The 72,089-nt window shown below is 37.7% G+C and overlaps 2 protein-coding genes and 1 long non-coding RNA gene across 4 annotated transcripts; 1 reads left to right on the plus strand and 2 right to left on the minus strand.

The window, feature by feature from the left end:
• Nucleotides 1-14,387: 14,387 nt before the first annotated feature.
• Nucleotides 14,388-16,042, minus strand: LOC122020581. The gene is made up of 2 exons (XR_006122263.1): nt 15,825-16,042; nt 14,388-14,957 (listed from the first exon to the last, which is right to left on the minus strand). It is a non-coding gene; the product is annotated as an uncharacterized LOC122020581 (long non-coding RNA).
• Nucleotides 16,043-19,292: 3,250 nt separating this feature from the next.
• On the plus strand, nt 19,293-25,908 carry LOC122021670 (ribonuclease H2 subunit C-like). Of its 2 annotated transcripts, XM_042579815.1 has the most exons (5): nt 19,293-19,598; nt 19,685-19,777; nt 19,859-20,040; nt 23,040-23,117; nt 25,703-25,908. In XM_042579815.1, the coding sequence occupies exons 1-4, from the start codon at nt 19,436-19,438 to the stop codon at nt 23,106-23,108; spliced, it is 507 nt and encodes a 168-aa protein (XP_042435749.1). In that variant the 5' UTR covers nt 19,293-19,435; the 3' UTR covers nt 23,109-23,117; nt 25,703-25,908. The 2 variants fall into 2 exon arrangements, with proteins under 2 accessions (XP_042435749.1, XP_042435748.1); XM_042579814.1 differs by lacking the exon at nt 25,703-25,908 and having other exon boundaries at nt 19,294-19,598; nt 23,040-23,378.
• A 956-nt stretch (nt 25,909-26,864) lies between these two features.
• On the minus strand, nt 26,865-27,870 carry LOC122021669 (putative germin-like protein 2-2). The gene is made up of 2 exons (XM_042579813.1): nt 27,644-27,870; nt 26,865-27,565 (listed from the first exon to the last, which is right to left on the minus strand). Exons 1-2 carry the CDS (start codon nt 27,753-27,755, stop codon nt 27,006-27,008), a joined length of 672 nt encoding a protein of 223 aa, XP_042435747.1. The 5' UTR covers nt 27,756-27,870; the 3' UTR covers nt 26,865-27,005.
• Between the last annotated feature and the right edge of the window lie 44,219 nt (nt 27,871-72,089).

A 72,089-nucleotide genomic window follows, 5' to 3' on the forward strand; every position in this document is an offset into this window, starting at 1 on the left:
CATAAAGTTAGGATGACAAGATAATAAAATTAATGGGTAAAACCTCCTCTTACAAATGTTGAATTTGTATATGTCCACACTAACGTGGTATGCAATATTCCCAGTGTTTAGAGGTGTTGGTAAATTTAAATAGTATTGTTTGAGGAATCAATATTATTTTAAATTTAGAGTCTTGACCAAAGTTTATTTTGTGATTCTTAGGATGACTTTCAACCCACTGGCCATTATACTGAAAGAGAACAAACTTACTGGTCCAAACTACATAGATTGAAAAAGAAACCTGGATATTGTCCTAACTGCTGAAAGTTATAAGTTTGTACTGACAGAAGTCTGCCCTAATGCACCTAATAGTGATTCTAGTGAAGAGGAGATTGAGTATCATAAGAAATGGGTAAAGGCAGATGAGATGGCGCGGTGTTACATTTTGGCTTCGATGTCAAATGTATTGCAACATCAACATCAGGACTTACCAACGACTTATGATATAATGAACAATCTCAAAGAACTCTTTGGATACCAGAGTCGGACTGCTAGGTAAGAGGCAATGAGAAAGTTAATGACAGCCACCATGTTAGAGGGGACACCCGTAAGGGATCATATCCTCAAGATGATGGCTTATTTGAACGAAATACAGATCCTTGGAGGTGAAATCGATGGGGAAACCCAGGTCGATATTATTCTCCAAACGCTACCCAGAAGTTTTGAGCAGTCCGCCTGAACTATAACATGAATAAAAGGGAGTATACGTTGGCGGAACTTCTGACATAACTACAGGCAGCAAAAGGTATATTTCGTCACAGTTCTTAGATTCACTATGCTGAAAATGGTTCTGCTTCTAAGTTGAAAGGCAAGAAGAAGAAGAAACAGGCTGTCTCAGCAAAGAAGGTGAATAAACCTCTAGGTACAAGACCAAAAGCTGGAATGAAGAAGCCGAAAGGCAAGTGCTTCATCTATAAGCAGTCAGGACATTGGAAGGCGGACTGTCCTCATAAGAAAGAGAACAATAAAAGGTATATCTCATTCTCTAGTAGTAGAAACATGTTTAGCGGTGTTATCTACCAGCACCTGGTGTGTAGATACGAGAGCCACTGATCATGTCTGCAACTCTTTGCTGGGGTTCCAGGAAACCCAACGACTATTTGAAGGAGAAATAATAGTCTACATGGGCAATGCTACTAAGGTGGCGACTGTTGCAGTGGGAGACGTCTACTTATCTTTTGATAGGAATAGAAGTTTGGTTTTAAGAAATTATCTTTATGTACCCAGTTTCAGAAAGAATTTAATTTCAGTTTCTAAACTGTATTTGGATTAATATTCTATTTCTTTTAAGAACGATGTGGTTATAAAGAGAAATAGGATTATAATCTATTCTGGTGCATTGGTTGGCAATTTATATACTTTAAATCCAATTTCTTCCACAAAACAACAAATAGAAATTAATAACACATCTTCTAATTCCCATAAGAGAAAGGAACCTTCGGAGATAAACCAAACATATCTTTGGCATCTAAGGCTTGGTCATATAAACTTAAGTAGGATTCAAAGGCTTATAGTCGATGGACTCTTGGGTTCATTAGTGTTGGAAAATTTTCCAACATGTGAATCCTGCTTGGAAGGTAAAATGACCAAGATACCTTTTAAAGCCAAGGGGTATAGAGCCAAAGATGTGTTAGAACTGATTCATTCTGATTTGTGTGGTCCTATGTCTGTCTAGGCAAGAGGTGGTTATGAATATTTTGTCTCTTGCATCCCTTGGAGTTTGGTGGTGGTGGCCGAACCTCTACATCCTTGGAGGAGTCTTGGTGGCCGAAACTTGGTGAGGAAGAAGAAGGGCTTGGGTGGTTCTTATCTCGGTAGATCGTTGCCCACACAACGTCCGAGATAAGAAGAGGAATATGGTAGAAGATCAAGAGGTCGTTGGATACAAAGAAAGGTATAACTAGTAATTATTTTTCGCATCATGCTAGTTTTTTTTCTTTGTATGAATTCCAAACACAAGAGGCATATGATTCTATAGTCTCCATTACTGGTTTGTAAGTGATGCAACAAGCTTGCATGTTAGCTCTAAGTGCCTCCCTCCACAACGGATGAGTTTGTTGCGGATCACTAGATCAAATTTTCTTTATGGATGGTTATAGGAAATTATTTAGGAGCGTGTGATCTTCACCAACTGAATGGGCGCAATCCTATTTAATGGACTAAGTATCAAGTAATGGTATACACTTAGACGCATTCAATAGTACCCTGCCTAACGGAGTCACTGCTATTGTTTTGCGTGACCAAAGAAAAACCAACTATTAATTTTATTTGTCATAAAGTTAGGATGATAAGATAATAAAATTAATAGGTAAAACCTCCTCTTACAAATGTTGAATTTGTATACGTCCACACTAACGTGACATGCAATATTTCCAGTGTTTAGAGGTGTTGGTAAATTTAAATAGTATTGTTTGAGGAATCAATATTATTTTAAATTTAGAGTCTTGACCAAAGTTTATTTTGTGATTCTTAGGATGACTTTCTGTAGCGACCCACCTTTCTACACTACTACTATTCTCTAAAGGTGGACGCTACTTGACTACTAACTCTACTTAACCGGTATGATTAAAAATCACATAGAAACTCTACCGAAAAATTTCGGCAGAGTGTCCCCTATACCGGTGACCCCAAACTGGGATACATAACATGTATACTCAGCCACAGGCGGCTGGAACATATAATTTCACAACCACGCAGTATAATAGCACAATAAAAATATGAAACTACTCTAGCAATGGCAAACAACCATATCACTCCAACAATAGGAGGTATCAAACTACAAATGCGGAAATAAACTCAATTTCAATATAACATTAAAAGAGAACTAAAAGAAAAGTCTTGACAATTTTGCCAGCTAATTCTGGATCTCTCCATAGTCCACACATCACACACCGTCACAGCACCTCCTTGTCGCCTTCTTCCTTATACTTTAGCTTTTTCCTTTATCTGCAGTAGGAGGAAAATAGTATCTATAAGCTAAAAGCTTAGTGAGCGCTATCCTACTCACAAAAACTCGATATGCATGTATATAAATAAAAACATGCTAAAACTGAATGCTAACATGTAAAGTTACTCATGCTCATAAATAGCCAAGAAATCAACTAACTGGAAAACTAACATGTATAGCTACTCATGCTCATGAATAGCAAAGAAATCATATCATGCTAACTGAAATACTAAACATGTATAGCTAATCATGCTCATAAATAGCAAAGGAACTAACTGAAATACTAAACATGTACAACTAATCATGCTCATAAATAGCGAAGAAACTAACTGAAATACTAAACATGTATAGCTAATCATGCTCATAAATAGCAAAGGAACTAACTGAAATACTAAACATGTACAACTAATCATGCTCATAAATAGCGAAGAAACTAACTGAAATACTAAACATGTACAACTAATCATGCTCATAAATAGCGAAGAAACTAACTAAAAAGCTAAACATGTAAAGCTAATCATAAAACTATCATGTGTATCAACGAGAAACTGAATTGATACCTAAGCTAAACTAATTAATGCTAAACTGAGTCTAACTTGTATTCACATAACTAATTTGTGAAGTTTTGAAAACTATTTACATAATAGATTAAAATAATAATCATGCTGCTGATGGGCCCGGCAACTGTACTTGCTGTACGCGCATCCATAACTAAACCCGGGATTGCAAGTTCCGAGTCTAGTAGGGTTTACTAGGTTATCTAAACCTAGGGACGACTGTGGGAGCCCAACCCAATGGATATCTAATCCAGTACAGTGCCATTGCTGAAAATAAAATACTGATTTCATAGCTAATTTTCTTACCTTGCTTTAACTAGGTTATCTGAACCTAGAACTAGGTTATCTGAACCTAGAGGCGACTGTGGGAGCCCACCCATTGGACCGTAGTCCCATATAAGCTGAAGCAAGACTAAATAAGTTATTTTAAATGCTTCTACTGCATTTACTGAGCTATTAAAATGCCTACTGTAGCATTATATTGAGCTAAGCATTTTATCAAGCACTTGGTGTGCACTAGAACACACCCTACGTATTGAAAATCTGTATACAAAACTTAACATAAATCTGCATGCAAAGCTTAACCAAAACTCTGCATATTAAGCCTATCAAAAATCTGCATACTTTACTTATAAAAATCTGCATGCTATAAAAATAGAGTAAAAGCAAGTAACTTTGGGCTTACTGATCATGCTATAAACTAAACAAAAGAAAGCAACTTTAAGCCTTTTAACCACACTGTAAAAACAGGGCAAAAGAATGAAACTCTAAGCTTTCTAACATACTGAAAAAAATAGCAAGGAATGCTACTTTAGGTCTTCTAAACATGCTGTAAAAACAGGGCAAAGAATGCTACTTTAGGGCTTCTAAACATGTTGTAAAAAACAGAATGCTACTTAAAGTAAAGGAATACAAATCTGAACTGCTAACTAAAAATCGAATCAGAAACTAATCCTGCTCACGGCAGGAATAAAAGGTTCTACTGCTGCCACAATCAAAGAAGGAAAAATATAATCCTTGAACTACTCGTAAACCTAAAACAAGATTTAATAGAATACCTAACCATTCCACTACTTGTCTATTCTTGTTCATTAAGTAAACAATAAAACTAACTAATGCTTGATGCAAAAGAGTTGTCCATGCTCGTACCTCTCAGGGAATCCTACACTGAATTGCTAAATTACAACCATTTCATACTCAATACAGTAAGAAAGGAACTAAGACTGCCACTTAACAGAAATCCGTTCATGGTCATTGAAGTGGCCAGAAACTAAAACTTTCAGTGCTAAATGCAAGGGCTGTTTACACTCTTTGTATAGCAAGGAGATTAAAACCGAATCCATCAAGATCATAAACCTCAAAACATCTGAAAGAAACCGGACAAGAGAAAACTCTCAATCAAAATCCGAAAACCTCTCCTACTGCAGGTGAGTAGCAACTCACATTTACTTGTCCTTGCACTTACAACCGAGTAGAAGGGAAGGAGGGCTTCTAGGGCTCGGGTAGCAGCTTTTCCGGCGTGTTCTCGGAGCTCTCGGGCTTCTCTCCGTCGGGAACAGCCACCGTGGATGAGGGACGGCTGGAATCAAGTCTCGCCGGCGCCAGAATCTCCAACCCTAGCTCGCTCTAGGTTTCCGCCGCAGCTTTGCGCCGTCGCGAGGGAGAAGAGCGAAGGAGATTCGGTTTTCGGGAGAAAAAGTTAGGTTTTCTTAAAATCCCAAAACTTATTTCCTTTTATAAGTATTCGGATATAACCCAACTATACTATAACCTTATTTAACTCTATAGGAGATTAACATAAATCTCTTATCCCAGCTGGTCAAGCCGGTTTGGCTTGGTTCAGTTCGACCCGAGGTCGCGGGTTTGAACCTCTCCTCCAACGGTTTTTGCTTAAACTTCTTTGGTTTTGTAAAAATACTAAACGATCTCCAAAAATTACGTAAAAATACTCTAAAAATTCCTAAAAATCTCTAGAATTTTTCTATAGCATTTCTAGATTTTTATAAGGACTTTTAGAACTCGAAATAGGGAAAATTGGGTCATTACACTTTCAACCCACTAGCCATTATACTGAAAGAGAACAAACTTACTGGTCCAAACTACATAGATTGGAAAAGAAACCTGGATATTGTCCTAACTGCTGAAAGTTATAAGTTTGTACTGACAGAAGTCTGCCCTAATGCACTTAATAGTGATTCTAGTGAAGAGGAGATTGAGTATCATAAGAAATGGGTAAAGGCAGATGAGATGGCGCGGTGTTACATTTTGGCTTCGATGTCAAATGTATTGCAACATCATCAGGACTTACCAACAGCTTATGATATAATGAACAATCTCAAAGAACTCTTCGGACACCAGAGTCAGACTGCTAGGCAAGAGGCAATGAGAAAGTTAATGACAGCCACCATGTTAGAGGGGACACCCGTAAGGGATCATATCCTCAAGATGATGACTTATCTGAACGAAATACAGATCCTTGGAGGTGAAATCGATGGGGAAACCCAGGTCGATATTATTCTCCAAACGCTACCTAGAAGTTTTGAGCAGTCCGCTTGAAATATAACATGAATAAAAGGGAGTATACGTTGGTGGAACTTCTGACAGAACTACAGGTAGCAGAAGGTATATTTCGTCACAGTTCTTAGATTCACTATGCTGAAAATGGTTCTACTTCTAAGTTGAAAGGCAAGAAGAAGAAGAAACAGGTTGTCTCAGCAAAGAAGGTGAATAAACCTCTAGGTACAAGACCAAAAGCTGGAATGAAGAAGCAGAAGGGCAAGTGCTTCATCTACAAGCAGTCAGGACATTGGAAGGCGGACTGTCCTCATAGGAAAGAGAACAATAAAGGTATATCTCATTCTCTAGTAGTTGAAACATGTTTAGCAGTGTTATCTACCAGCACCTGGTGTGTAGATACGAGAGCCACTGATCATGTCTGCAACTCTTTGCTGGGGTTCCAGGAAACCCAACGACTATTTGAAGGAGAAATAATAGTCTACATGGGCAATGCTACTAAGGTGGCGACTGTTGCAGTGGGAGACGTCTACTTATCTTTTGATAGGAATAGAAGTTTGGTTTTAAGAAATTATCTTTATGTACCCAGTTTCAGAAAGAATTTAATTTCAGTTTCTAAACTGTATTTGGATGAATATTTTATTTCTTTTAAGAACAATGTGATTATAAAGAGAAATAGAATTATAATCTATTCTGGTGCATTGGTTGGCAATTTATATACTTAAATCCAATTTCTTCCACAAAACAACAAATAGAAATTAATAACACATCTTCTAATTCCAATAAGAGAAAGGAACCTTCGGAGATAAACCAAACATATCTTTGGCATCTAAGGCTTGATTATATTAACTTAAGTAGGATTCAAAGGCTTATAGTCGATGGATTCTTGGGTTCATTAGTGTTGGAAAATTTTCCAACATGTGAATCCTGCTTGGAAGGTAAAATGACCAAGAGACCTTTTAAAGCCAAGGGGTATAGAGCCAAAGATGTGTTAGAACTAGTTCATTCTGATTTGTGTGGTCCTATGTCTATCTAGGAAAGAGGTGGTTATGAATATTTTGTCTCTTTCATAGACGATTATTCAAGATACGGATACATTTACTTGATGCGCCGCAAGTCTGAATGCTTTGATAAGTTCAAAGAATATAGGGCTGATGTGGAGACACGTCTTGGTAAAAGTATCAAGGCACTACGGTCTGACCGTGGTGGCGAATACCTCTTTGGAGAATTTAGGAATTACTTATCAGGAGCCGGGATCCAATCCCAATTGTCTGCACCTGGTACACCCCAACAAAATGGTGTGATAGAAAGAAGGAATAGGACTCTTATGGAAATGGTTAGATCGATAATGAGTTATTTAGAATTACCAAATTCATTTTAGGGATACGCTCTGGAAACAACAGTATACATTCTGAACTTGGTACCTTCTAAATCAATACCGACTATTCCCATAGAATTGTGGAATGGGCGAAAGCCCAGTTTGAGACATATTTGGATTTGGGGTAGTCCAGCACATGTGCTGAAAGCAAATGCTGATAAGTTGGAATCTCGTACAGAAGTTCGCGTGTTTGTGGGTTATCCTAGAGGAATGAAAGGTGGTTTATTTTATAGTCCTAAAGATCAGAGGTCATTGTTAGCACCAATGCCTAATTTTTAGAAGAAGATTATATAATGGAACACAAGCCCAGAAGTAAAATTGATCTAGAAGAAATGAGAGAGGACACGTCTACTTTAGTACCAATAGTACAAGATAAAGTACCACAAGAAACTGCAACACGTATCACAAATGATGCACAGCTACAAACAGTGCCTCGTCGTAATGGGAGGTTTGTAAGGCAGCCTCAGAGATTCATGTTTTTGGGAGAGTCTTCGGACTTGATCCCGGATAAACATGAACCTGATCCCCGGACATATGACGAAGCACTCCAAGATAAAGATGCAGTATCTTGGCAAAAGGCGATGAATTTCGAAATAGAATCTATGTATTCCAATAAGGTTTGGGAGCTTGTAGAACCACCAAATGGTGTAAAAGCCGTTGGATGCAAGTAAATCTACAAAAGAAAAAGAGGGATAGACGGGAAGGTAGAAACCTTCAAAGCAAAGCTTGTTGCAAAAGGTACACTCAGAAAGAGAGAATCGATTATGAGGAAACTTTTTCGCTGATAGCCATGTTTAAGTCTATCCGGATACTCTTATCTGTTGCCGCTCATATGGATTATGAGGTTTGGCAAATGGATGTCAAGACAGCTTTTCTTAACGGAAGTCTTGAAGAAAACATCCATATGAAGCAACCAAAGGGGTTCATTGAAAAAGGCAAAGAACATCTAGTGTGCAAGCTCAATCGGTCCATTTATGGACTGAAGCAAGCTTCAAGATCTTGGAACATCCGGTTTAATAAAGTAATCCAGTCATATGGATTTATTCAATGTCCGAATGAGTCTTGTGTATACAAGAAGTGTAACGGAAACGTGGTGGTATTTCTTGTACTATATGTAGAAGACAATTTGTTAATTGACAACAATGTCAAAGTGCTATCGGATGTAAGGGTATGGTTTCCAAACAATTTGATATGAAGGACTTAGGAGAATGTGCACACATTCTTGAGATCAAAGTCATAAGGGATCGCAAGAAAAGGATGTTGTACCTATCTCAAGCCTCATATATATATACAATCCTTGCTCGTTTTAGCATGCAAAACTCCAAGAAAGGTTTCTTACCTTTTCGCCATAGAGTAGTTTTATCTAAAGAAATGTCTCCGAAGACATCAAAGAAGATAGAGGACATGAAGGCAGTTCCTTATGCTTCGGCTGTCGGAAGCCTAATGTATGCAATGTTGTGTACGAGACCGGATATCTGTTTTGTCGTGGGCATGGTTAGTAGATATCAAAATAACCCTTGACAAGGACATTGGACTGCTGTAAAGTATATATTAAAGTACCTGAGAAGGACTAAAGATTATATGCTAATAGATAGTAATTATTTGAAAATTCGTTGTCTTAAATTAAAAAAATATAGGCAACAATTTTCACTAAAAACGGTGTAAAAAAACAGCACTTTTATAAAAAGTATTATCATTTAAGTGTTGTATATGAGTTTTTTTTCTTGTATGACATTGTTGTGTTATATGACTCCCGATTTTATGATAAAGAAAGTCATAGGAATTATCAAAGTTGATATGAATAACAACTTAGGAATTATTTACTTATGTCCCAATTTTAATATGACAATCAAAGACTTTGTCAAGCATATTAAAATTTTGGTACAAGCAAAAGAGTATATTATATTCTTGGGAAAAATAATGAATTATATCAATAATAACTTTAATGTTAAAATAAATGATATCATTGAAGCTTTTACTTCAAAGGAATCTATTTTCTAAAATCAAGATATTTTAATTCTAAAATTTTAATAGTATTAGAATGGACTATTAATCTAGGAACTCTTGAACCAACACTTAAACCTATACAGTCCATATTGTATAAAGACAAAAGATGAAACTTAACTGTTAGATTTTCAGGATTTCAACCTTCTACTTCACAAAATGAAGATGAAACAAAAGAAATGGTAAACTTGGTGAATATATATAGAAGAACAAACCCCTCTACAACAACTTAAGCACTTATATGCTAGACAACTAAACTTAGCAAGACAAACTAAGATTCAACATGCTAGTAAAGAAGCATATAACTTGAACTTAATGAATCCATCAGGAGAAAAACGTCTTTCTTTGAGGATCTAGATGAATATGTTTACTTACCAAAAGAAGCAACAACATACTTGACTCAAAAAGACTTAGTTGAACTTGAAAATTTTGATAAGAAACACACTAAACTTGACGATAATTGGATATTATAGTTTGATGAAAAACAAAATATAATAGTCAAAAAAACTTGGGGATGTACAATGTATATCATAATTATCTAGAAAAGATTTCGATGTACAAGCTGATGTACAAAGTATATCATCTTATATAAATAACAATCATTTGTTAAGAATTAATAGGAAAAAAAAAGTCACCAGAAGTTATTTTCTTTGGCAAAGACTTAGTACTTTTGAATATAATTGAACATGATCCCTAGTTATATGATACTTAGAAAAATATATTGTATTTGTTAAAAAGAGGAGATGCTATGATCCGAATAGGCAAAAACTACTTAGGAGATGTAGTTGGAAGTTTTAAATTAAAATTCCCAAACAAAGTCACCATAATTGCCTCTCAAATAATAATATATTTAATTTCTAATATGTAATCCATAGACTTTTAATAGCCACGAATGCAAACAGAGGAATAGACTTATGATAAAAATAAGTCAAGACTTGGAACAACTCTAATTATTTAGTTTGAATTGAATTAAACTTTTCTGTAATGACTTCTTAGCACTTAATATGGTATCAGACAATTACTGTAACCCAACTTTAGAAAAAGGGTTATCCAGTAAATTATTTGGAGACTTAGGAAAAGAGATTCATAAAACATGGGTTGAGATGTATGTTCCTTTACTCTATGATAACATAGGAGTCACCAAACTTAAAGAAAAATATACTTTCATACATATACAAAAATAATTAAAATCAACAATATAATTTCTGTAGTTAGATTTATACTCCTCAACAATATAATTCTCTAAACTAGAGAAGATGGAGAATACCTATGTTAATCTACAAACCAAAACATAAGTCAAAAACAACTTATTATTTGTGAGAGAGCAAGGCTAAAAAACCTTATCTAAATAAAGAGAAACATGTTAAAAAATATAAGTCCGAAAAGATTTATGCAAACACAATAACATGTTTTGCTAGCAAAGATCTAAGCCATCTATCCTCTGCCTTTCATAACAGGAAAAATTTATATACTAGAGAAGTCCAATTAGTTAGCTACACTAATTTAAACTTAGTAGAAGTACAATCTGATTTATTAAATACACCTTCTATATACTCTATTATTTTAGTAGAAGATACGAAAGAAATTCCTTCTTCTTCTTACTATATACTAGTCAATTCCTTTATTTCTAATCCTATGGGGTTAGCTAAGAAATATGGAGTTATAACTTCCGGATTCCAATATGATTTTAAGGAACTAGAAGATCAACTAGATCAGATACAATCTAATGATCTTAATTTCATGTATCCTCACTTTATTCCCTAAAATCTAACATACGATTTGACCAAATGAGCTATCTTTATGATTGGATACTCCAAGAAGGAATTGATAATATTCCATATTTTATCTGTAGATTTTACTCATCTATTGATAAAAGAGGAACTTGTAAACTTTGTAAGAAGCAAATTGGTAACCTTTGTCTAAAATATATTTTTGATATTAACATCTCACCAGTTCACTATGTTAGAGCCAGTACAAGAAATGTGCTACTTGAAACTAGAGTTTCTATTCTAGAAACACAAATTAATCTCTTGAAAATCGAGATTGCTAACTTATGAATGTCCATAACACTAGAGGTTGAAAGACAAGGACCCTCTTATTCTAGAAGATACCGAGGACACAGACTTAACTTTTATAAAAATCCCTAGTATCTATAACTCAGGAAGATATGTAGACATTCAAGTTCAATGTATTTGAGCATTCAAGATCATGAACTCACACTTCATGGTCTTCTCGATACTGGAACCACAAACTCAACTATTGATGAAGTTCTTTTACTTTATTTTCTACCAACCACTTTAATTAAACAAACCAATACTCAATTGATTAGTACATAATTTGATGGTCAAAAACTTGTAATAAGTTTGTCAAAAATGCCCAAATACAATTTTACACAAATTGTGGTACTTTTAGTTAGTCCATCATACTTAATCAACTTTGGATCATTTTATTTTGGGACATACTTCTCTTGTTCCTCCGGATCAAATTGTGCATTACTCGTTACTAAAGAATACACCATCTTTCTTTTTACTTATGTAATCTCTCTTATTCTTTCTTAAGGGTATCCATAATGAGAGATATTTTAAGAGAATATTTCTTCGAATATCCCTCATTGAAGGGGATATTTGAAAGATATTAGCAATTGTGCCCATCAAAAGTCGGACAACGATAATTTAATTATTATTTTTTGTTTTGGTGACATGTAATTTGGCGGATTTATTTAAGAATGAGATATTTAAAAAGTGAGATTTATAAATATTTAATTGATGAAATATTTAATTATGTAATTTAAAATATTTTAAAAGTAAAATATTTAACTAATAAAACTCTGGTCCCAAAATCTCTGGTCCGCCCCTGGTCCACACAAGTGCTATAAAACTCCCTCGCGTGCCAAACACGTGCCAATCTCCATCGCCCAAAACCCAGACGCCTAGCCTCGCGATTTCCTTCTCCTGGCGATTTCTTCTCCAGCGTCGCCTCCTCCGCAGCCAAAGCCCGCCTCCCTCCCTCCGACCTCCATCGCCGCCTCCTCCCAGCGTCGGGACCTCCAGCGCCTCCCTCGTCGCCTGCGGCTCCCGTCCTCCACCTCCTGCCGACCTCCAGCGCCGCCTCCTATTTTGTTTAGGTATTCTCCAGCAAGCTTGATTTTTTGTACGCTTTGAACATTAGGAAAAGAAGTTAATTTAGGTATTTTCCTTGACATATTTTCTGTTATTCTCCCGCAAGCCTGAATCTTTAGAAAATTTCCATCCATATGGGAATGGCTTCTAATCAATTTCCATCCATTATTCTACCTTACCCTCCATTCCCAGGTAAATGGTGGCAGATTTTTTTTTTAATTACCTTTTCTAAGTAAACAGGATGAAATGTAATTGACCTTAATTCCATTCATTATTATTTTTCTTTTTACTAAAGTTAATTGCTTTGCCGCTTATTTGTTCTCTCCAAGTAACAAGAAAACAGAACATTAGTATCTTCTTAGCAAAATTCTGTTCATGAACTTTTAATTTCATCCATATCAGGTTTTGCACGTGGTATTTTTATCCTTGATGATATGAAAAATTAGTTAATAGTTAAATCATTACTTTTCCTTGTTTTATTGCAATATTTATGATAGATGTGTTTTGACAGCATTCCATGCCATATGTTATACAGTTTCTTATATGTGCTCTGTGCTTGATAGGGAATGTTTGAAGTTAATCCCTCATAAGAAGTTTTCCTTTGCAAAGATATGGCTCATGGCTGCCCAATTTGAGATCAGACAAAGAAACTTAAAGGTTGCACGTCAAATCTTAGGAAACGCCATTGGAATGGCGCCGAAGGATAAGGTATGATGTTAGTTGGAAATGTATAGTAGATTTAGAAATGTTTGTTGTGATCATTTATTCTAAGTATTTTTATACATTTAACAGATATTTAAGAGGTATCCAACCGATATTTAACAGATATTTGTTGTGGCTAAAAAAGTCTTGCTCTTCTGTTCACTACCAGGGCCTAGCTGTTAATACAACGTATCTAGGTGTTTTAATAAGTAAAGCCAGGTTTTTGATTGCCTATCCTATCTATTTCATTATTGTCTAAGAACTTGATGTTTTGATTGTATGTGATCCTGATCTCAAGAAATTGATAGCTGGCATTTTTGGGGTATGTTATCAACTTTTGGTTTACTGGACATTTCTCAGAAAATAGCTACATTCTTCTTTTGGTTGGCTTATAGGATGGCATATCTGCTTGATAAAAATAGGACTAGTAAAGTCAAAAAATGGCAGAATGTAATTTGTTACTGAGGCTTCTTTTTCCTTTGTGTACAGAAGGCATCCCAGTTGAAGGTTCATGCCACTCGTTTGAATGAAGCTTTCTCCATGATTAGGCGTGCTCCCATCATAAGGCCTTCACTAACTTCCGGTGGATTGACACCGTGGTCTGTGGTCAGCCTGCAGTGAGCTCCGGTTACTACCATCAACACGTGAGCAAACACTGTCAAATGAAACTATGTTGTGTATCGCAAGCGATATTTGTGCTCAAGGTGGTCTCAAATTTCAGATCATTGATCAAGTTATCAGTGTTCTTAAACTATACTCGTGTGTATATCTAAAGTAGGATATCTATCTTCCAGATATTTTATGGCTGTAACTTTGTTGCACTGCACCGTGTATGTTCATTATTCAGAAAGGATTGCAATATACTAAATGCTTGATTGCCTTTGTAATTTTAGATATGGCAGCATGATTCAAATGATGAACTAGCTCAATCAAGTGAATACTATCTCTCTTTTTTTTTTTTGGTCAGAATCTTGATTCCTTGTTTCTTCGCTTTTGCCATGGATCAGCTTGTCATAATCTTGAAAAGGAAGAATAATTTGATGAGTCAGATATTTTTAGGTGGATGCAAAAAAAATCCTGATCCTGGTGCTGTCAAATTTGACAATTTGACACTTAGAATTTCTACACAGGAGACCAACCAAACAGGGCAGGTATATTAAGTGGATTGAAAGGAAATTTCTAGTACACTGTCAACATTTGCAATTGAGGGAGATAAAAAGGAAAGTGAAATGGAAATAACATGAAATAAAATGAAATACAAAAGGCACTATTGTGTTCCATGCTCCCCCTAGCACAGTAGCACAAACAATATCAACAAGTATTCAATTCACAATAACTTGGGACAGTGAGGCTCGAGCACATAGTATAGAGAATCCTTTGTCCAAGTTATATATACATGGCTAAATCGAAAATATTCTAGAACTCAATTGAAGTTCTTCCTATAGGATGATACACAGAAGAGTGACATTCATAGCCAGATCCTTCCTATAGGATGATACTTCTCGATTAAGTTCTCGCTCAATTTTCATCTGTGGTGATTTTCTGCTTTTTCCATTTGTAGGCTGCTTCTAGTAGCTTCATATTAGGCGGGAAGATAGATATCCTTTAAGTTTCTTTGTCTGATCTCAAATTGGGCAGCCATGGGTCATATCTTTGCAAAGGAAAACTTCTTATGAGGGATTAACTTCAAACATTCCCTAGATAAGCACAGAGCACATATAAGAAACTGTATAACATATGGCATGGAATGCTGTCAAAACACATCTATCATAAATATTGCAATATAACAAGGAAAGGATAAAAATACCACATGCAAAACCTGATATGGATGAAATTAAAAGTTCATGAACAGAATTTTGCTAAGAAGATACTAATGTTCTGTTTTCTTGTTACTTGGAGAGAACAAATAAGCGGCAAAGCAATTAACTTTAGTAAAAATAAAAATAATAATGAATGGAATTAAGGTCAATTACATTTCATCCTGTTTACTTAGAAAAGGTAATTAAAAAAAAAAACCTGCCACCATTTACCTGGGAATGGAGGGTAAGGTAGAATAATGGATGGAAATTGATTAGAAGCCATTCCCATATGGATGGAAATTTTCTAAAGATTCAGGCTTGCGGGAATACTCATTTCTACTGGAGCGGAGCCTAAGAACCTATCATTCTCTTGAGCTACTCCTGCTTCTCGGACTCCACCATAGGGACTACTGGAAAGAAGACTCAAATCAAATACGCGAATGATAATGCGTACGTAAGGATAGGCTCGAAATTCCCATAAGGGCCGAATGCAATGTACGAGTGAATGGCTTTGGGCCTACAAATACTGCTGATGGGGAAAGAAAGGGCTAATAGGAGATTCACTTTGGTTCTTTCAGGGTGAAATTCAAGTGAAGGATTGGAAGTAGCTAAGCGGGTCAGGTGAGGGCGGATTGCGTCTCTTTATCTCTGACGAGCAATGGCATCAAATAGAAGAACAAGACTTGCAGCTAAGAGAAAATACCTAAATTAACTTCTTTTCCTAATGTTCAAATCGTACAAAAAATCAAGCTTGCTGGAGAATACCTAAACAAAATAGGAGGCGGCGCTGGAGGTCGGCAGGAGGTGGAGGACGGGAGGCCGCAGGCGACGAGGGCGGCGCTGGAGGTCCCGACGCTGGGAGGAGGCGGCGGTGGAGGTCGGAGGGAGGGAGGCGGGCTTTGGCTGCCGAGGAGGCGACGCTGGAGAAGAAATCGCCAGGAGAAGGAAATCGCGAGGCTAGGGCGTCTGGGTTTTGGGCGATGGAGATTGGCACGTGTTTGGCACGCGAGGGAGTTTTATAGCACTTGTGTGGACCAGGACGGACCAGAGATTTTGGGACCAGAAGATTCGCCCCCGTTCGTGAGCGCATTGGTTTCATCACGGAGGGTGGGCGGGTCCAGGTATGTTTGGCAACACGTGGACACGACGTGGACCTAGTAAAGTGACATGCAGGTGGGAAGCCTGTGACTTTTCTTCAGATTTCTCGTGATTTCTGTATATATATATATATATTCATAAGTTTAGCAGAAAATTTAATATAGATAATAGAAATAAATTAACACAGTAAACAAAATCGAACAAAAGCCATGAAACTCATTATTTATCTTTGCCTTACGGAAGGCATTTTCATCAAAATTTGGAAGATCCCAGTGGTGCAAGATATACAACCACGGATAAAGTTGAATGAGATCTCAGTATTGAATATGAAAGATAATTATTTCATTGGGGGTCACTAATTTAGATTATTATTATTGTATAGAGATATTTTATCAAATATTATTTAAAAAATATTTTATTATTATTATTATTATATTTGTCAATAAAATTTTCTTTACATATTAATTATTATTATTATTATAAATAAATTATAATGTTAGACACAGAATTATTTAATTACATAATATATCTTCATCTAATTTTCTACATTGAGAATACTTATTTTTTAAGTTGACACATAATTATTTAGTTACATAACATATTTTCATCTAATTTTTTTAATTCAGAAACTAATTAACTTTATGATTTATTTCTTAAGAATTTCTCAACAAATGATTATCTACTTATTAAACAATAATTTCATAATTCCATTCATAATATATAATATATGACCTGATTCAAATTTTACTAGAATTGAAAAGTTTTGCTAAGTAAATTATTGAAATTCTAAAAAATAAGCTTATTCGTTGATTTATCGTTTGATTGAAATGATATTAGTTTTATCAATTACATCTGTTTTTGTTGAAAGAGCATTTTCTATGATGAAGACCATAAAGTCTAATTTACTTAATAGAATGAGAAATAGTGGATAAATGATAATCTATTTATATACATCTAGAAGGATATCTTTTTCTGAAAGATGAGTGGATAAATGATAATCTATTTATATACATCGAGAAGGATATCTTTTTTCTGAATTAAAAATGAGTAAATATTATAGTATTTCCAAAAGATGAAAAAATTAAAAAATGCAATTGCCTCCGCTTTTTTATCCATGATAAGTTAGAGCATCCACAATGGATAGACCCTGTTGAGAGCTCATTCGTTGCCACGTCTGCGCCACATTAAAAGTTAAAAATCTCATATCTTCCACTATCAAAAAAACCTCTCAACAACTCCCTCATGGGTCCCACACTTTTCATTATATATAATTTTCATTTCTTCTTCATATTTTACATTATACACCATTAATTTTTTATAAAATTTAAATTTATAAATTGCTAACATGAAACAACATTAATAATTAAAAAAATACATAAATATTACAGTGCATCAAATAAAAAGGCATAAATTATAATAATAGTCCTAAAAATAAACGTAAACTCATCTACACCAAGCCATGTCTCTGTTTAATTTTTTCCACCATTTTCTCATGTAAATAAAGTTGTCCTGGTGTCATCTCACTGGTATCCTTCATAAGAATTTCATAATCCTTATGAAAGATCTCGACTTCCTGCAAAGTCATTTTTTGAATTTGATATTCTTTAATATCTTGTCATTCTTTGTTGATGCTATGTTCCATTGTGTCGCCCTCTCTAGCTTTAGATTTGTCCTTTCTCTTCGTTGCCTTTTGCCCTATAGGACGAATGCAAACTTCAGAGTCATCTAAATTAACACTTGTATCTAGATTTGATGTTGAAGTGTTTCCCCCTGATTCGGATGTCCTTGCCTTCTTGTTAGAGTAATGAGCAACTGATTGTGGAGTATATTTCTCATATTCTTTGAGAACCCTCCACACATGCATATACTTAAAATCCTTGCCTTTGTTGTTGGCTTTCCACATATTCAATGCATTCTCCAACACATTCTTGTCACTCCAACCACTTTGTCGATGAGTATAAAAATTATTATAAGTTGCAGAAAATTCATTTACCATTGGTGCAAACCTATAATAATGTGATTTCAGCCGCTGATAACTTCTTGTCATAGATCCAGTGGGTCGATGTTTGTTGTAGTAATCAGCTATACGTTTCCAAAAAGCTTGATCCTTCTGGTCATTACCAATGATTGTATCAGTGTTTATAGTTGCCCATGACTTCGCAAGGACCACATCTTCATCGAGAGACCAAAATCTTCGTTTCAATTCGTTTTCCTCCAGCTCAACTTCACGCTCCTCTTATGATGAGTGTGGTGGCAACTGAGTTGCAGGAACAGATGATGGTGTTAGAAATTCTTTGTCGCTAATAGATGGATCAATAATTGCCCTTCTTGATTCATTCGAATCTATGACAGGTGGTTGAGTAGGAGAAAATACGTAAGGATAAGGCATCTCAAGTTGGCTACCCATTGCTGACCAATCTTGGGATGGATACATACCAAATGGAGCTGGGGCGGCATTACTTGGATTCCACGACTGCAAAAAATTTTGAAAACTTTGGGAATTTGAAAATTTTGGAGAATATTATGGAACATATGAAATATTTTGAACATTTGGAGGATATTGTGGGTGAGAGAAAATATGAGGATATTGGATATTTGGAGGAGTGCAAGTATTTTGAGAAAATGAATTTCCTTCCGTATTTGAATAATTCAAAAGATTCATAAAGGAAGTATTGAGATTTTTATCCATCTCGAATACAAATAGGGATTGAAAGGAAGAAATGAGTTGAGAGCAAAGATTTTAATGGAATGAATAAAATTGATCCCATATTTATAGATTTTTTTTATATATTAAATAATAAAATTAAAATGTTGAACAACAATTAAAAATTAGTTGTTGTTCAACGACATGCAATCGGTAATCGTTGCTCTCTCGTCTTTTTTTTTTAATTATTAAAAAATTAAAATATATATAAAAAAAATTAAAACCAATGAAGAAGCGGCTCTGTAACGACAGAGCCGCTTTTTCGTTTGAGTGAAAAACCTCCCATCCACGGCGTCGAGGACTTTATGCACGATGACAGTCTCATCGAGGAGCTCGTTGGAGAAGGCGTCGAAGGACAGGGGATCAACCTCGAGTAGGATGCCACATATGACCGCATACGGTCGAGTTGGCCGAAGAGGCGCTCTGGCTCATGCAGTTAGACCCGACGCAGCCGGATCTTCTCAAGCGCGGGAACACTGTCTAAGCGCGCTCAATAATGGCCACTTAGCATAAAACCAACTTTAGAAATTATAGGGTTCATTGCCGGCCCTTTTCGTGGAAGCTAGAATCCGATATGACGTGCGCCGGCGGCGAGGGCTTCGCAGGGGCCATAAACTTCCACCCTTCTGGTGAGTCCCCCGCCGTAGATCTCACCGGTCGCGTCCATCTCCTCCCCTGTTCCATCAAGCAGGATGGCCCTTGCCCCGTGTCCCACTACTTCAAGCCCAGAAAGACAGGTTCTTTCTGTCTCTTTCCTCCTCCCTCGCCTTCGCTCTCATGATTGTTGCGCTCTCCTGATCTTTGCGTCTGGCGCGTCATGTAGATGCTATGGTGGGTGATCTGCGCGTCGAAGAGGCGTTCTTCCGAGGGAGGAAGTTGGAGGGCGTCACCATTCCTCTTCCTCAAGGATATCGAGGTTGAATTTACAATTTGGGTAAACATTGGATATTTTAGATCAAGAATTGAAGTAAGAACAGATTTCCCCCTTCAAATCTAGGTTATGTTCTAGACAAGAAAAGATCGGGAAGTGAAAAGTGCTCAGAAACTCCCGGAGGGGGATTTGGCCGGTGGGTTTCCCGTGCTGAGTTCACGAACTTGACATACTGGAATCATGACAACCTCCCGTCGTCAGACGATCTGCTCCCACGTTGCTTCCACTGGTTTCCTGTGGCTAATGCAGTGAGTCCTTCTTCTCGATTCATGCTGCCTGTCTTTGTTACGTTTTTCTATATGGTCTTTGCCCTGTCTTTCACTGATGTTGTAAATTTCTTTTCATGTAAATTTGTTTTAATTTATCCTTCAACTATCAAATGGTGAGTACACACAATAATTAAATTTTGTAGCATCTTATGGTATTTGTCATCCTATTCGATGAGTCCATTCTTTCTTCAACACATCACTGACTTGGGATGATTATGTTATTTTAGTTAATTTTTTATTATAAAAGTTCTATAAAGCTTTATATATAGACATTTTAAAATGTCTCTTTTATGATTTAAGGAGTACAATTCCAATAGTCATGACTTAATCATTATATATTACATTGAGTATTTATTATAGTCAATTTATCACAATGGTCATTCTTTTATGCTATTATCGAGATCACATAACAAGATCAAGTAATAACTCATAACTATATCGTGTTAATAATCTGATAGTAGTGACTGGTTAATTAGGTTAAGTCCACTAACTTAGATTAAGCCTCGAGTCACCATCAACATGCAACCATGGTACGTTAATGATGAAGGTGAGGATGAACTACTCCGTTTTATTGCATCAGCTGTATTGTGCTGATTTGATTGTCTTCATTGTCCTTGCATGAATGAATTGTAGCTTCAATTAATATCCCATTATATGGTCTAACCTGAGTTCCATGATAGTATCCATTATGGTCTCTTTCTGTCAATTCTCCACAGGCACACAACTCAGTAAACTCTTCTATACCAAGATCGCTATTAACCCTGCTAATTCGTTCAGTGATGATTTGAATTGCCTAAGCATAGCGGTGATAAGTATAATTACACATTTTTCATTCACATGATGATGATTATAATCAACAACATGACAATTCAACACACTCAAATAATTCTTCAATCACACGTCTTCAACAATTTAAAAAATGCTCCAGTAAAGGACATGCCACTTCGTGTTGATCTTTTGGATGTCTCCTACAAACTCTACGCTCAACCTTTAATCCCTAGAATATGGCAACCTCTTGGTGTACTAATTGGTGACAACTCCTTGTTGAACAAATATGCAAAATGCTTCCTTGACTATTTATGTGAGGTCAGAAAAAACCTATTATTCATGTCCTAACTTCAAGTCTTAGATCACCGCAAATAAGTTTTAATATACTGGGGCTCTACAACAATTTTGTTGGTTAGTTCCCTCTCCATTTTACCTCTCACAAGCTTAAAATATCCCCTTTTAGGATTTGACTGGCAATGACTGCCAACATATATTGCTTATAGGCATATATCTTTCATCACTTCATCGACATGAATAGGACTCCCTTGGCTTCTACCAATGCAACCATTTGCAACTTGTCTTATCCTAAACAAATTGTAATCTTATTGCCTATGCTAGTGATTGATAAGAATCTCGAGAAAATACAACTGTAAAATTTCATCATTTTGGATACTTTGATGCCCATGTCCCCATTAGTCGAAATAATGTCGGTCAGGAGTGATCAATACTCCTCACTCCAGGTTTGTCTTGCCATCAAGACTCAAATGAAGTGACAAATTCTTGCTGAGGTCCTAAACAAAGGGCAAACTTAAATGGTACATCCAACAATTGTTGCCCAACCCAATCAAGTTAGGGTCCTTTTTCTACTTTCTAACGTGTAACACCAAAGGAGCCTACTTTGTAGCATATTATTGAAGGTGCAATGTTCTTTGCTTTGGTGAACCTGGGAAACCTCAATGCAAATTTGAGCATCCTGAACGTAACAGAATATCTTATTATAGTTTTTATATGTCATTTTCACCAAATAATTATGCATCTCTATGTTGAAATGCTCATGGCAATCGTCAGATCAACAGATGAAAATATGGAATGGTCATTGCCTGTGTCAATCATTAAACCAATAATTTTTTTTGCACTTCATTTGAGATATAATGTGATCAGTCTCTTATGTGCTGCAGGCACAAAGCTTGCTTGGCTTAGAGATGTCTGTTGGGGAACAAATAAGAGCCAGTTCATAATATTTTTTGTGATCATACAATACATTGCAAACACTGATTGCTCTGAAACAATTTAATGTGCTATGATTTTCCCTTTTTGGAACAAGGCTTAATGTAGTTTTCACCTCCTTAATATAGATCTGGTTAGCAAAATCATTGATAAAGTTACAAATGTCTGATCTAACTATACTCTAATTTGATTGGTACAGTAGTAAGCATGGAAGCCATCAGACCTGGTGTTTTTAAGTTTGAAGAATCCCATTTCTTTTCTGTTTAAAACTTTTTTTTTTGTGAAATTGGCATACACAGTACGGATATTTGTTCAGAGAAAATTGGAGGAAAATTTGCTCTAGTTTGGTTTTGGCTATTGTACATTATATATACAAGAAGGATTTGAAATCCATTAGATGTAGAGCAGTGGATCATCTATCCATTAACCTTCAATGTTCAGAAGTGTCTTGATCTTCTTTGCCCTATTCCTAATAATGGTTTTCTGGAAAATTCTGATTAGTTGAATCCAAGAGCATTTGGGTTTGTAAAGCAAATATACTGCTTGAGTTCTTTTCTATTCTATTATCTGGGGCAACTTCATATCAGGAATTTAGTCATGGTAGATTAAGGTTGTTGTTTAGCTAGTTTACGTTGGCTACAAGACTTGGTCAACAATCAGTATGGTTTGTTTCAGGATATGTTACGCTTGGTTTCTTTGTAGTTGAATTTAGTACTTGGCTGTTGTACATACAAGCTATGATGTTTCATATACACGTGCGCACCAGTTTCTTAGTAATTGCGATGGACATAGCTTTATCTTTTTTTCGATTGCATCCACCTTTTCTTTCATTTTGATTATTCTCAGCTCTGATCTTAATTTAGGTATTTGTTATTTGCACTCTTTCCACAATGGTTTTGTTTGATATGGGAACATATATCGCAACCCATCCTTTAGTTGCAAATGCATTTACATGTCATGACTCTAGTTTTCTGTCAATGCAGCTGCACAAGCCGGTCACCGAAGAAGAGCTGGCTTCTGCAACATCTGTTCAGACTACAACACAGAAATGATTGCATTTGGTATTCTTAAAACTTCTTGAGTAAATGCTCGATTGTATAACTAGTTTTTTTTTTTTTCAAGTTTCATTACATAAGGTGGGAACCTTGCACCTTCAACTTGAATATTTAGGTGATCACTATCTAATGGATTGTTTGGAGTAGGCAGTATTTTTAAAACTGGACCAGGCATGCCAAGGCAACCTGTTAACTGGGAATCAGAAATCAGGCTTTCCTGTTTTATTTGAAATGTATAAGAGAGCCAGGTTATCAAGAGGCAACTAATGGAAGGAGTGCATTTTATAGAACCTTTCTTAACAATAGGAGATAAAGAAGACCCATCTGCTCTGTTGACTTTCTCTTGGCTAGAACAAGAACAATAGGTGATAAAATTTTTATGAGCACTAGATGCTTGAGAATCTAAAATCCACAAGTCATCATAAATACAATTGATATTTTGGACAATATAACTAGTATTAAAGGATGGAGATGGTATACCTGAATGTACAAGATGAGAATAAGGAGTAGCTGTGGTGGAAGGAGACTCAAGTCTTGCCATAAGGAGCTTAATTGACAGTTTGCATTTCTTGGACAATCGACCGGAAGGATTGATTTCTCTTGGCAGCTTGGCATCAAGAGTTTCAGACGTGATCTTTAGGCTGTGGACAGCTAAATATTTTTCCACCTCGGCCACATGTTGAATGACCAAGAAGCTTCCAGCTTGTGTCCTTGTATGTCTTTGTTTCCTCAGTAATCACACTTTTTGTTATCTTGTTCTCCTCCCATTATAGAGTCACTTTTAGCTGCATTAGGTTTTATAGTTACAGTGAAGGTGTCAACAAACATCTCTAATCGGTAAGTAAAGATAATTGACAACATAACATTACGTCTACTCTTTTCCTGTTGCATATGGCTATATGCTTGTTGTATAGGATCACACCCAAGAACTAATATTGTTATCTGATCAAATATATTATTTAATATTTAGTCTTGCTAGGAAATCATACACGTTTTTTTTCTATTAATTTATGAAACTGTGCTGCATCAACTGCACAGGATGCTTGAAAATACTGATAGTAGTCAAGTTCTTGTCAAAATCCATTAAGTTCAGAAAAATACTGTAATTGTCATCACCTTATTTAGTATCATGAAACCTTTTCCTCACCTCATATAATTAATTGGGCATCATTACCTAATTGGGAGTAAGTTTGAGCATCATCATCCTAAATCTTCTATGATATATCTAGGAGAAGGTAACCTCATTCAAGCTGTGGTTGCATTGAGTTGATCAACCGGAGCATCATGAGAGAATTCTTTTACTATTATTTGCTAAGTCCAAGAATAGTAGTATCTGATTTTCTTTTCCCATCATTGATATCCTGAATAAATAGCAAGCATGATTACAACTAGAGCATCATGATTCCAAGATTAGGGTTTACTAGACAAGGTAGTCTGTTTCATAAGTTTAATTGATTTGGTGAGAACGATGTTCATAAGTACCTGTAATTAAAAAAAAAGTACCTGTAATTTTGTTGTCACCATGTTCGACCGTTGTAACAAAGATCCCTCTCTTTAGTCACGCCATCGAGTGCTTTAATCAAGACTTATCTACCCCAATTGCACTTCTCCAACTGTCCTGATTAAGACACGAGAGATGAAGGAGAGCTGGCTAGAGTTAGCAGTTCTTCAACGGTTGTGATCGGAGAGACACCTAGGGTCTTGGAGTGACAACTAGAGTTTGGAGAGACGATTAGGGTTTTCTCTAATACCATGTTGAATTCAGCATAGATGATTTTGTGAATGAAAATAAGAGCATTCTCTTCCTATTCCAATTAAGTCTTATCTATAATAACCTTGAAAAATGAATAATTACAGAAATATCCCTACTAGACAACTAAATAGGAAATAATAGCTACACATCTGCACGTCTGCCAACAACTTTCCTTCGTTGCCTAACAGATCTAGCAACTGGATTCTAGCATGAGATGCATCTCTCTGAATTCGAGAGGAGACCACCATTCAAAGAGGAATGTTTGTAGACTTTGCAAATGAAGAACTCTTGACACCCACTTTCAAATTGCTTGAGTGTCTCAATGGGATTCTAAGATTGTCCTACATAACCGGACGTAAGTTGACATAATTGAATAAAATCGATTGCATGAGAACTTCTGTATCAGCAAATCCTGATTCCTTGTCCTAATCAATGGGCAGTGTATCAATGAAACGTTCTCATCATTGGTGATATTGCCTTCTCTTGAGGAGTTTTTTTCGGTCGGCTAAGCTTTAGTTTGTAAGTTCCAATGAGTCTCCAATGAGTCTTTAGGAATAGGAACACTAATGAGATTTTCTCATTATTAAAGGGCATCACTAATGGAATTATAATAGGAAATCCTAGTTTTGATACTTAGATTTCCATTAGTATGATGTTCTTGCTGAAAGTTAGTGTTGGTGCAAATGACATCGATGGTGATTAGGAGTTAATTATAGTTTTTATGTGTGGAAAAAAGTTTTAGATTTTCTTTTAGTTTTGATGTGCATTTGAGCCTTATAGAACTTGGTGGAATACACTTGGAGATAGCTTGGCATGACCAAATTGGTTGGACATTCAGTGGCTTGAGGTCCATGGAGATATGTGAAGGATGATGTGGAGCAACTAAGAGATGGCAGGACAAGGAGCATCTGAGAGCAGCCAAGGGAAGCGAACTTTAAAGGTAAAGGTATGAAGGATAGCACAAAAAGGAGTGATCGAATGCATCTGAAGGACGTGGAGTTTGAAAGAAGATGATTTCAAGGTTAAAGTAAAATTCTATGGGAGTTGTGTGGAGAGAATGTGTCTAGGTGAGGGTAGAATTTCAACAGGTGAGGGTAGAATTTCAACGTACGTGGACTTGACCTTAGAATGGTTGAAGCTAGTGTATTAGTCGACTGGTACAAAATATATGTCGATTAGTAAAAAACTTTAAATGAAAAGATTTTGACGTTAAGGTTGGTTTGTAGTAATTCTACTCTATTGATATTGATTATTAGTTGACTTGTAGGCTTAGTTGACTGATACAATCTATTAGGGCTCACTAGTCGATTATTTTTATTGACATCATATGGACCAGTTGATTGTTAGAAAATTCTAATCCACTATTACTATAGTGCCAACAAAGCGAGAACCATTGATAAAGTGATTGAGGTTGGGTTTGCTAACGACAATAGTGGAATAGTCGGTTGCTGGAGATTTTCAGTCGACTGTTGGGCATTGAATAACAACTGTAATCAATTGATCAGAAGCTATTAAAAGAGATTAAAAACTAATGCTCCCAACATACTTGCAGCCAATTCAGTTACTGAGTTCATTGTAATTTTCATTTTATTCTTTCCTTCTGCTTCATTGTGAAACTTCAACAAGTTTTAAGAGGCTTTCTCTATCTCTGAAAGTCTATCACGAAGGAGAAAAATTTAGTGGCTGTCTCGGAGGTGATTCACCTAAAGGATTGATAGGCTATGTAGTTGAAGTTTGATTGCCTAACCACATTAAATTTCGGTGTTTGATTTGCTTGCTATTTCTTTCATTTTCCATTGCTTTTTTATTTAAACTAATTGAACTAACATTCATATGAGTGTTGTGAAGTTTCATAATTACGATGTTTGCTATTCACCCTTCCTTTAGTTAGTCTGTCTGATCCCTAACAGTTAGTTTATAGTTAGTATATGTAAATTCCTTAAAAGTTAACAAAAGATGCATCACACAAGATAATGTTCACGTTGAATTGCAGCTTTGTATTCATAGATAAATGTTGTTTCTTTTCCCTTTTATTCATTTCATATTATCAAATTAACCATCTTTAACTATGAATTTTAAGATATAAAGTACACACAATGGCTTGTAATACAATCAATGCATGAGAATGGTTCACTGGCTGGCTAGTTATTGTTGTCCGTCCATTGTTGAGCTTGGAGCCAGTCAACGAGGTGTTTGTCCACCTGAAAAGCCTTTGCAAGCACATCATCGGAGATGGGTGGTGTCGATCCGAACACAGCTTTGGCGATGGTAATGACCCCTGGGTTTTGACTGCTGAGACCGGCGAGTGCAATTGTGTTGCACTTGCCTGTGTTGAGTTGGAAGTGGATGAGGCCTTGGGGGAATACAAAGACGTCACCCTTCTTCAAATTCTTGGTGAAGAGGCGGTTGGTTTGGCCGATATTGGACGTCACAAAGCCCACATAGAGTTCTCCTTCTAGCACAACGAGGATCTCAGTGGCGCGAGGGTGGGTGTGAGGAGGGTTGAGCCCATTCGGTGCATAATCAATGCGAACCAAGGAGATGCCGAGGGTGTTCAGCCCAGGGATCTTATTCACGTTGATGGCGGTGACATTGGAGCCAACATCATTGACAGTGTTGCCAGGTTTGTCGAGGCCAGAAGTGTAGAAGTCGTTGGCTGTGACGTCGTTCATGTTCTTGCATATCGCGCCATTGACGAACACTGCAAGAAGGTATAATAAACATATGCATGTGTGCTGGAAATGTAAGCACTTGCTTGTTGGCGAGTAAAGATATGCACCTTTGGGGTTGTCATCGGCAACACAGAAGTCCTGGAGGGGACTAGGATCTGAAGCCAATACAGCATGAAGGGAAGCCAAGGCAAGGAGTGCGATGAGCAGCTTAACAGCCATGCCTCTGATCTGTATCACTGAGCTAGCTCGCTCGTCTGGTGGTGAATGCAATGCATTAGTAGGTTTATATAGAGGTGAGAGAAGCAGGCTTGAAACATTCTTGCTCTCATCTGACATCATTTGGTAGCGTGAGAGAAGAGATTAAGTGGAGAAGCAGGCATTGCATACTCAGTCTTCACCTGCTCCTTAATCATCAGAGTAACTACTTGCTCTTATCTTATTACTTGCCCAATCAAATGTCTTCGCCTGAGACTTTGACCATCACATGGTGCTACCAAATACAAGATAGAAAACCAATTGACTCTGTCCTCCACATGCCCTAGTTGAACTTCTGAGAGATGTTTAACCTTAGAAAAGGATAGTTCTCAACTTGGTAATTATTAGGATGATTACAGAGGCTCTAGTTGATTCGTGGGTGTTCCTAGTCAAGTAGTGAGCTAAGTCGGCTAGGGAGTTAACTTAGATTTGATGGCTTATGAATAGAATTTTTTTTTGGTGGCTCATGAATAGAATGTTTCCTTAATGGACTTTAGTCAACGGATGTTGGAATCTAATTGACTAGTGATTCAACGAGAAAGAAAGATGTTGATCTGACATGCTTAAGTTAGAATAGTTGGATGATCTAAGTTCTTTAGTGAAATAGTGGATTGATGGTGGGAGCTAGTTGACTAAAATGATCGTTGGTACATTGAAGATCATAATGATAGAAACATAGTCAATTGATAATGAATTTAATTGACTAATCAATAGCATAAAATCATAATAGATAGTGAAAGTTGAAAATTTTGAAGAGGGGCTTAGATAGATGAGCATTTAAAGTCAACGAAATATTTATTATCTAATCTCTTGAGCTTTTTCTCTTGTGTTTGTAGCTTACTCTTCTAAGCTTTCCTATCTGTAAATCTTGTATGAATATTGTTGTAAGATGTTTCTTTAATTTTGAATGATATCCGAGAAGGAGAAAGCTACTAGCCATTCTAACATAGACCATGGAGTAGAAATGAACGTTTTGAATCACGTTATATTGGATTATTAGCATTGGTATGCATCGACTTGCTTCTTTATATTTTCTACTGCATATAATGTGTGACCTTGCTAAGGAATTAACAAGAGTCGAAGTTTTATTTATAGGTCAACTACTATTTATCCCTTCTAACCATCCGATCACATTCTTTCATAGTCTTAACACCGTCCTTATAAGAAGATTGTAGGAACTAACTATTCTAATTAATTGGATCAAGTGCCACTTGACAAAATACTATAGCAAGCAGTTGATTGAGTGTTGAAACGTTTAGTAGTTCAATTAAAAAAAATCATAATCGTTTGTACAAAATTTAGAAATTTGTAAAATTTTACGTGCATGTCGAGCTAACCATCCAAAACTAAAGTGATTCCGGATTATATGCCTTTAAGATCCCCAAAAAAAACAATAAATAAATAACCAGGTGGGGTCACGTCAAATTTGGGTGATCGGTCTGGTTTCACGAAAATTTTCTACTGATCATTAGGATAAATCGAGAATCGCTCGCAGCGGGCAGTTCAGGAGTCCAACATCCTTTAGTTGCGTACCTCATTTGAAGGATATTTGAGATTCAAACAAAAAAAATGATTAACTAGGTTGGGTAACGTCGAGTTTGGGGTGATTGGTCCGATTTTACGGAAGTTTTCCATCGGCCATTAGGATAAAATCGAAAAACGCTTGCAGTGGGCAATCCAGGAGCCCAGCATCCTTTAGTTGCGTGTCTCATTTGGAGAAATTTTTTTTATAAATTCATTATAGTTGGGTTCGAACCGCGGGTGTCTGGATGATAATCTAGATGACTTATCGTTGCACCATAGTCTCTGGGGCTCTTATAGAGATTATTTTAAAGTTAGTGAGAAGTTAAAGTATGAAATGTTTAGAAAGAAAAATCAAAAGTTAAAATAAGGTAAAGTTCAAGTATTTGTTGAATAAATATTTCCAAACTTAATTTATAGTTAATTGATAATAATATTTTTAAACTATATAAATTATTTTATTTTTAATTATTTGTACTTAATTTGTAGTTAATTGATAATAATATCCTTAAACCTAAAGTAAAACTCTACTCTAGTAGAGTCTTGAGAGAATGAGAGTAGGATATTAATATAGGCGGGCACAACTTTAGAATGGTTGAAGTCTGTGTACCAATCGATTAGCATAAAATATTAGTCTGATTGGAGGCTGAGTTGCGTTTTCAGTGGTTGAATAGAACTAATTTATGTTCATGGTTATTTGATCCAATCACTTGATTGAATCAGTCAACTAGTAAAACCTCAAATGAGGAGATTTTGGTGTTAAGCTCATTTTGGAGTAATTCTAATTGACTAGTGCAATCAATGAGGGTTGATTAAATAGTAAACCAAATACTTTAATTCATGGTTGAGCAATTGATTATGAATCAGTGTACTGTTGCTACACTGCGAGCATGACGAAAACCATTGATAAAGTGGCAATGTTTGGATTTGCTAACGACAATAATGGAACAGCTGACTGCTGGAGATTTTTAACTGATTGCTGGACATTAAGAAACAATTGTAAATAGTCAAAAAAAAAAAAAAAAAAAAAAAAAAAAAAAAAAAAAAAAAATTTGGTAACACCGAATCTGAGTCGATCGGTCAAGTCGTATGAAAGTTTTTTACATGCCATCAGAATAAATCGAGAAGTGCTCACGACGAATAGCTCAGAAGTTTAGTATCGTTGTACTTTGAAATTTTTTTTTTTTATAAATACATTATAGTTGGGGATCGAATTGCGTGATAAGATAACGTTTTTCTGTTGTAATCTCGGGGACTTGTAAATAGTCAAACTAGAAAGCTATGAAATAATGAAATGGAGCTGGATCGAAGACTAACTTTCCCAACATAATTGTTAGCAATTCCTAAGAATTGTAATCATCTTTTTAGTTCTTGTGCTTCATTATAAATTTTCAAGAAGTTTTAAGAGGTTTTTGTACCATGTTTTGAGAAGGAGAAAAAGTTTAGTTGCTATTTTAGGGGTGATTCACTTGAAGGATAGCTAGGCTATGGAGTAGGAGCTGAGATTACTGAACCATGTTAAATTTTGATGTCTGGTTTGTTTGCTATTTCTTTTATACTCCAGTACACTAACCGAGCTAACATTCAAAGGAATGTCGTGGAGTTTCATAATCAGGGGCGTTCACTATTTGCTCCTAGTTCGGTCATTCAATTCTCAACATATAATATATGGAATTTCCTTAAAGTCGACAAAAGATGCATCAAACAAAATAATCTTCAAGTTTAACTTGCAGCTACTAATTCATAAGATAAATATTGATTTTTTATTCAATCGATTGATGATAAGGATGACAGGGAGCCATTGATCTAATACAATCAAGTTGTGAATGCTAGATGACTCGGATGCTACAATGCTTTAGTCAATTGATGGTAAGGTTGAATTGAGGTTACTATTAAGGCATGAATTCAAGGCAATAATTGACAAGATCCATACATGACTGAAAGTATGCTTCCTCTCATGATATTGGTCGTGTAAGAAGACTCCTCACCTCTAGAAGGTTTTTGAAAAGAAAAAGATAGTGATAGCAAGGATTGATTCAGAGATGAGTTATAAACCAAGAAGGAAAAACCAAGAGTTTCGAACTATATAAAATTCCTTCTTTAGCATTGCTCTTTGAGTAACTCCGTTTGTATTTATATTTATTTTCTATTATGCAATAATAATGTGTACATGGATGATTAATCGATTGAATGAATGATTGACTATTCACCCATTTAGTTGAAGAATATCCTCATTATTTTATATGTGACAAAAAGTGATTCGCTCGTCCTCAGCGCCCCTGTCAATCCGTCCCTAGGTCAACACAGAGGAGGTAAATCACGGGTGATTATTAGCCATTAGTGCAAATGGTCAAGACATGAGGGAGGTTATGCTCGGTCACGTCGAGTTTTGACCCCAAGACCTCATGTGGCAACACCCCATGTCTTAATCATCGCACCGCCCCGAGAGAAATCCTCCTTACCTTACATGCAATTTGAGAAAGAAGTGAGAGAATCAAGACCCTATAAATTTTCTCAAACTTTATTTTATTCATCCATGGTGGATACAGGTAAAGTTCTATTGATAGTTAATGTTCTACCTTCTTAATATATATGAACAAAATAGATTTCTATCTATTATTCAATTTATGATAGGGTTGAACATTAAGTTAAAATCGAACTATTTGAATTGTACAAATTGAAATTGAATTAATTAAATTTTTTTTAATCAATTGAACTGGTAGAATTTCTTATGAAAATCAAACAAATTGAACTCATTAAATATTGATTAATTTAGTTTTGACTAGATTAATTGAATCAATCAAAATTTTAAAATTAAATTAATCAAATTTAAATTTTATTTAATTAATTATATATTTTGTTTAATTAATTATTTTTTTAAAATAAAAATAATTAAATTAATATCTTATTCGGTTTAACAGAATTATAAATTTTAAAATCTAAATCGAATTGAATTAATTGAAAATTGAATTATTATTTTTTAAAATAATTGAAAAATTGAATCAACTGAACTTAATTTTTAAATTTAGTTGGTTCGGTTAATTTAATTTCATCAAATTTTTGCTCCTCCCTAAACCTACCAACTTACTTGAAAGGGTGTCAGACATTCTAGAGGAGTGATTGGACAATTGATGATATTAAATTGATAATAAATATAGCTAAATGAGTGGATAGATTATAGCTGAAGATGTTTTGACATTCCTATTATTTGTTTCATCAAACAGTAAAGTAACACAATTACACGACCGAGTCTTCTCTCCAAAGAAAAACAAGGTGAGGCTGTGTCAATTGTCACGACCGTGTGAGGGTGGCCGAGAGTAATCCTATTGCAGTCGTGTCTTTGACACGGCTGTGTGTGAAATCGTACTTCTAAAAGAAAAAATGAAACACAGCATGACTGTGTCATTTTGACACGATCGTGCCATACCAATCGAGTCAAACACGGTTGGGCTGTGCCTCTGCCTTTTTCCTTAATTCTCTCTTCCTTTCCATTTGCAAATTTTCTCTTTCCTCAACCTTAGCAAGAGCCAACAAATTTATTCTTCAAGATATCTTCTTTCTAAGATCTTTTCTTTTCAAGATCTAGATCTAAGAGTTTTTTTCTTTCTTTTTCTCTAAGATCTCCACTGTTTTCCAAGATCTTCTCCTCTCTCTCTCAAGATCCCTTTTCTTTTCTTCAAGATCACTCCATTCTCTCTTCAATAATCGTTCTCCTTGACTTTTTTTTTAATCATGTCTAACATTTTGAAGAGGATTCAACGTGAAAGTAGAGGATCAAGCGGAGGGAATGATTCGGGGAAGGACAAAGGTAAAGGGAAGACTTCTTCTAAGGACAAAGGCAAACGGACAACATGTGACGAAGGTAATGATAATGAATTTGGTATTATCTTTAGAAATAATGAGCAAAAAGCTAGATTTGACTCTCGTTACTCATAAATTGGTTTGCATTAGATATTTAGATTCTACTACTATGGAAGGCTTGAGGATTAAGGACAACATTGATTGGTTTCTTAGTGCTTTCGATTGGAACGACATAATGTACTCACACTAACCAACTTATCTCCCCATACCCTAGAGTTTTTGAGTTTATTAGAGACCCACTTTACCTTTGAAGAAGATTATGATAGTAAAATTTGCTTTAGGTTAATGAATTAAGATTTTCAGTGACTCTATACGACTTTAATAATTGTTTTGGCCTACCTACACGGGATCTCACAAATTTGAGTATAATTTTAATAGTAATGTTTTTTGGAATTCAATTACTAATTTAAATGAACCTTACAACCCTTCTCGATCTAAAGCTTCACACATGCAAAACTCGTATTTCTATATTTCCACCGTGTAATGAGTAAAATCATTTTCGATAGAGGAGAAAGTGACGGGGTGATCAGAAAGGTGGAACTTTTCTTATTTTGAGTGATGCTAAATAAAGTTGACTTTGATTCAGGATTCTATCTTTTATGAACCCTTGCGAAATCTAGGAAGACAACAACAGGATCAATAGTCTTTGGCAGGTTGACTATGCAAATTACTTTAAATTTAGGATGCGAACTCTATGGTTTAGAAATTATTCATGGTAATTGTAAAATTGATATTGATATATGCCTTGTAATGAAAATGATCTGTCGGGATGAGAATGACTTTACCTTTCCCAATAGGAATGAATTTTCACTCCCTCTATCTAATCTTGAACGTACCACAGTTCGTAACCTCGCTAACTGGATTATTAGGGACGTAGCTCTCGAGTTTGCCTCCACCCCTGTAGAGCACCCTGAATTCTCATCATTTAGACACCTGGAGCCGACCAACCATCCAGAACCGGCTAGACATTCATTTGCTTATGGCACGAGTTCTTCTATATTTGATTTTTCAGATTTCTATACTTCTTGGGATTCACTTCATGAGAAGCAAAGTGCTCAACAACAATTATTGGAAAATCTCTTTCAATTGCCTAACAACTAATTCCAAGAAGTAATAGATCATTTTCAGTTCACGAAGAACTTTCAGAGTCATGTGGCTGAATTTATTTGTGATTATAACACTGATCAGGAGAGAATGGAGGATTTTAGACGCTCCATAGATGTTACTAAACAACAAGTGACCACTGTTTTCATGTACTATGATCACATCAGTCACCTTCTTAGAGTGCCTAGATTCTCTGCTCGACCACGTTCTCTTCGTCCTGCAGACCAACCTCTTAGCCCATACCCTCCTCCACCCTTTCGAGCCCCTGCACATCACCCTCCACCATAGAGATTTCACCGAGATGATGAAAGTTTAAGTTTAGGGGGAGTTGTACATAGATTTACTTTTTTTGCATTTTAGTTCATTTCAGTTGCATTTTGCTTATTTTCATATTAGTTTTCATTTTGATTGCATTTTTATTTAGTTTGGTTGTTTTACTTGTTTAGAATAGTTGTATCTATGACATTTGAGAACATCAATATTTACCTTACTGCTGACTTGTCTAATAGTAAAATTATTAGCACGTTCATTTCTTGATTTATGCTGTTGTGAGAAATAGTGTTAGTATGTCTAGTGAACTTCTTTTCTCTATCTTAGTAGCATGAAGTGAACATTGTGTTATATTAAGAAAAATTTGGGTATTGGCCTGATTTTAAGGATCTCATTTCACTTTGTCTAAGTTTGAATAGTAGATAACTCTAAAATAGTCATGATTCATTAAACTTGTTTAGTACTTAGATTTTTATGGTGATTTCTTAGACTACATTTTGATTACTAAATAATGTTTGAGTCACGTAAACTTGGAAAAAATTAAAATATCCCTATATTTATTAGTGCTACATCTAAAGCACCTAAAAAAAAGAATGAAATTCAAGTATTGCACAATGCAATTACTTTGAGAAAAAAAATAGAATAAGGGATGTAAAAAAATAGTTTCACAAGTGGAAACTAGCAAGTTACCCCTTTGAGACCGAGTTATGCTATTAGGAAAATAAATGCTATGTTTCTCTTGATATCAACCACACCTTTGAGATCTTAGGTAGATTAAGAAAAATGAACAAAACGTGTGTTAGGTAATTATCTATTGCCGGGAACACAAGGAATTCAGTTAGATGATGATTTGACTATGATTAAGGATTGAAACTTAAAGAGCTTATGTCACTCATTGCACTATACACGAGAACTTATATTTAGATCACACTCAGGTTACTCTATGATCATGTTCACCAATGGAGCTAGTTGATTGAGTTGGATTGATTCACTAAAGATTATGATGCACTATATTAGCACTTGAATCTAGATTGCAGAATTTTTCTTGAGGATAAGCAAATATTCAAGTTTCGGGGTGTGATGTGCGTAGATTACATACACTTTTATGCATGTTTTAATGTATATTCACTTTTTTTTTAGTATGTTCTATGCTATTACACTTCTCTTTATCATAATTTCAGCATAATTATTTTCTTTTGTCAGAGATGTGCTTGTTACGCTACCTTAAGTGCATGGAAACATCGTTAACAATATAAAAGATTGTTGAATTCATAGGGACTGTTGATTAACCGCTAGAGATGTCGCAAAGTAAGTTATCTAGATGGTCGAAAGTTGGCTTTGGCGTTTGTAAATTAACAAAAGAGACTGAAGAGAGGGAAAAGAGAGTAGAAAGAGAGGGAGCGTAAGTGAGTGAAGGTGAAGTTGGTTTTGGAGGTGAGAGATGTTAGGATTCAGTTTCACAGTGATGCTACTTAATGCCCCTATGCATTGTTTTTCTACCTAACTCTATACTTACATTCATATAGGGATTTTAACTAAAGTTTGACACAACTCATGCAGGTCGCACCGGAGAATTTACTCGAGTTCTAATGCCATTAAGTAAAGAACCTATACTTGAAAGTCCGGTTAAAGGGATACCCTAGGACCTCCCGGTCATACAATCTCTAGAGTTAACCGATTTACTTCTTAACGGTAGATTAATGCAATTAAGTAGAAGAGATAACTTAGAAAGTCCAGTTAAAGGGATACCTTTGGTCACAGGCCTCCGGTTATACAATCGCTAGATTACACAATTCACTTCTTAACATTATTGTAGGAAAAACCCTCTAAACTCTAATTAACTTCGCTTGTAGGGAATTGTCCTCTGTTTCAAGGATGATACACTAGAGAGTAAGGGATACCCTTTGTCACAGGGTCCCTGATTAAACAAACTAGAGTATCACCTCTACAAGGTGAACAAAACTCTCTATATATATGAATTGAACCCACACACATTTTGTTAAATATATACATGACATAACCCACATAGAACATGGTATAAACATATCATAACATAAGAAAATGCCCAAATACATAGTTCATATATCAACATTACATCACAAGTACTTCCTACCTCCTAGATTTGAAGAACGTACTTCATTGTAAAATATTTATAAACAAGAGACAAGAAATTAAGCAATCTACAACTCAATAAATGAGATAAAGGGAGGAGAAAACTTATCAATTCGTCTCTAGTCTTCTTGCTTGCAATCCTTGTTCCAGAGGTGGATGGATCATGTGGAACAATGAAGATGGAAGCTTTAGGGTTCCTCCAAGGGGGAGAACCCTTCCCCAAGGAAAGGGGAAGCAACTCCAATCCCAAGATAATTGAAAAGGGCAGAAAATCCCCTTTTATGGTAGGGGCACATGACCCCCTTGTTTTCTCCGCCATAGTCGTGCCTTTTTTGCATGGTCTGGGTATGAATAGCCTCGGTCGGAGAGGCATGATCGTGCCAATTAGCACGACCAAAACTATGAACCCTCTATGGAAGTATGGCACGATTGTGCCATTTGGCACGGTCGGACCATGATTCGACTCTGGAAGGGAGACACGACCGTGTGGTTTCACATGGTCGTCCCTTAGTTGGCTGCTAGTGGGAGGAACGGTAGTGCCTTCAGGCACGACCTGCCCGTGCTTTGCCATGGGAGAGAACACACGGCTGTGCTAGGGGCACAACCAGGTTGTTGGATTTTTCACAAGTTGCTTCAATGTGTGCCTTTGTTCTATTTTTACTCCAAATGACATCCTATTAATCAAAACATGCAAAGAACAAATTTCGAACAAAATAGGATGAAAATATGACATAATAATGAAATAGGGTGCAATAAACATAGATTATATTTATGAAATACAAGTAGATATGCGTTAAAGAATGCCTAGAAACATATATAACTTATGCACATCACTCTTTCTTAGTTTTCTTGATAGGATGTATTTTCGGAGTGAAAATAAAGTTAAGCCGTGCTTCAGAGTGATTCTAGAAAAAGGACAGAGTCCGGCCGTGCCCCATGACACGACCATGCCCCCACTCGAGAGTAAGTAGGCAATGTCCGTGCCCCTTCACCAGAGGCTATCCCAGGGCAGGTCATGTGATTTCATACGGTTGTGTCTCCTGTTCAGAGCCCAGTCAAGGTCAGGCCGTGTGAAAACATATGACAGTGTTCTTCCTCCAGAGCTACTTCACACTTTGGCAGTGCCAAAAGGCATGGACGTGACACGACCCCTGTGCCTGGGTCAGTGCCCTGCTCTATAAAAGGGATGTTCTTCCCTCTTTTCAAAGGGTGGAGACTTTCCCTTTGGGGAGACCAATTTTGGTCCAGATTTCCTCACCATCCATGTTTCGATTGACGATTTGAAGCCCTTTCCGACCTCTCTTGCATCTTCGGAAGCATAGGATTGGATCTGAAGACCTCTCATTGCATAGGCTAAGATTTTCTCTATCTTCTTAGATTTGATTTTAAAACTTGCAATTTTTATGTATTTGGATTCATATCCTCTTATTATGGAATAGATTCATTTGCTCTAGGATTAATGGAGTAGTTGTGATGTGTAATTGATGTAACCTCTTTGAATTTGTCAATTTTCTATTCATATGACATGTTTATACCTTGTATTTATTTGATTAAATATATGTGTGAAGAATTTGTGCTTAAATTTCATGTTTGATTGAATGATTGCATTGATTTGTTTGCCCTATAGAGGGGATACTCTATATTGTATGAACGGGGGAGGGGGCCTAGTGACAAGGGTATCTCTTTAATCGGACATCTAGAGTATTACCTTAAAAGGAAGGACAATTCTCCGCAAGGAAGTTTTGAATTAGGCTTAATGATTTATTTTTAATCTTATGTTAAAGTGTCCTCCATTATCTAGTGAACGTATGACTGGTGAGCCTTAGTGACAAGGGTATCCTCTTAACCAGACTTCCTAGACTACCTCTTCTAGATAGTAGCATCGGATACTAATAGAGAACACTCCGACACGACTCTCGTGGGGTAGTGTCGATATTGAGTTAGACTTCTTACATGCACATAATGATAGAGGATGGATGATGGGTAATTCTTAATACATAATTAGCGTCACAACGAAACATAACTCCTAGAACGCTTCCCTTGACCAAAATTCCTTAACCAATTCTCTTTCCTATCTCTCTTCTCTCCACTTCTCTATTTTTTTAGTGCATAAATTTTACAACAGTTGATCATTTAGCTAATTCACCGTGATAAGTCTCTAGTGCTTAATCCAATCCCTATGGGTTCGATATCTTTTATTATTGATGACGTAACTGTGCACTTGTGGTATCGCAATAAGAGTGTTGTTCTTTCTCTGAAGTGTGACAAAATTACAGGATAAACACTATAATATAACTTGATTATTGGACAATCATCTTCTATCTTATTTTGATTTGTCTTCTTTCAAGATTCTTAGTTCTCAACCCATAGGTGATTGGTTACTTCTAAATGGTTTACTCACTACAATTTTATGTTTAAATTTTCCTTGTTTTAGCTGCCCTCCTCGTGAAGCCCTCAATATCAAAAATTTTGAAAAAGAGGAAACGGGAGAAATCTATAGCGATGTTCCAGACATCAAATCAAGCAAACACCCCGCTTCCATAGTTACATCATTCATGACCTTTGTTGATTCTCGCGATGAATGTTGTGCATCACCTCAATCGATTCTTGATTCCATTCCCATCGTTATTTCTAATGTAAGCCCCAACCCATCTTTTGGAGGGTCCCTTTAGACCACAACAAACTTAATCTCGACTCCCACTCCCATGGATTCCCAATTACCTTTGGATGAGACCACTCTCTTGGGTGTTCTTTATCCTAAGATTATTGCTTCCAAACAGACGGTTACATTTGATATTCCCCTGGATTTCTCAATTAGCCCGGAGGTTCTTGTGGTGTTTTCCTCGAAGCCGATAATATCTCGTCTCCTCTCCCATATCCATCCTGCTACCTCTAAACACCGAATCTGCTGCCCCACTTGAAATTTTGACACCCATAATAGATATGACAATACTAACTCCTCATTCTCGTGTACCTGAAGATAATCTCTTCAAAGTAGTGGTTCCATATTCTTCCTCTCATGTGGTTCCTAAGTGAACCTTCAAGCCTACCATCCTCCTCCTTTGTGACACTTGATTTATCCGAGCAATATCCTTTGCCTAACGAAGAGGATTTACCCTTATCTCTTCAACAATTGAATCAAGCAGTGATGTGGTAAGCTAACTTACTTTTATTTCACCACTTTTGTCATTATCCACTGACAAAACCCGTACCTATCAGATTGTGTCAAGTAGAGGGGAGCTTATGAGGTATTTTCGAAGGGTCTAATCACAAGCTCAACAATACTGTGTTATCTTAGAAGAATAATTGAAACAAGAGCGCATTGTGATGTCTATAAAAGAAAAAATGGGAGAACCAAGAGGCCATATTTCTATTGTTGGGACACTCCAAAGCTAAAGGGGGGAGGGTGGGTGAATAGATGTCTTATTCTGTTGAAGATGATTTGCAGCAGAAAACTTGAAGCGAACTCCTCCAATGCTAATACAAAGAATTTACTTGGTATCCATCTCAAGATGAGGTGATTAATCCAAGGATCCATACACGAGCACTCTCTCCACTATGAAAATACTCCTTCTCAAAACAATCTAGACATGGAGAAACCTCATACAACTCAAGAACAAGAATACAACTCTAAATAAGAAGTAATATAAAAATACAAATGAAAACCTTCTTGCTTAATCTCTTGTTACTTGAAAATGCCTCTTTTAAGCTTGGAAATACATCAACACTTCAATCCTAAGCTTACAAGGACTGACAATGAAGAACTGTAAGCTCGATGAGTTGTTGTGGAGAAGCAATATCGCATTTTTATCTCACCAACAACTTTATCTATGTGCTTTTGGGGTTACCAATCAATTGCGTCTGCTCCCAATCGATTGCCACGTTAGATCTACGCAATCCCAACCGTACAAAGTTCGCAACTTACGCAACGGTCATCTCTCAATCTATTGGCTGATCTATTGGGGCATCTGGATCGATCAGTTGATAGATCTAGAATCCTTCTGTGCTATCGCAGAAGACCCCGGAATCGATGGACCAATCAATTCCGACTTCCTCACGACATCGCGAGAAATTTGAGCCCAATCGATCGTGTAACGTCCCTAGTTTTTTTTAATAATACATAAAATATTGACGCCACATACTCATACTTTCATAGCGGTTCTTGATTCAAATAAAATTACATATATGACTTGAAGAAAAATAAACATAGCTAAATGTGGAATTAATCTAGAAGGCCTTTGGGTTGTACTACAGTTGTTTCGAGTTGGCTCACTAGTTAACACTGCTTGCCTCATTGGTTTCGTTGTCTGAAAAAAAAGAATCAAAGTCTATGAGTCGAGAGATTCAGCATATTTAAAACTATGTTAAGCAGTAGATAGCATCTATATTCTAGTGTATTAAGAGAGACCACATTCAAGGTAACTTGGAACCTCCTTACTGACATACTATGAACATACGTACAAGCAGTGACATAAGCATGACAACATAGAGGTAAGCATGGTAGATGAACTAAGCATAATGATAAACTTGAACGTGAGCATGTCCATAGAATAGGCATAAGAAAACATGAACATAGTCATAAACATCAACATAAATGTAAAGCTAAACATAAACATAAATGTAAACATAAACATTGGCATAAACATAAACATATCTTGAACATATCAGCATGCGTATTTATAAACGTATCGTGGTGGTGGCTTGGTTGCACATAGCAGTACCCTAACATAAGTTGTTGAGTAGACAACTACCCTAGTTAGGTTGGTGGGGACTGCTCCTTGGAACGAATCCCTTACCCATGCATGATTTTGGCATGCTCCCCGGGCTTAGGTCACCGGTTCATCCCACCGTCCCAATTCATGAGGGTTCTTTGGCAAGCTCCCCGGGCTTAGGTCTCCGGTTCATAACTATACAATGGTGATTCCTATCAAAAGATATCTTTCATCAAGGTTTTCCAAAAGTATTTTGAAATAATTTTCAAAATCAATTTTTAACCATGTTCATTGGACTAAATGCATATGACTTATATCTAGCTTTTCCAATGATTGAATGACACATAATTATGTGTTTTGATGAAACTAGAACTCAAAAAGATGCAATAAATCAATATCTTGAGTTTTGTTCATCCTCTTACTATTTCACTTGTATCTAATGTATATTAAAATACATACAAGTCAACTTATGATCTTTGTGAGATGTAGATATTAGATTTCCCTAATCTAAGAGTTTATACATATTTATCTAGATATTTAGATTGTGATTATCCACCTAGAATATCATTTGATAGCTAATGCCATTGTCGTTAACTACAAGAAATTAAAATAATATATGATAATTTATGACATATTTCAAAATGAATAATTTTCAAAAGAAAATATATTATAGCTATATGATGTATGTATAACATGACATGTGATATTTTTCATAAAGATATGAATGCAAAGTATGATATCATGACATATGATGGGAAAATAATCATGACAATTTAGCATAAATAATATACCTAGATTATCTATCTAAGTATCCCTAATTTATTGCTAAATTTAAAGAATAGACCTAGGTTTTTCTCTATCTCCCAAGAGAATGTCAATATCTCAACTTGGTATTTCTTTAAATGATTCTATTTGTTTCAATTTTAATTAAGTCCAAATCTTCAAATTTTGGTATATTTTACTTTTGTAAAGAGTAAACAATTAATTCTTCTCATTTTAAAGTTGTAACAATACTTTGAAAATGCCCTAAAGTACCTACTTTATCAAAGTTGGGTTAACTATCATTCCAATTAGAATTGACATTCTCTAAATTTATCTAGGGTGTAGAGAATATAGTCTCAGGAGCCCAAAATCTATTGGTGCTTCTTGAATGTTCAAGTACTCACTAGAGATAACTTCTCTTGATACCTTCCTAATGACCTTCTTAGGCTTCTTAAAAGCCTTGATCATGCTAGAGTCCTCTAGGGATAACTTCCCTTATGACTTTCTTAGGCTTCTTAAAAGCATTAGTCACATTGGTCTCTTCAAGGTTAACTATAGGAATGACCTCCCTTGTTATCTTGACTTGACCCCTAGACCTAGGATTAGTTCTATAACTATATGGAATTCTATGGTCTGATGACACACATTCTTCTTGGCTTTAGATTTGTATCCCAAACTCCTATGACCATTGAATGACTATTCCTTATCCATTCTAAAATTTTTGTCCTTAGACTCTTGGACACCATTTGTCATTTTCTTAAGGACCCTTTTTAATTTATCAAGTCTTGACTTCAAGATTTGATTCTCCTCCCTTAAGTTCTCAAATTTTGATTTTTCAATAAAATCTTAGAGTTTTTTTTCTTAGGCATATATATAATTTTTTCAGATTTCTTGCCTAAATTGTTATCTATCTTCCTAATTTTAGGTAAGGTATTCTTAGCATTGTATGCTACATAATTTTTTTTAATTCTATTATGCTTTCTATTTTCATGATAAATAACATTAAAATGATAAAGATTAGACCTAACATATTTTTTATCATGGCTTAAAGGAATTTCTTTAATAAATAATACCTTAGGTTTGCTTTTGAAAGCTCCCCTTGATTTGTACTTCCTCTTTTGACCTTGATCGGATTCCTTCCCTTTGGATATTGACTTTGATAATATCCCTTTTGATTACAAGAAAAATACACAATGTGCTCATTGCCTTTTTGCACGAGGGGTCCAACTTCATTGGGCTTCTATGTGCCATTTTGTGCTAATTGACCCTTCTTCTTAGTCAACTTAGGACACTTACTCTTGTAATGTCCACTTTCCCTACACTCAAACCAAATAATGTGACTTTTATTATTTACAATTAAAATTGTTATACCTTCTTTGCTTGTAGGGTGACACATGATTCTTCTTTTGATCTGAATATAGAGGCTTCTTCTTGATTCAGTGCTAAGGATTGACGCTCCCCCTCAATCCTTGAGATAAATGTCTCTTCATCTTCATCCTCGGATGTTGAGCATCTCTCAACCTCCAAATCCTCATCCATGCGAAACAAAGAGTATCTCCCTTTGCTTTTGTCTTTGTGCTCTCTTGAGGATGGATCTTCTTCAATTTCTTCTCTTTTGGAAGATAAGCATCTCTCAACCTCCAAATCCTCCTTTTCGTGATCCAATGAGTCACCTCTCTGAATTCTTCTTGATTTGGCATAGTGGAGGGATTTTCATGAATTTTTGTCAATTTGCTCTAAAGCTCCTTGACATTTTCATATTCTCTTATCTTGCTCAAGATGTTACTAGGTAATAAATTAACTAATAGTTTGGTCATTTTGTCATTGGCCTCACATCTTTAAATTTGCTTGTTACTTTATTTTCTTCTATTGATGATTTTGCCTTTGCTATCCTTTAGAGCCTTAAATCCTTTCATTAGAGCAAACTATTGTTCTATTTCCATCAAGAAATTTTCAATCATTGATTTCCAAAGATTAAAGCTTATCAATGTGAATAGTGCAGGTATCCATTTTCTAGTCCATCTTGAAGTTGAACTCTTTTGATAAAGTCTTTGAATTTGTTGAAATTAGGGTTTCAACTTCTTCCACTAGCTTGTTGTCTTTTCCGATGACGAGTCTGGTGAAGAGCGGTCTCGCTTTGATATCACTTCTTGAGATACTCTGGAACTAGAGGGGGGGGGGGGTGGGGGTGAATAGCTCACTTGCTTCATTGAAGATGATTTGCAGCAGAAAACTCAAAGCAAACTCCTCCAACGCTAACACAAGGAATTTACTTGGTATATCACCTTAAGATAAGGTGACTAATCTAAGGATCCACATACGAACACACTCCATTATGAAAACACTTCTTCTCAGAATAATCCAGACGTGGAGAAACCTCGTACAACACAAGAACAAGAATATGACTCTAAACAAGAAGTAAATGTAAAAATACAAATAAAAACCTTCTTGCTTGATCTCTTGTTGCTTGAAGATGCCTCTTGTAAGATTGGAAATGTAGCAGCACTTCAACCCTAAGTTTACAAGAACTGGCGATGAAGAATCGTAAGCTTGGTGAGTTGTTGCAGAGAAGCAATATCGCTTTTTTAACTCGCCAACGACTTTATCTCTGCGCTTTGAGGGTTCCCAATCGATTGAGCCTCCTCCCAATCGATTGCCACGTCAGATCTATGTAATCCCAGCTGCCCAAAGCTCGCAACCTGCGCAACGGTCATCTCTCAATCGATTGGCTGATCGATTGGGGCATTTGGATCAATCAACTGATCAATCCAGAATTTCTATCGTAGAAGACCCAGGAATCGATTGACTAATCGATTCTGTCTTCCTCATGTTATCGTAAGAAATCTGAGCTCAATCGATCGCCTGATCGATTGACATGTCCCAATCGATCAGTTGATCGATTATGAAACCCTCTTTGTGTTTGCGATAAACTCCCAATCGATCAGATCGATTGGAATAACCCAATCGATCGGCTGATTGATTGGGTCGCCTTTGTTACGATACTGCTCCCAATCAATGAATTGATCGATTGGGCTTCGGGCCAATCGATCAACTGATCGATTGCCTAGCTCTATCTCTCCAAACAAATGTCTAGGGTTCCCTTGCTTAACATCCGGTCAACTTTGACTTGTTGGGATTTCCTTGTGCCTAGTATCCGGTCAGCCTTAACCTGCTGGGACTTCATCACCTAGTGTTCGATCAATCCTTTGACCCACTTGAACTTTTCTCCTTGTGTCAACTGTTTGATCAACCTTGACCTAGTTGGATTTATTATCTCGTGCCAAGTGTCCTATCCTCTATGACCCACTCGGACTTTCAAATACTAGGTGTCCGGTCAACCCTAACCCACTTGGATTTCCACATGCTTGGCTTCACTCACTAGAGCTTCCCTCTATCCAACTTCACTCGCTAGAGCTTTTCATCTGACTTTACTTACCATGACTTCCACTACCTAGCTTCACTCACTAGAGCTTTTAACCTAGCTTCACTCACCAGAACTTTTTACACTGCATAACTTCACTCGCTAAGGCTTTTCACCTGACTTCACTCATCAATATTTTTCTTATTGCCTAGCTTCACTCACTAGGGTTTTCTAACTATTTGAGTTCACTCACCAGGATTTTCCAACTGCTTGACTTTACTCACCAAGACTTTTTAATCTGTCTAGCTTCCTCACCAAGACTTTCCACACCATGTATCTAGTTAACACTGCCCCACTTAGATTTTCTTCTTCTATTTCCAATCTTCGCGTTGTTCTTATCCTTGTTTAACCTCTAGTTAGGACTTTCAGTCAAGTATCTGGTTAATCTTGTCCTACTGGACTCTTCTGGTCAACCATTGATTGTCAATATCTCATATGGACAATTATATATGCAATCTCCATATATTGTCAAACATCAAGACTTAAGTTTGAGTTAACTCAAGCTTAGTCAACCTAGTCAACTTTGACTCAAGAGAAATTGCACCAACACCTATGTCATCACGAAGAGCTAGACGATGAAATTAAGAAACTAACCAAACTTCGCAGCAAAGGTCAATCAAAAGCGCACCTCTTGCAATGGCAGTGTTATGAAGCGGAAAGTTCATTAGCTCAATTCCTTATGGATAAACATAGTTTCGAAATAGAAGTGCACATTCTAAAGAGCCAATGGTGAATTGAATGAGACCATAATCTCACATTGGCACAAAAATTAAGAGAAAGAAAATCCCAACATGTAGTTTGATGGACGAGCAGTAGGATGCTAGATTTATACATGGGTAGTCTTCTCCATGAAACTTTGGTGCAATAGGGGCGGAATGAGCTTGTTGACCAAGCCAAGGTAGGTTTCATCAAATTGGGGAATGCGCTAGACAAAGCCAAGGAAGATGTGACTATATTGATTAACTATGTATTCATAACCTACGAGAAGGCACACAACATGAAACTTTTAGATCCTTGGTTGTAGAGAAATGGGATGAAAGGGAATAACAATTAACGACTCGTTTAGAATCTAAAAATGTCACTTGTTTTCAGAATTTCAGCTAGGATTTAAAGGAGCTGTGGCCCAATCAAAGAGTAGGATTATCCTCCGGCAGGTAAATCCTCAGCATCGGGTTATAGAAAAACTTCCCTTTGAAGCCTTTGATGTGGACATGAATTAACTTCTTAATGATTGTAAAACTAGGGAGGACCTGTCTCATTATTTTGAGGATTTTCTATCTCTATTGCATAGTGTATACATAATTGAAATAAAATGCATATGAACATACTCTGTGAATGGATAGTGTCCTGATACCATACTCGTATCAAGGCAATAAGGAGATAAAAACAGTATAAGAGACAAAGGCGTAGTAGGTGTTTACTGGCTCTGAATTTTATTTTCAAAGATATTGGTTGTCTTAGAATAAAATATAGATATTCAATGTTGCCATCGATGTTTTGATGAAGATATTGTCCGTATGAAAATAGAGGGTCTTGCGAAAAAGACATAATTTTGATTTGATAGAGTAATACTTACACATTAGAATATATCCTAGGTAAGCATATTTTTCCCAAGCATTAGAATAATACTTGTATATTAGAACATGTCCTAAGCAATCATATTTCTCCCAAGTATTAAAATAATACTTGCATATTAGAATATGCCCCACGCAATCATACTTCTCCAAAGTATTAGAATAATACTTACAAATTAGAATGTCCTGAGCAATTATACTTCTCCCAAGCATTAGAATATTACTTGCATGTCAGTGCGTAATTAAGTTTTAAAAAATACATGTAACTTTTTCTCAAACAATACATATTAGCCACTATAATATGAGTATAGATTATACACGTTCCATAATCTCAATAAGAGTTTATCCTCATCATCTACCAGGATGTAAAACTCTACTCCCACTTTGCGTACCGTCTGATAGGGACCTTTCCATTTAGGTCCCAAATTTTTTCTTGATCATTCGGGTAATACTTTCCATAATACAATGTCACCTATTTGAAAAGAGCGAGTGATGACCTTTTTATTATAATCCTGAGCAACCTGAAACTAATATCGTGCGACCCTCGTAAAGGCTTGCATTCTGTTCTCCTTCACCATATCTAGCTCTGCATGCTATGGAACTTTATTGTCTTTCGGTGTATATGCATCCACTCTAGCAAAATTTAATACCACTTCAACAGGTAGTACAACCTCTGCACCGTGTACCATGCAGAAAGGTGTCTCACTAGTAGCTCATCTGTGGGTAGTTCAGAAGGCCCATAAGATGAAGGGTAGCTTCCCACCCAAGTTCCGGCCATAAGTTCCAATTTGGTCTTGAGGCTATGTACAATCTCTCGATTGATTACCTTTGTTTTGACCATCTCTCTGGGGATAAGCTACGAATGTAAAAACTTATTCAATCTGTAGCCCTTTGCACCATTCTAGTATCCTTCTTCCCTAAAATTGATGACCATTTTCAAAAAATAACCATTGAGGAACACCATACCTTCATTGATATCCTGCAGTAGAGTCTGTTAAAATATATACTAAAAGCCTAGCTTTTGTATAAATATTTATTTTGAAATGAGAATCACATTGGTCAAATGTCTGCATTTAGTTAAATGCAGTTGTCTATTTAATTTATATTATAGATAACATAGTGTGTCGTGTCACACAGAAGATCATGTTATCAGTTCCTTATAAATTATAAATAGAAATTCACAACCAAGATGGATTGGGACAAACCATTGGAATGATTGTAGTGTAATTTGGTACTAATTTATCTTGACTATAAAATTACACTAGTACACTATGTGTGTATAGAACAGGACTATTTGAGGTTGTTCCTTTTATACTGATTGTATAAAAGAACAGAACCTCTGTTATTATGGATGTGCGTACTTTTAATCGCGATATAATAACAAACATATGTACTTAGTATTTATTTCTTTAATTTATTCATTAAATTAATAGGCCCGATAAGTTGGGAAATAATATTATTTATATGGTGTGTTGTTGATTATAGAAGGAAACTGCGTCCTATTTATTAGGATGATGATGCCCCCTTGAGGAGCTCATAAGGATTGTCATGTAAACCCTGCAGGTGGACTTAGTTCCGACATGACAATGAAGTTGAGTGATACTATTTTTGGAGCTAGATGTTAATTAAGTGAGTTGTCAGTAACTCATTTAATTAATGGACATTCGATATCTTAAACACAGGGAGATTAACGCACTCATGATAAGAAGGAGCTCATAATGTAATATGTGATTGGTGCGGTAGGTCAATAATAACTCGTTAGTGGTATGAGTTATTATTGATGAAGTTGAGTTGGGTGTTCGGGTCGAACACATAAAGCTCAAGCTCATCAAGAGGTCAAAATCAATTTCTCCTCTAGGTCCCTGTGGTAGCCTCTATGTATAAAGCCTCGCATCCATCCAAGTCATCCTTATGGCCGACCACATCCTTGCTTGGTGCCCAAACAAGGGGCCGACCACCCCTTGCTTGGTGCCGAAGCAAGGAGCCGACTAAGATGAGTTTAAAAGTGGGTTTTAAATTTTTCAAATCTTTCCTTTTGTAGTCATCTACAATGTTTTAAAAGAGATTTTAAATTTTAAAAACTTTTCTTTTTTGAAGCCATCCACATGGTTTTAAAAGAGAGTTTTAAATTTTAAAAAAATCTTTCCTTTTGTAGCCATCTACAATGGTTTAAAAGAGAGATTTTATTTTTGTTAAAACTTTCCTTTTTTGTAACCATGATTTAAAAGAGATGATTTAATTTTAAAAATCTTTCCTTTTTTAGCCATCTACAATGTTTAAAATAAAGATTTTTAATTTTAGAACTTTCCTTTTGTAGCCATCCACAATAGAAAATTTAAAAGAGAGATTTTAATTTTTGTTAAAATCTTTCCTTTTTAGCCATTACCAAGGATTATAAAAGAGAATAGATGGTGCATTAGAGGAAATAATCATCTACACAATTTCTATTCCTCTTCTATTCTCCTTGTGGTCGACCCTCTCATATTCTTATTCTCCTCTTGCTTTCTCACCTAAGGCCGGCGGCATCAAGAGGCTTCAACCATCTTGTGGTCGGCGGGTTGCAAGGAAGAAAGAAGAACAAGAGGTGGTGTTCCTAGCTTTGATCCCTTGGTGGTCGAAAGTCTTGGAAGAAAGAAGGACTTGGGTGATTTTTGCGTCTTGGTAGATCGTCGCCCACACGACGTCCAAGAGGAAGAGAGGAATACAGCAGAAGATCAAGAGGTCTTTAAGTTACAAAGAAAGGTATAACTAGTTAATTGTTTCCGCTGTGTACTAGTTTATTTTTTCCTTTGTATGGATCCTGAAGTACCAACACAATAGGCTAGCGATCTTGTGCTTTGATTGAGGTCTCTGTAGTTTAACCTAGGGTTTACTGTAAGGAGTTTAAATATTCAATTTCTTTGAAAGGCTTTGACTAGGAAGTGGTGGATGATCCCATACCCAAGAAGACTTAGTGCCTCACCAATGACCTGGAAGTCAATCCTTGAAATAGATATTTAATCAACTTCTATAATATGGTTTAACTTCTGATGAACATATGGGTTGAACTTGGATTAGTAATATTAAGTTTCGTTTGAAATCTAAGTTTAACTTCTGAGAAGCACATGGGTTGCTAGGAAAAGTTCTGTGCTTGTACAAATTTTTGTACAGGGGAAACAGAACGGAATTCCGAGTAGCGCCAAAAGAGTCAACCAGCTGATCGATGCGTGGCAGAGAGTAACAATCTTTAGGACAAGCTTTGTTTAAACCACGAAAGTCCACACAAACACGCCACTTTTGGGAGAGTTTGGGTACCAAGACCATATTAGATAATCATGTAGGGTAATGTATTTCTTGGATATGCTTGGCGTCCAATAGCTTTTTTACCTCCTCCCTGGTTTTTTCCCGGTTGAATTCTTGCGGCAATATGCAATCGATGTTCCATCATAGCTGGGTACACTCCTATCAAATCCTTCACATCCTAGGCAAAAACATCTGCATTTTGTGTAAGACAAGTGATCATTGATTTCTTTAACATTTTTTTTATTAAAAGGGCATGCCATATATGAAAAAAAAGAACCATATTAGAAGGAGAGGGGGGGGGGACTCAAAGGATTTCTTTAGCGCTTCAGGTAGGTCTTTAGAGATCTTGGTGACTTTTTCTATATGAGAGGGAACTACAAAGACCACCTCAATTTTTGAGTTAGGGAACGATGATTGTTTTTCTTGACATTGTAAACCCCTTCCATATTGGCTTCTACCCATTAGACCAACTGCTTTGGTTAAACCTCTGTTGCTCACATAATATTTTTTGGAAGCCCATTGATCTCCTCAAATTTCCTTGACCTTAATTTTGTCTGGAAATAATTTTTTGATGATATAGGGATGCAACAACTTGCAAGGTGCTAAGAGTCAGTTGTCCCAATAGAACATGATAGGAAGAAAGAGCGTCTACCACTGTGAATGTAGTAAGGATGGTGTGCCTCAATGATAAACTTTCAAGAGCTAGAGGCAATTTGATTTGTCCAAGTGGTTACACTTCTTGTCTAGAAGATCCAAATAGAGAAGTGGAGATAAGTTGAAGATCTTCAACCTTGATCCCCATATATTGCATCACAACAAAATATAGGATATTAACTGAGCTACCTGTATCTACAAACACTCTCCCCATATTATAATGAGCAATTAAAGTACATATTACTAAAGCATCATTATGAGGGAGGAAAACTCTCTTTAAATTATTAGGGCTGAATCCCAAAATGAGTCATGTTTCTGTTTTAGAAGCTTGAATTGCCAAACATTCCACCCTGCTATGTCTTTTATGTGATCGGTTGGTATCTTCATTGGTAGTTCCTCCAAAGATCATATTAGTTTGCCCATAAACAGGATATGGTTCTTGATTAGTAGTCGCTGCTCTAGGAGGCGAGGCTTGTATAGATTTGGAAAGATAGGGACAGGAGGTTGAGCAATGGGAGAGTTCTGCGTTGGGAGTGGATGAGGAGATGGCTTGTGTTGTTGGGGAGCAGGAATGGTTATGATATTCCTCATACAAGGGTAGGCTTCAATGATACATTCTAGCTCTTGTTCTAGTCCTCGATAATTGTGAGTGGTATGCCTACATTCTTGATGGAAGTCACAGAAGGCGTTAGAGGGATGTCTTTAGGGCCCTCGTTGCGCCCTTGCTAGTCATCTCAAAACTTGGTGTTCGTTACAAATCTGTATAGCTCTTTATTTAGAATGACATAAAGGAAAAGCAGAAGGATGATCCTCGAAGGATCTTGTAATGTCGGCCTAAGATGAGTTTGGTGATCCGATGGTCTCTCATTAACATTTTCAAGGTAAGCCACCTTCTATTCTTGCTTAGCTCGTTGAACTTCTTCGACATTTATATAATTTTCTGCTCATACCAAGAGTGCATCATAATCTTCCAGAGGCTTTTTGAGAGAGAATGAAAGAAATCTCCCTCTCATAGTCCTTATGTGAAAGCTCCCGTTGATATTTTAGGAACCGCTGAAGGAATCTCCCAGGTCATACGAGTTTGTCGTTGAATATATTATCTCAAAGTCTCTTGAGGCCTTTGCTTGAGATTAAATAAACTGAGCAGAGTTGGAACATATCTCTTGAAACTAGAGACATGCCGTAAAAACAAAGTAGCTAACTCATCAAATGAAGAGACAGATCCTAATTTTAATGTACTAAACCATTGTTATGCTGGTTCTACTAAGGTAGTCAGAAAGATGTGACATTTGACCGCTGATAAAACATTGCCATATTTTTAAAATGGCATAGGTGATCTTCTTTATCTAAAGAATCGTTATATTCTACATGAGAGGCATGAAAATGATGTGGTAAATCTTCTTATAAGGTCTTCTAAAAAAAGGGGATTTCTCGAGCAATCATTCTTTGAGAGGAGAAAACATGAACATGATCTTCCTCTAACAAATTATTAGTAGGATGAGGCACTATTAGTGATGGAACAGCAGGAGCATCGACGATCGGCTGCTTATCAAGTCAATATTTATAAGTAATCTTTCTAGAACTATGAGTGGCGGGTGTGATTACCGGCGGTCTTTCAGTGGGTAGCGCTTCTCTTACTTCAGATGGGCTGAGATCTCCATCTGGTTGTCGAACCTCTTCTAAAATTATTGCCACCAATCGAGAGATCTTCTTACGTAGTCTAGAATCCCGACTGCTTTCATTGGGGTTAGGCAAGGAAGTATAAGAAGATCTAATCGAGTATTCTGATTGATCTCCCATTGTTGCTTTACTTGATCGAGTCATAGTGGTTTTTTGTAAGAGTTTCCCACAGACCGCGCTAATTTGATGGTTCTTTTTTCTACTCGCTCTGGCTCATCCTCTATACATCTTGTAGGATCGAAAGAGTGTGATAGAGGGGGGGGGGGGGGGGGGGATGAATATCGCGCTTTTAAAATTTTTTCTTTTACTCGTTTAAATCAATGTCATGTAGCGGAAAATAAAGAACAAGTTCGGTTACTTAGTTTGGAACTTAGGTCGATTCCTACTCCAAGGTCTGTGATCCTTGATCGCACCATTGTCAATCCACTAAAACTCTTCTTTCCGAAAATCTTGAAAAGAAGCAGTGCATACAATATGCAAGAATATAAGATAGTAACAACCTACTATCTTATGTGAGTTTAAGTACAATACAAACTTTGTAAAATAAAAGTATACCGACACTAATATGGAAGATGGTGCTCGGTCGGCGCTTGAACGAGGTAGTTGCTTGCGTGAGTTGTAGAGCAGTAGCATGAGCAGCAGCTAGCATAGAGATAACCTTCAAACCAGAACCAATTTTGTTACCCAGCCTCGAATCTTGAGCTCAATTTTATAAGAGTCGTCCACGTTCGGTCGCCCGATCCCCAGGTTCGGTCGACCAAACCAACTCCCTTCCATCTTCGTTGAAATCTGACGCTGATTTGATCTTCGACATTCATTGACATTAAAGTGTTCGGTCGATCGATCACCTTTTTCGATTGACCGAACAGAGAATTTCCCTGTTCGTCGAGATTCACACTTAATGTTGCATTAATGAGGTATCGTTCGGTCGACCGATCTGCTGGTTCGGTCGACCGATCAACTTTGTTTCCTTCTCTGCCTCTGACTGAACTGATCTGTGCTACATCGTCAGAGTTCGGTCGACCGATCCTTTGGTTCAGTCGACCAATCCAGTTTTGATCGGATTTCACTCTGCTTTGATCTGAACTGGTGTCTGTTCTGAGTTAGCATGGTTCGGTCGACCGATCCTCCTGTTCGGTCGACTGATCATGTCGAACCTACAAAACAGAGTTAAACAGTATATTCCTGCAAAACAGAGATTAGCACAGTAATATATAAAATGCACGAGTAAAAATAGACAGTTCAATTATCTTGATCTCAACTTGGAAACCTTCCCGGTTTCTTCAGTTAGATCAGCGACCTTAGGTTGTTTCTTTCAGGAAAATCACCTCATTGTCACTCTTCCAGTTGTTTACCTCAACCTACCTGCCAAACTTTGATCCTCTAGATCTGTTTGGACTTTTCACTTAACCTTGATCGACTCGCCATGACTTTCTCTTGATCGTTGGTCCTCCAGACCTCTCGATCTCACTGTCAAGTGTCGGGTCCTTTCGACCCACTTGGTTTTTCCACCTGGGTTCCACGATCTGCTAAGACTTCTCTTGCCTAGCCTCCAACTAGGTCTTTCCTGGTTGAGTAAACAGCTTGCACACTTAGTTAACTTGTTAGATTAAAACAAGACTTAACTCGAACCTTTGAGAACATCAAAACTTAGGTTTGATTCTGGTGCAACTTGCACTAACAATCTCTCCCTTTTCGATGTTTGACAGCTAAGGTTCAAAGTTAAGTTAAAATATTCAAAAAAAAAATAAATAATCAAGCATTTTTAATTTTAACTCTCCTAGTTAAACATCTCCCCCTGAATTCATTATTTCTCCCCTTTTAACACACATCAAAAATAGGGGAAACAATTACACTGAAGTGAAGTTCTATTTTTAAAATTTATAAAGGCAAAATACTCAAATAAGAGAAAATTTTAAAAATATAGTGAAGTGTAAAACATTTGAAAAGAAATTCGTAAAGTAAAATTTTTAAAAGAAGGAAAAATTGTGAGTATTTGAAAAGATTTAGTAAAGTTAAAACTTGAAAAAAAATCGTAAAGTAAAATTCTAAAGAAATGTTTAAAATTTTGAAAGGTTTAGTAAAGTGTAAATTTTGAAAATTTTAGCAAAGTTAAAATTTTAAGTAAAATTTTAGCAAGGTTATAATTTCAAAAAATTTTCAAAATTGTAAAGTAAATAATATTGAAAAGATTAGGAAAGATAAAATATTGAAAAGTTATTAGGGAGAAATTTTGAAAAATTATAGTATAGGTAAAATTTTGAGAAATTATATTAAAAAATTACTAAGGAACAATTTTGAAAAATTGTAAAGAAATTAATTTGAAAATTATAGATAAAATTTTGAAAGATTTCAAAAGTAAATAACTTTCAAAATATTTTGTTAAAAGAAAGAAAAAGAAAGAGTTTTGAAAGTTTAGTTTGAAGCTTCTCCTAAAATTGATAATTTCCTAAAAGTCCAAGCATGGTTTAAAAACTAAAAAAAATGTCTTTATGATGAAATGTCCAACCTTTGTACAAAACTAACTACTACAAAATACTAGTTCTGGACTCGAGTTGGTCAATTTGAGCTTTTAGAGATAACTAGTTTGTTACTAGTTAGCTAACTCAAATTGATCTATATATGTTGTTTAAAGCCCAAATTTATAGCGATGCATTGATATAAACATCTAAAATCTTAAGCTAAGTCCTAAGCTTCTCACCCATTCTAAGTTTTACAAGAAAGGGATCCTATTGTGCTTATGAGATGTTGGCTGCTAAAACTATAGGATCATGCAATTTCACGAGAAAGACCTATACTACTCCAAAAAGATAAACTATTTTGAAATCAATTTTTAAAACAATTTTGAAAGGGGAAATTTAAAAAAAACTACTTAGTAATAATTTCAAAAATGTGTTAAATGAACAAGAAACATATTCTATAAAACACAGTCCTAATTGTCTTCTTAAGTTACTAAATTCAGCTTCAGGTAAAGGTTTGGTAAATAAGTCGGTTAGGTTAGATTTTAAGTCAATTTAGTTAAGTTCAATATTTCCTTTAGAGACATGATCCCTAACGAAATGATGTTTAACTTCTATGTGTTTAGTTCTAGAGTGATGTGTTGGATGTTTAGTTAGATTTATATAACTTATGTTATCAATATAGGTTTTTACATTTTTATAATCTAGATTAAAATCTTTTAAGGCATGGGACATCCATAGCAATTGAGCTACACATTCGCCCATTGCTATGTATTCAGCTTCAGTAGTAGATAAGGCAACACAATGTTGCTTTCTACTAAACCAACTAACTAAAGAAGGTCCTAGTAGTTGACATCCTCCACTTGTACTCTTTCTATCTAACTTACATCCGGCATAATCTGAATCAGAATAGCCAACTAATTCAAAATATGATGATCTAGGGTATCACATTCCTACATTAATGGTTCCTTTTAGATATTTCATTATTCTTTTAATACATGATAGATGTGACTCTTTGGCGCATGTTTGATAGCGGGCACACATACTTACTGCAAATAATATGTTAGGTCTGCTTATAGTTAAGTATAATAGGCTACCTATCATGCTTCTATAATGTCTTAAGTCAACTGATTTACCATTTGAGTCACTATCTAGATTAATGTTACTAGCTATAGGTATTTTTAGTGCTTTTGAGTTTTCCAAATCAAATTTTCTAAGTAGATCTTTTGTGTATTTAGTTTGATGCACATAGTTGCCTTCTTTAGTTTGTTTAATTTGAAGTCCTAGGAAATAACTTAACTCTCCAACTAAACTCATTTTAAATTCAATTTCCATTAAAGTTATAAATTCTCTTAAAAATTTTGAATTTGTTGATCCAAATACTATGTCGTCGACATAAACTTGGGCTATGAATTTTTTAATATCAGAATTAAAGGTGTTTATGAAAAGTGTATGGTCAATTTTGTTGGGATCCTTTGGATGGCTAGAGGGGGGGGGGGGGAGTGAATAGCCTCCACCAAAATCTTAATCTTTTCACAAAAATTCTAAGCGAGTTTGTTAGCGCAGCGGAAAATAAGCAAACAAAAAGAAATTATACGAGAAAAGAACCAAGCACCACTAACACAAGATATACGAGGTTCGGGGATAACTTGCCCCTACTCCTCGGCGTGTCCGTAAGGTGGACGAGCCCTTGATCTTCGGTAGATCACACCCCGGATGACTCCGGCTAATGAAGCTCTCCTTCTCGGTGGAGAAACCTCTCCACAAAGTCTTGAACAGATTTAAAATGAAGCACACAAGACTTACAGATCACAGTGGCTCAAAGAAAATCGAAGTAAGCTCACAGCCACGAAGATGATGAAGACAGAGTCCAAGAACACAGCGAGTTCTCAACCGAAAACACACAACTTTTTACTTGCTTCTCGTTTTCTTGTTCTCCCTTCTTTCCAGCATACACTGCTTCTTATGTCTCTGTATTCGATCAGCCTGCACCGGATCGCTGCCAACCTGCACCGAATCCCTGCTGCAAGCTACGGCGTCGCCAATCGCTTCTCTTCCTCTTCTGATTCTCTTATCTCACACCAATAGAACCATGGTCTTCACTGGTGCCTCTGAGCTCGAACCAATCACCAGGAGTTAAGCCAATCGCCGCCTGATCACTGCCAGAAACACAGCCAATCGCAACCTGTAACCGTTGCTGCTTCAAATGCATTTGACGCAGAGAAAGTAGTGGAAAGATCCTTTGTCTCATTCCTTTGATGAGGCTTAATTTGAAACTAAGCACTGGTATGGTACCTGCAACCTGTATCTCCAAAAGACTCACAGCAGAAGGTTAAACAGAGATGGGCAAAAAGAAGTGCGAATCAGAAAATATCAGAGAAAGCGCATGCACAATGACCTTAACTGTGGATCGGTCAGCAGACCGATCACAGACCCTTGGACCGATCAGACAACAGCCTGATCGGTCTGACGCTGGTTTGATTGGTTGTGGCGACCGATCAGATTGGATGTGGATCGGTCCATAGACCGATCCAACGCCCTTTTTCTTCTGCGACATTTTCTCCTGATCGGTCTACAGACCTATCAGATTGCACTCAGTGTGTGCTACTGAGTGTTTCCTGATCGGTCACCAGACCGATCAGAAAATTTAGTCTCACTAGATCGGTCTGCGGACCGATCAGTCATCCAAAGTATCACTGGATCGGTTTGTTGACCGATCCAACGCCTATGTGATACTAGGATTGGTCCGAGAACGAGCTACCGAGCTCTCTCTGACCTAATCCGGTCCAGAGAACGAGCTCCCGAGCCCTCTCTGACCTAGTCCGGAGAACGAGCTGCCGAGCCCTCTCCGACTTCGTCTGGTCCAGAGAACGAGCTACCGAGCCCTCTCTGACCTAATCAGGTCCAGAGAACGAGCTGCCGAGCCCTCTCTGACCTAGTCCGGAGAACGAGCTGCCGAGCCCTCTCCAACTTCGTCTGGTCCAGAGAACGAGCTACCGAGCCCTCTCTGACCTAGTCCGGAGAACGAGCTACCGAGCCCTCTCCGACTTCGTCCGGTCCAGAGAACGAGCTACCGAGCCCTCTCTGACCTGGTCCGGAGAACGAGCTACCGAACCCTCTCCAACCTAGTCCGGAGAACAAGCTACCGAGCCCTCTCCGACGTCGTCCGGTCCAGAGAACGAGCTACCAAGCTCTCTCCGACTTCGCGTGCCAAGTTTCCAACTTGGACTTTTCCCTTCCACATGATCAACCTTGATCAGTAATCAATCCGAGTTCAATTAACATCTGATACAAACTTAAATCAGTGTCAACATCAAAACAACAGTCAGGTCAGACTGTATCAACAATCTCCCCCTTTTTGTTGTTTGACAACACGATTTAAGTTTAGATCAGAAATGTTCTTATTTTCATAATTTTAGGGGAATCAAGATCCTCCCCTTAAGATGAATACACCACGATGTAAGGATGTCAATAACGGGAATCAAAATCCTCCCCGTTATCTTCTCCCCTAAAATCAAACCTTCATACATCTCTAAACTTAGATATCCTCTCCCCCTTTGTCAAACACCGAAAAGGTGCGAATGGGGTGATAAGACTCAAAAGACTCCCCCTTAACCCATACTGTCTTTTTCTTAATGCACCTAGAATTCCCTCTAAGTGTATTATGAGACAGTAATAAAGAAAGAAGAGGCAGTCAAGATAAAGCATATGAACAGCATATCAATAGCCAATAGGAAATGACACATAAAGAAAAACAGGAAAATGAGCAGCATAAATAGATGAAATAAGCAAATATCCAGGTCATACAAAAATATCCAACAAAATAGCATCCAAAACACAGACAGTCAAAGTGACAAACAGAATTATCAATCAATGTCCTCAACACGAGGAACATCATCATCATCTGCGGGAGGCACGTAACCCTGAGGCGGCATGCTGGAGCTCGAAGGTGGATGGCCCGAGAAATGCTGCGGAGGTGGGTAGTTGGCCATCCAGCCCAGAAGCAGCTGCTGCATCACCAACTGCTGACTGCGTAAGTCATCGTAACGCTGGTTGATCCGAACACGCAGTCCATGAAGATCAGCAGCTCAGCAGCCGGCTCTCCAGCTCCGCAATCTGCCATCGCAGGTCAGGGTCGACCTCATCAGCAACTGGAGGAGGAGCAGCAACCTGTCGAGGAAGTGCCCGTGGTAACTCTCCCAGACCTCTCCCATCCTTCCATCGAACAGTCCCATTCTGTCCCAAGATACCAGACTTGGAAAATGCCCGTTTCCCAAGTCTGCAATCCTGTCTGACCATCTTCACTATCCTATCCTTAGACACATCTATCAGAAGGGTCTCGAGCCAATCTGTAATTATATGCCCATAAGGCATATAAATAGTGGAGCTGCTAGGCTGAGTATATGAGATGATCGAAGAATAGATGCTCGACATGATATCAAAATCGAGACGCCGACGCAAACCATAAAGCATCAGGCAGTGGTATGGTCGGATCTCTGCTAGAGGTTTGGATGTGATTGGAAGAAGACAGTTTGTGACTATCTTAAAAAGAATATAGTCAGGAGGGGATAGTCTCAGAGCCGCAAAAGTAGGAAACTCGACATCCAACTCATTCAGTCTATCTGGTCTAGGGTGTCCAAAGAAATACTCATAGATAGTGTCAGGTGATACATCAAGTGGAGGAGGTAATGAGTCTGGTAAATCAGGATAAATGAGAAAAGGATCTCCTGAACACATTCGGCAACCTAGATACCCAAAGAATTCTACGACGGAGAAATCGATAGTTCTCTTAGCGATTCTGGTTCTATAAGCACCATCACTGGTCTGATGAAGATTGTTGTAGAATTAAGATACTAGGTCATAGTTGATGTCCCTTTCTAGGTAGACTAACGAGTCAAGTTTATAATATGCCAAGGTTTCGGATACAGAGGGACAAAACTCATCCATGTACTTTCGATCCACAGATCGACATGGGAGTAGCTTGAATGTCCTCTGTTGAAACATTTGTTCAAACTGTCGGTTCGGGAATCTCGAAGAAAAGGAAGGTTGAGGTCGGGAGGGTGCCTGGGACTTGGATTTCTCAGCAGATGACTTAGAAGTACCCTCACCGGCTGATTTCTTCCTAAATAGGCCAAAAATGGGACATGATCGGGACAAGTGAGAGTGCACGGGAGCCCCAAACAATCAAGAACCTAGACAAGAGACAATATACAGAGATTCAGTGAGAAATGAAACCAAAATGCCAACAATGAACATATTTCGGGAAGGAAAAAGGAGTTACCTGGGCGCCATTTGTAGCTTTCGGAGAAGGTGGAGAGAAGAATTGGAACTGAGGAGAGTGCTGAGGAGAATGTCGGCTAGGGTTCTTTGGCGTGAAATGAGAGGAGAAAGGGTTGGGGGAAGTTAAAGAGGGTGATCAGAGCATAAGATCGGACGGCTGTCCGATCAGGAGAAATCCTGACCGATCAGGGAACGTCCTGATCGGTCGTGGAGACCGATCAGGGAGCATCGGGCCCTGGACCGATCAGAGGTCGATCAGTATCTCCTGATCGATCCCTGGATCGATCAGTGAACCTTCTGTGGTCAGGGAATGTCCTGATCGATTGTGGAGACCGATCAGGTATCGAACAGAGAGGTCAAATGGGTTTGAAACTCTCCTGATCGGTCGTGGAGACCGATCAGGCAACCTCCTGATCGGTCGATAGACCGGTCAGTGTCTGATAATACTGAAATTCTGATTTCAGTAACTGAAATTTTGAGCCATTGTCTATCGAGAATTCTGAAAAGTTCAGAACTCAAGAATTCAGAATCTCCCAAATTCATAACATAGAACCTAAGAATCATCACCTACAAATATATTCAAAAATGAGCTCTTATGGTCTGAGCTTGTTTAGAGCCCGAAAGTTTCAGACTTTAAAACAAAAAACTCAGACATTTGGAATCTTAGGGTTCCAATCTCAGAAAACCTTATAAAACTATTACCTATAGTGAACCAAGGTATTAATTAAGACTTAGGATTGCTATGATCAGTTTCAAATTTGTTAAAATATATCCAAGTTGCTATTATTTCCTTTAACAACCTATCTTATTATCAATCAAAGTCATGAAATGAATCAAACAACAATATCAATCAACACATCAACCATCAACCATAATTAGATAATTTCTAGGCAAAAGTCCAACCAAGATTCCTTGGTTGGAATATATGAGTAAGATCTAGGAACCAAATACACATGAATTATGTAATGGTCTTCCTCATACTCAATTTATGTCTCTTCAACCTAATTATTCAAGGGATGCATGATACATTTTGAATAATTTGGTTGATCCTAGCATCTCACCCCATTTTTAGCAAACAAAAATATTTTGTTAAACCTTATAGTTTGTGTGAGATGTTCCCAAGTTGCCCAAATTAATTTCCCAATTTCTCTTGTCATTTTAATGGTCCTTATTGATCATGATGTGGTCAAAATGACTTATTGAGCCAAACACATTCCCAATTCCCTCCTTAAATGACTAAATTCATTTTCCGGAAGGGGTTTGGTGAAGATATCGGCTAGGTTTGACTTTGACTCAACATATGTGAGTGCAATGTCTCCCCTAGCTACGTGTTCTCTAATGAAGTGATGATGCACTTCAATGTGTTTGGTCCTAGAATGATGGACTGGATTTTTCGTTAGGTTTATTGTGCTAATGTTGTCACACAACACTTGCACTCCCTTATACGAAGGTCCATAATCTTCTAGAGTGTGAATCATCCACAACAATTGTGATACACTCTCTCCCATGGCAATGTATTCAGCCTCGGTCGTGGAGAGAGCAACACAATGTTGCTTCCGACTTGACCAACTAACCAATGATGATCCTAAGAATTGGCAACCCCCACTAGTGCTTTTCCGATCCAATTTGCACCCAGCATAATCAGAGTCGGTATAACCTATCAAGTCAAAAGACTCAGTACGAGGGTTCCAAAGACCTACTCTAATTGTGCCTTTAAGGTATCTCAGAATTCTCTTAACTGCAATTAAATGAGAATCCTTGGCACAGACTTGATATCTAGCGCACATGCCCACAGCAAAGAGTATGTCCGGTCGACTAGCTGTGAGATATAGAAGACTACCGATCATGCTTCTATAATGCGTTAGATCAACTGATTTTCCACTCTCATCATTGTCCAGACGAGTGTTTGTCGCCATTGGAGTGGACACTTCCTTAGAGTCACTCATGTTGAATTTCTTGAGCATCTCTTGAGTGTATTTCGTCTGATGGACATAAATGCCATCTCGAGTTTGTTTGATTTCAAGTCCAAGGAAGAAAGTCAATTCTCCCACCAGACTCATCTCAAACTCACTCTCCATGTGAGTGATAAATTCATTCAAATAGTCCTTGTTATTTAAGCCACAAATTATGTCATCGACATACACTTGGGCTACAAAAATATTTTCACCATCTCTACGCAGAAATAGTGTTGGATCTATTTGACCTCTCACAAAATCCTTTTCTAGTAGGTAAGTTGACAACCTTTCGTACCAAGCTCGAGGTACTTGTTTAAGCCCATAAAGAGCTTTCTTGAGCTTGTACACGTGGTTTGGAGATTCGGTATTCACAAACCCTAGTGGTTGTTCTTTGATGAATCCGTTTAAGAAGGCCGATTTAACGTCCATTTGATAGAGCTTGAAACCTCTATATGCAGCAAAAGCTAGCATTAAACGAATGGACTCTAATCGTGCCACGGGAGCATAAGTCTCATCATAATCGAGGCCTTCGACTTGACTATAGCCCTTGGCTACAAGTCTCGCCTTGTTCCTTACGACTTCTCCCTTTTGGTTTAACTTATTTTTGAAGACCCATTTAGTTCTAATAATGGTGGTCTTCTTAGGTCTAGGAACTAAGTCCCACACTTGGCTCCTTTCAAATTGACCTAACTTATCTTGCATAGCTATGATCCAGTCAGGATCGTGCAATGCCTCATCAACTATTTTTGGTTCAATTTCTGAGATCAAGGCGACCTCATTAGACTCATTTCTAAAGAATGATTTAGTCCTAACCCCTTGTTGGATGTCTCCCATAATCTGGTCTTGGGGATGACTAGAGGCTATTCTAGATTGCCTTGGTGTTGGCGGTGCCTCATGAATGGTCTCACTAGGCACAGGCAGAGACTCAGTATCAGGCAAATGATCAGCCTGAGCCCTTTGTTGCCTTTGCTCATCGTCATCAGAGTCAACCTCGACTCTTTCTTCATTTTGATCATTCAAACTTAGATTTCTAAGTTCAAGTTGAATTTCACCTACATCCCTTGATTGATCATTCGATTTAGGGATTTCTTCAAATGCTACATCTGAGGACTCTTCAATCAATTTAGTCCTATTATTGTAGACTCGATAGGCTTTGCTGAAGAGAGAGTACCCGACCAGTATCCCTTCATCAGCCTTAGCCGTGAACTTTCCAAGATGATCCTTGGTGTTCAAGATAAACACCTTACAACCAAACACCCTAAGATGTTTAATTGTAGGGGGTTTCCCAAACCAAAGTTCATGAGGAGTTTTTCCTAAAAACCTATGTATCAGGACTCGGTTTTGCACATAGCAAGCTGTATTCACAGCTTCAGCCCACAAGTAGCTCGGTAGTGAAAGCTCGGTTCTTTCTCTCCACAACCCCATTTTGCTGTGGGGTCCTTGGAGTAGAGAACTCATGCCTATATCCTTTTTCTTGACAAAACTCTAAAAATCTATGGTTTTGAAATTCTCCACCATGATCACTTCTAATTGTTTTAATTGTTGTTGATTTTTTATTTTCAGTTCTTCTACAAAAAGAAATAAAGATATCTATGGTTTGATCCTTATTTTTCAAAAAGAAAGTCCATTTATATCTAGTAAAATCATCAATAATCACTAAGCAATATCTACTACCATTCAAAGAAATGACACTACTACAATCAAACAAGTCTATATGCAGTAAATCTAAAACAGTAGAGGTACTTACTGTTAGGATCGATGGACACGGCTAGAGAGGGGGGTGTGAATAGCCGCCCCAAATTCTCGCGTTTCTTTCTACAAACTAGGGTTAGCGCAGCGGAAATAACTAAATAGAAACGCAAAAGGAGAAGCAAACCTCAACATGAAGATGTAACGAGGTTCGGAGATGATACTCCTACTCCTCGGCGTGTCCGTAAGGTGGACGAAGCCTATCAATCCGTCGGTGGATGAGTCCCCGGATAACCGGCTAATAAATACTCCTTGTGGGTGGAGAAACCTCGCCACAAACTTTGCAACAGCAATACAGGAGTAGAAAGCAGCAAGAAGCAAAGTACAATACAAATGTATGAAACACCTTCGCTTACTTGCCTTCTCTTCGACTGGATGAAGCAGCAGCTTCAAGCGACGCCTACAATAGCAGGAACCCAGCCGAAAGGAAGCTCACGCGAAGCTTCAAGCAGAATCGAGCTCAGCAAACTCAAATCACAGCAGTAGAACTTGTAGCAGCAAGAAGAAGAAGAGCAAGAAGAAGTCACTGCACAGTAGAAGCCCTTAGCCTCTTATACCTGCATCCACCTGCGAAGAAGAGAAGACAGAAGACTAGCCGTTGTGAGCCAACGGCTAGTGCTGGACCGATCACCCGATCGATGATCTGATCGGTCATGGGGACCGATCAGTTTATGCTGATCGGTCCCGGACCGATCAGCACACTTGAGTTGCCCAACTCTGCAGGCTGCCGATCGGTCCCGGACCGATCAGCCATCGATCGGTCCCCCGATCAAGAAGCTCACAGAGGCATCGATCGCTCGATCGGTCTCCGCACCGATCAAGAAACCATAAGATCACCGGATCGGTCACGATCGATCCGTGTCTTAATTTTGCCCAAACCAAGTCTCCCAAACCAACATTCGGTCAACCTTGACCTGTTGATACATCATGCTTAGCATCCGGTCACTCCCTTGACCTGCTAAGACTCTCCACCAAGTGTCCGGTCAATCCCTTTGACCCACTTGGACTTTTCTCTTCGTGTCAAGTATCCGATCACTCCCTTGACCTGCTTGACCTTCTTAACACCAGATGTCCGATCACCCTTGATCCATCTGAATTTTCCCTTGCCCGGCTTCACTCACCAGGACTTTCACCTAGCTTCACTCACTAGGGTTTTCACCTGGCTTCACTCACCAGGATTTCCAATCTGCCTGGCTTCACTCACTAGGATTTTCACCTGGCTTCACTCACCAGGATTTCCCGACTGCCTGGCTTCACTCACCAGGATTTCCCGACTGCCTGGCTTCACTCACCAGGACTTCTCCGACTGCCTGGCTTCACTCACCGGGACTTTCCGAACTACCTAACATCCCAGTTAGGACTTCCCAGTCAAGTATCCGGTCAACCTTGACCTACTTGACTCTTCTTCATCCAACCTGATCAAACCCTGATCAGTATCTCTCCGCATGGACAACTGCACCTGCATTGTCCATGTTTACATGTCTTTCTGTATTGTCAAACATCGAAACCATGACCAAGGTTTACACTTGGTCAACTAGGTCAACCTTGACCTACTGGAAATTGCACCAACAATCTCCCCCTTTTTGATGTTTGACAATACCTTTAAGTTAGGCAAATCCAATAGCCTCAACTTTCTTCATGCCACTAGGTAATGAAACATAAGTTACAACCTTACATTCTCCTTCTAAGAAGACAACCTCCTTCTTAGATAATGAAGGCCTAACTTAAACCCTTCATTCTCCCCCTATTGGCACACATCAACAAACTCTCCCCCTGAAGAGTAAGTTATCGTTGTTCACAACTTCACTCGTGATCAACAAACTCTCCCACTAACTCCAATGTTCTTCCTTGAACATTCTCTAGACATTCTTCCCCTTTTTGACACACATCAAAAGGAGTGAATCAAGGTCAAGAGTTTCTCCCTAATGAAAGTCTCATACCTTTCATTGAAACCCTTAATTTCCCCCTTGATACTAAATTCAACAATCAACTTAGTGATAATCCCATATCACTCATCCTCAAAAGTTTCGACGAGTAAACACTCCCCCTAAAAGTCAACTCCTCCTTGACTAATAGGTAAAACTTCCCCTAAAGGTCAACTCCCCCTTGACCATTGCACCAACAATATCTTGGAGAGTTTCAAACCTTTAGAAATCCAAAACACCAACTCCCAGCTGAAATTTCAGACAAAACAGCCGAAAATCAGCAAGTTGGCACGCGCTGATCGGTCACCGGATCGGTCACCAGACCGATCCAAACTCTCCTGGATCGGCCTAGTGACCGATCCACACAGACCTGGACCGATCAGGTAGCCTCCTGATCGGTCCACGACCTCTGATTTCTGATTTCTGAATTTTTCTTCTCTCGAAATTCAGAAACCTCTAGAAAATCATAGAAAATTCCAAAAATTATGAAATTTTCAGGATACATTCCTCATAACATATACTATCATGGAAAAATAGTTTTCTAAGAAAATAACTTCCATTTCTCAATCTTGATACAAAGTTCAAAAGTCTTTGAAATAGCTTAAAGTTAACTTATCTTTGTATCAACTTGTTCAATGATGAATGCTATCACTAGAAAAGCTTCATCAAGGTTTTTCAAATCAATTTTGAAATGATTTTAAACAATTTAATTTAGGACCACAATCTTTGGGCTAGATGTACATGACTGTACATAAGCTTTCCCTATGATCCTAATTTCGAATTAGGTTCATCTAGGTACAAGAACTATGCACCTTGATCCTAACTCATAATCCTAATATCTCACACACATCTAAGGTGTATCAAACACATCCAAGTCAATTTTGATGTGAGATATGGGTTTAGGTCATCTTAGGCTAAGTTCTCATGCATTTTCTAAACAACAATTTGATCTCCATATCAAATTGTGTTTTTGTCTTTAAATCAAATTAATTGATGATAAAAGCAAGAGATGATGACATGGCATATAATGATATCATAAGTAAAAACATGTGCCAATGTCATGATGTCATGGCATAAAGTATGAAACTTAAATAGAGCATGACATTTAACTAACCTAAGCATTATCATGACATTTTAAATGATCATAAAATAAATATGATGTCATGACATGACATATGGCAAACAATATATGGCAAATAACATGTAAAGGTATAGAAGATACCTAATTCTAGCTTTAATTACCATTTTTGATAGTTTTGATCATTTTGCCATAGGTTCTATATTCCTAAGTGTAATAGACCTAGCATCTTATACCAAAGATTTTTAGATCACTATGTGCCAACTAGATTGACTCTAGAAAAATTCCTCAAATGCGGTTGACACATCCTAATTATCTTAGGAGTAATTTTCACTTTCATTTTCAAGGCTTGATTAGACCTTGAAAATTCCTAAGGTGTCACCTTTTGCCATGATTAGGTTAACTACCTATTCAAGTAAGGTTGGCACACCCTAAACCATCTAATGTGATGGAATCACGCTCCTAGGAACCCAATACATATTGGAGCTCATTGGGTTCACTAAGTATTCACTAGGGATGACTTCCCTAGCAACCCTTCTAATGACTCTCCTAGGCTTTGAAGCCTTGGTCATTTGGGACTCATCAAGATCAACTCTAGGGGTGACTCCCCTTGTGACCTTGGTGATGGTCTTCCTAGCCCTAGATTTTGTTCCATAATCGAATGGAACATTGTGATAAGTGGGCTTGACCACTTGGAACTTAGGTTTGTGACCCAAACCTTTCATGTCCTTGGACTTGGGTTTTTGACCCTTAGACCCTAGAGTTGACTTCTCTAAATTTTTAAGGGTCTTTTCTAACATGTCAAGTCTTGACCTCAAGACTTGATTTTCCTTCTTTAATACCTCAAGACTTGATTTGTCATTTTTCTTTGAGGCATTCCTAGGCATGTGTCTAGTTGATTTGGGATTCCTACCTAGGTTTTCCTTAGCCTTAGATGGGTTAATTCTAGGGTTGACTTTCCTAGTGTTATCCTTATCTAGGCTCACATGTTTGGCACCTAAGCATGTGTATCGATTTCTATAATTATCATGCTTATCATTATTGTCAATTGCAATCAAACTACTAGCATGCATCTTACTAGTATTGCAATAATGTGCCTTAGAGATTACCTTAGGGTTTGCCTTAGCTCCCCCTATCGATGTGCTTGGTCTCTTGTCCTTGTGAGATTGCCTCCCCCTCGGACATTGGCTCCGATAATGTCCCCTTCGCTTGCATTGGAAGCACACCACGTGCTCCTTGCCCTTGCATATCGGGACTCCGGCTTCCTTGACTTTTGGTGCCGGTGGAGTCTTCCTAATCCTCCTTGGACACTTACTCTTGTAATGTCCATACTCCCTACACTCAAAGCACATTATGTGTAATTTATTTGAAATTGAAATGCTTGAGTTACCTAGGGTTGAGGATGGATGAAGACTTTCTTCTTCATCCCTTCCGGAGGTAGAAGCTTCTTCCTCTTGCTCCATTCTTGAAGAAGAACTTTCCTTCTCTTCTTCCTTAGATGTTGAGTAGCCCTCAACTTCTAATTCCTCTCCTCTATGATGTGAGCTACTTGGCTCACTTGACTCCTCTTCATGGCTTGAAGTGGAGTTCCCCTCATGGAACTTAGCCAAGTTGTTCCACAACTCCTTGGCATTGTTGTATCCACCTATCCTACACAAAACATCATTAGGTAAAGAAAATTCAAAAATCTTCAATACCTCATCGTTGACTAGGGATTGGTGGACTTGTTCCTTGGTCCACTCCTTCTTCTCTAGGGTTTCTCCTTTCTTGTCCGTCGGAGGCTTGAAACCTAATTGGACACAACTCCAATTCTCAAGATTAGTCATAAGAAAATATTTCATTCTTACCTTCCAAAACGCGAAGTCGTCGCGATCGTAGAAGGGTGGAATGGTGATGTCGTCTCCGAGTTGATCCATCTCTAGCTTGTGCTCCCTCGGGTGTTAATCCGGCGAAAAGCGACCTCGCTCTGATACCACTTGTTAGGATCGACGGCTAGAGAGGGGTGTGAATAGCCGCCCCAAATTCTCGCGTTTCTTTCTACAAACTAGGGTTAGCGCAGCGGAAATAACTAAATAGAAACGTAAAGGAGAAGCAAACCTCAACACGAAGATGTAACGAGGTTCGGAGATGATACTCTTACTCCTCGGCGTGTCCGTAAGGTGGACGAAGCCTATCAATCCGTCGGTGGATGAGTCCCCGGATAACCGGCTAATAAATACTCCTTGTGGGTGGATAAACCTCGCCACAAACTTTGCAACAGCAATACAGGAGTAGAAAGCAGCAAGAAGCAAAGTACAATACAAATGTATGAAACACCTTCGCTTACTTGCCTTCTCTTCGACTGGATGAAGCAGCAGCTTCAAGCGACGCCTACAACAACAGAACCCAGCCGAAAGGAAGCTCACACGAAGCTTCAAGCGTAATCGAGCTCAAGAAACTCAAATCAGAAACCTATCTTGCGCAGAAGAAGAAGAAGAGCAAGAAGAAGTCACCGCACGAGAAGCCCTCACCTCTTATACCGCATCCACCGCGAAGAAGAGAAGAAGACTAGCGTTGTGAGCCAAGCGGCTGCATCGATCGTGCATCACCGACGGTCTGGCTGATCGATCGGTCATGGGGACCGATCGTCTATGCTGATCGGTCCCGGCATCGATCAGACACTTCACGAAGAGTTGCCCAACTCTGCAGCGTTCTGATCGGTCCCGGACCGATCAGCTTATCGATCGGTCCCCGCACCGATCAAGAAGCTCACAGAGGCATCGATCGCTTTCGATCGGTCTCGCACCGATCAAGAAACCACAGTATCACTGGATCGGTCACCAGACCGATCCAGGTCTTGGTTTTTGCCCAAACCAAGTCCAAACCAATATCCGGTCAACCTTGACCTATTGGTACATCATGCTTAGCATCCGGTGACTCCCTTGACCTGCTAAGACTCCCCACCAAGTGTCCGGTCAATCCCTTTGACCCACTTGGACTTTTCTCTTCGTGTCAAGTATCCGGTCACTCCCTTGACCTACTTGACCTTCTCAACACCAGATGTCCGATCACCCTTGATCCATCTGGATTTTTCCTTGCCCGGCTTCACTCACCAGGACTTTCACCTAGCTTCACTCACTAGGGTTTTCACCTGGCTTCACTCACCAGGATTTCCAATCTGCCCGGCTTCACTCACCAGGACTTTCCAACTGCCTGGCTTCACTCACCAGGACTTTCCCACTGCCTGGCTTCACTTACCAGGACTTTCCGAACTGTCTGGTTTCACTCACCAGGACTTTCCGAACTGCCTGGTTTCACTCACCAGGACTTTCCGAACTACCTAACATCCCAGTTAGGACTTCCCAGTCAAGTATCCGGTCAACCTTGACCTACTTGACTCTTTTTCATCCAACCTGATCAAACCCTGATCAGTATCTCTCCGCATGGACAACTGCACCTGCATTGTCCATGTTTACATGTCTTTCTGTATTGTCAAACATCGAAACCATGACCAAGGTTTACACTTGGTCAACTAGGTCAACCTTGACCTACTGGAAATTGCACCAACACTTACAGCGCTTTTACCTTTATGAGTTGCTTTTGTTTGCTTACCCTTTTGACATGCATCACATAGTTTTGTCTTTTGGTACTTGATGCTTGGTAAGTCTCACACTAATCCTTTGTTGGCCAGCTTTCTAATATTCTTCATGTTCACATGAGCCAACCTCCTATGCCAAAGCCATGATTCTTCTTCTTTTGACATGAAACACCTAGCAGAGGCATTAGTAGCACTTTTAAAAGAAATTTGATAAATGTTATCTACTCTTGTGCCTACTAGTACCGTGTCAAGTGTGTCAATGTGTTTGACCAGACATTGACTTGAATGAAACTCAATTGTGTAACCCGTATCACACAATTGACTGACACTTAGGAGATTAAAAGTCATCCCCTTGACTAGAAGGACATTCTTGATTTGGAGGCATTCAGATATATGAATGTCTTCAACTCCTATAACCTTAAGACTACGATTGTTACCAAATGACACATTACCACTATTTTTGTTTTGAAGGGTAGTAAAAAGTGACTTGTCCCCGGTCATGTGCTTGGAGCATCCACTATCAACAAACCAAGTTGATAGACGCTCCCCCTTGACCAATTCCTACAAGACACGAAAGATAGATGTTTTAGGTACCCAAATCTTGGGACCTAATGCATCTACAATGAAAGACTTAGGCACCCATGCCTTGGTTACACTCTTCCTAGTCTCGTGAACCCTAGAAGCATGTGATATATGAAAATGGGTTCTAGACACTAGAGAATTAAAACTTGACTCCTTGGGTTGATACCCTAACCCAGCCTTATTGTAGACCGCCCTTTGGGCATTTAGAATCATGTCTAATGTCTTGGAGCTAGTTGAGAATTTCTCAAGCATTTTCTTGAGTTTCTCAACTTCACTCTTCAAGGCTTTGTTTTCATCTTCAAGGAGCTCTAGATGTAGGTCATCAACCTCATCTTCCCTAAGAGCTCTCAAGTTCTCTACTTCATCTTTTAAAGATTTAATTTCAGTTTTTGATTTTTTAAGCAAGGTAGACAAATGTGTAATAGTCTTATAGCATTTTTCTAAGTGAGAAGAGGTTACCTCTTCATCATCCGAAGATGATGAAGCCGCGGCTGAAGTGCTTGCGTCCCCATCACTCCCGGAATCGGATTCCTCCCTTGCCATGAGTGCTAGTTGCCTTGTGCTCTTCTCCTTCTTCTCTTCCTCCGATGAGCTCGAGGATGATTCATCCCATGTGGCTTTGAGGACTTTCTTTTTCTTGGCCCTTTCCTCCTTCTTCTTTAGCTTTGGACACTCGCTCCGATAGTGTCCTTTCTTGCTACACTCATAGCAAGTAACGTTAGACTTATCAATATTTTGAT

The sequence above is a fragment of the Zingiber officinale genome, chromosome 9A (genome assembly GCF_018446385.1).
Source record: "Zingiber officinale cultivar Zhangliang chromosome 9A, Zo_v1.1, whole genome shotgun sequence".
In the NCBI taxonomy this organism is placed as follows: domain Eukaryota; kingdom Viridiplantae; phylum Streptophyta; class Magnoliopsida; order Zingiberales; family Zingiberaceae; genus Zingiber; species Zingiber officinale.

Excerpts from the sequence above, each read along its gene's own strand:
- LOC122021669 (XM_042579813.1), bottom strand. The coding sequence starts at position 27,755 with ATGGCTGTTAAGCTGCTCATCGCACTCCTTGCCTTGGCTTCCCTTCAT. Across the intron at positions 27,566-27,643 it reads TGCCGATGACAACCCCAAAG|TGTTCGTCAATGGCGCGATA; the intron begins GTGCATATCTTT and ends ACCTTCTTGCAG.
- LOC122021670 (XM_042579815.1), top strand. The coding sequence starts at position 19,436 with ATGACGTGCGCCGGCGGCGAGGGCTTCGCAGGGGCCATAAACTTCCAC. Across the intron at positions 19,599-19,684 it reads CTTCAAGCCCAGAAAGACAG|ATGCTATGGTGGGTGATCTG; the intron begins GTTCTTTCTGTC and ends CGCGTCATGTAG. Across the intron at positions 20,041-23,039 it reads GGTTTCCTGTGGCTAATGCA|CTGCACAAGCCGGTCACCGA; the intron begins GTGAGTCCTTCT and ends CTGTCAATGCAG.